The sequence below is a fragment of the Sylvia atricapilla genome, chromosome 3 (genome assembly GCF_009819655.1).
Source record: "Sylvia atricapilla isolate bSylAtr1 chromosome 3, bSylAtr1.pri, whole genome shotgun sequence".
In the NCBI taxonomy this organism is placed as follows: Eukaryota; Metazoa; Chordata; class Aves; order Passeriformes; family Sylviidae; genus Sylvia; species Sylvia atricapilla.
Window position 1 is genome coordinate 82,471,181 of NC_089142.1, and position 70,803 is coordinate 82,541,983.

Consider the following 70,803-nt stretch of genomic DNA (forward strand, 5'->3'; position numbering starts at 1 on the left):
GACACAGGCATCCTCCCAGGTACCTGGAGGGTCTTCGTCCAGAGGCAGCTCTTGGGATTGAACAGTAGGAGTGGCAATGTGGAGATTCGGGGACACCAGGACAGGAATGGAGCGGTGGGGAGCCAGGAGTGGCCTGTGAGAGTTTGTACCTTGTGGAAAGCAAGAGGAAAGGTGTTGAAGCAGACTCCTGCTTCTGGCTACAGCAATGAAGAAAGAAAAGAGGCTGTCAGGAAGGGAATTGCAACTGGATGCAGAGAAAAGCACTGACTGACCGGCAGGTAGGTGTGAATCCCTATTGCAATCAGAGCAAATGAATAGAGCCACAGAATACAACTTCTATAATAGATCAAGAAGCATAGGTCAGAAGGCACTAGGGTGACCATCTCAGATGATTTGTATAGCACCTGACAAAGAAACTTGCTGAGTTTGTCCCTGTTTCATTTAAGGAGAAACATGCTCTTTTCTAGAAAGCTGTCTAGAAAGATTTCCAGTTTTCAGAAAATCCACCAGAGCTTCTTGTAATTTTTCTCAGTTGTATTTTTGCCTCATTTCTAGTCTCCAAGATTTCCTTGCATTATCTCCTCCCATTGGCTCTTTCAATATTTGTAACTGCTAAACCAAGGAGAACCTTATTGTTGCATTCTTGTCTCCAGTATAAGATATGTAAGATATCCATATAAGATGTATGCCATTACCAAATCACCCATGGCCTTCTCTTTCATCCAAAAGCAGGCTACATCGTGGCAACCTTTCTCCATGGCACCTTTTTCAGTGCTGCAGTCATCTTCTAGCTCTTGTCAGCACCCTCCTGACTCCTCCCTGCCCATGCAGGGATCCCAGCAGCAGTTTTCTTGGTGCTAAAGGCTGGCATAATGCAACCTCCCTTTTCCTGTTTAATAGTTCCTGTTTTGCAGCCCAGGGTCTTATTACCGTTGACACTGTATTTCACTCTGGCAGATACTTCCATGACCTCCAAGTCCTCTCCAGATTTCTGCCTTGCTTGAGTAGAAGTCCTTGTCTGGTAAGAGGACTCGTCCTTTCTGCTACAGCTGAGTCATACATTTCTGCATTAAAATACATTGTGTTTGCATGAGCCATGCAATTTGTATTGTTCTGCACCAAAGACATCCTCTTCACCACTTAATAATTCCATCTTTACACTATCTTCAGGCTTCAATAGGAGTAATTTTCTACAACTTTTTTAGCTGGATTTGAATGAACTGGGTGAAAAGCACCTACTATCAGTGACTCTTCGCTTACCATATCACGTCCCAAGACCTACTAGTTATCCAGTTTTTAGTCCTTTTAATAAGATCTGTGCTTATTTTGTATCATTCAGTGGCATGAACTAAAATGGCCTGAAGAACTTAAATAAATTACATCAGTGCTTTTTACCTTTATCAAGCAAACTTGTAATCTCACTGATAAAAGTTGTCATTATACCAAGTTGGTCCATTTTCTATGTGTCTAGACTCACTGATGCAAATTACACTATCCCCTTGAATTAGTTCTTCCTAGTTGAGAAGCTCAGGAATGGAGGCTTCACCAGCTCTCTGGGTATCTTGCTATGGTGCTACCAAACATTCCTATTTTACTCATGGTGATATTGGTACAGTGCCACCTTATTTCTAGGCATATGAAATCTGTTTTCCCAAACTTATCAAAGCCCCTCAGAATCTTTGTAGATTCTTGGGGTTTTTGTGTGTGTTCAATATAAATTACTGCCTTCAGGATTCTTTTGCTTCTGTTACATTTGTAAAAAACTCTATAGTCTCTTTTGGGAAGAAAATAATGCCATCACTGCCCAGACTACAACAGCCATATTTGTTGGCTATGGCTGTTCGCTGTATAATTATAAGATAATTATATCACCCGTAGTACAACAAAGTAATTGTCTAGAACTAGTTTTTGATATCCTTTGGTTTTACTCTGCTTAAAAAAGCTGTCTTACTGCCCTTAAATCTCCTGTTCACAGATATCTTCATGTGCTTTTGCTCCTCATGTCAATTTTATACAGTTGCAATCAATTAAATGGCATTAATTATTGCCACTATTTTCTCTTTTCCTCCATATCTACATATATACAAATCCATACAGAGACCAACATCTACATATTTATTTATTACTTTATTCTCCTTCCAAACCACCCTTATTTCTCAATTATATTTCAGCACCAATATAAATATTCAGTTTCCTAACTATTCCATTTTTTCTGTTTGTATTTCTCTCCCATCTCATTTAGCTCAAAGCTGAACTGGTTTCTACTTTGAAAACTGGCCTTTTAAAACCTTCAGGTTTGTATATGAGCAGTTTGGACTTTATTCTGTTTGCCTGTAACAAATCACATTGAGTCGCGCTTGTTTCACTCTTGACTAATCAATAGTTAATTTTCAGTTCTGTAGTTACTAGTCATGCTCTAGTGCAGAATACTAATAGAGAATGAATTTCCTCCAGAGGGAAGTGTTTTGGAAGGTCTATTCTGACCCTTTCAAACCACTCTGCCTCCATTCTGCAGGCAGAGATGTATGCAACTCTCGCAGGCTCACCTTCCATGTTAGCCTAGGCATGACCAGTGGTGGTCAGAGTAAAATATGTACCAGTCTTCAGGGATGCAGCTGACTGTTTTACTCTTAATTCTACAGTGCTTTGGAGTTGAACATGCTTTGGTGGCTTCAGGACAGAAGCAGCCAGCAATAAACCACCCTGGATAGCTTTTTCCTTTTTGCTAGCAGGTGACTGTCCCTAAAGTGTCTACAATGACCGAGCACAGTCCATCTTCTGAAAGAAGGCACAGAGGCGCTGTGCTGGCTGGGTCCACACAGCTTGGGTGCCTCCATCTAACTGTTGTCCATCAGTGTGCAGGGACATCCATGTGGTCCATATCCTGATTCTTGTCTGGTTTCTGCTACCTGGCCATGTCTGGGGAGGAGATCACTCCTGCCCTGGGGAGCCTGCCTTAGTGATGGCCCCATCAGAGGCCTTCATTCTTCTGCATGTCTAGATACAGAGGTGGGATGCCAGGAGACCAGTACCAGCATGATCCTCTTGGTCCTCCCCTTGCCAGAATGAGTCCTGGATGTGGGAGAACAGGTAGCTGACCCAACAGCTGCTCTCTGAAGCACATATGCACATTGTTGGAGAAAAATGCAGGCAGCTCAGGCAACCTCAGCAGCTGCTTAATGAATTTTGACTCGTATTAATTTGCCAAACTTTTGACTGGATGATATTGGCACTGGCTGATGGCAGTCCTTTCATTTACACTGCTCAGTCTGGAACAAAATGAAAGGCAAGTTCTTTTGACTGAAACCTGGCATGAGCCCCCAGCCACCAGCCTCAGCTCTCTGTCACACAGGATGCTGTCCAGCAGTGAGGCCAGTCTGCACATGGTCTGCACCTGGGTCAAGAATGCATGTTATTAAAGAAGGCAACTCCCTTGGCAACTGCTTCATTCTTCAAGGTGGTAGCCCTTGGGCTTCTCCATGTCTCTTATTGCATCAAAGGTGCTGTTACATAGTGAACTGAAAGGTTGTCCTCTTTCCATGGAGTTCTCTAGGCACCATCCCTTGGGTGGAGAGCTACAGACCTTCTATCAGTGCCTCCTCTACCAAGCTCTGCTTCATCTTCTCATCATGCACTCTGCCCAGCCCAGTCTTTTGTGCCCAGACCTCTCTTCAGCCACAGAAAGGGCAGGAACAAGGGTACATGCACAGCAGGTATGTTCAACAGTGAAAGAACTGAAGTACAGAACAAGGAAGTTATTTCTCTTCTAGAATTCACCTCTTCCCTTCAAGGACTCTGAAGCCACCTTCCTTTCAAGCAGAAAAGGCCAGCTAAATCACAGGTCTCAATGGTGCTTCAGCAGAGCTTTGCAGCTAGAGCCATTCACCATTGCAGGATTCTTCTGCTGAGAACCATGAAAGATCAAAGCAAACTCCTCAAGTGAAATGCAGTGAAAGGAGTCAGTGTGCAAAGAGGAGAGTGAGTCCTGTCAGAGACAGGACTGCTGGTCTCCAGAGCCAGGCTAGCTAGCTAGGAATGGTGCTTCACGAAACATGCTTATTTTTGCATTGAGTTTCCTGCCTGGCTTCGTTTGCTTAATTATTTATTTTCACAGATAGCACTGGTTTGTGCAATCATTTTCTTTGAAAACAGAATCCAGCTCATGTTATTTCACCTAACTGGGCTGATGTTGAGTAAAGCAAAAGTTATTTTGCTGACAGCCCTGGTCCCCAGCCAGTGACTGTACCTGGGATGTTGCCCCAGAGAACAGTTGTCTTGTCCCAGTGTCAGGTGTGTCCTGGGGGCCCAGCACAGCACTGTGAACGGTACTGGGAGACATAAAAATGAACCTCCCCAAAACTAATGGCACACAACTCCAGCTGTGGTATAAAGACATTTTGGATGGGCAGGATGGCATTTTACCATCCAAGCTTCAGGATCATGAGCATTAAAAGGTAAAGTGATTTAAACATTTATTTTAGTTCAGGGTAGAGAGAGTATTTTGAGGCTTTTTCAACTTTTGAGTGTGTAAATGAGAAAGGAAGATGGAAAGAAATGGCATGCTGCTGTTTCTAAAGGGTGAGGGAAACTTTATTCTAACTGGCCCGTTTCTCTTGTATGGGGAAACTGGTTGGCTGGGGACATGGGATCTCCACATTTAAATGCATTCCTGTAAGAGCTGTTTTATTAATCACTTCTTAGTGAAGACAAACTGATAGATACTTCATAGCAAATGGTTTTGGAGCAAGGGCTATAGATTTTCCTTTGTTAGGGTAGTGGCTTGCTCTTTTATGACTGCTGCTGCCTCACATTGTTATGACAAGAAAGTACTGCCCTGCGCAGGTTTGGAGCAGTGGCCTGATGGTCCTCTGCTGTCCTGAAACACAAATGCAGATGGATGCTTGTCCACTCTCAACTCAATTCTTGTAAAATATCCAGCAAGGGGAGGGAGGAAACCTGCATTGTGTTTTCAGCTACCAGGATAGAAACAATATTTTAGATTCACTGGTGATTTACAAACTCACATCCCTTCCTGTCTGTTGGCCTTTAAAAGAGTTAATATTGTATATTTGGGAATACAGATAATACTGAAAAGCAACTTTTCTATCAAACTATAGATATCAAAAGCTATGCTCTTTGACCTATAGTTTAATTCCAGAAAAACCACTTCTTTTCAGATGAGCAGAAAATAAGCTGGAAATGATGAAACTGATTATATGTTTGAACTTAATTTCGTTGATAGATGGCATTTGTACAAGCAGCTGTCTCTATGGGTTTTGTTTTAAATCATTTGGGCTTTTAATATTGACCTTTCTGTGAATTAGTGACATCAGATAACTATTACCCAATTCAGATTTTGCAAATTTTATTCAAAAGTAGTTTTATTTATGAATATTGTATTTGTAAGAAAGAAGGCCTTTCTGACATCTCAGGCATTCTAAGCCTTGGCTACATTTTGTTCTACTGGTGTAAGTGAAGTTTTCCCAGAACTGACACTAGTGAACTGTTGCCTCAAGTTAAAGCTGTTTTGGACCAAAGTTCCTTCCTCCAAGATTTGGCCTCAGAACTCAGTTTTGTAATGCTAAGAGGAAAAAATATTTTGGAAATTATAATTAGCAGGGAGGAGGCTGATGAGTTTGACAAGGATGAGGAAGGTTCTCAGCTTCATTTCTCAAGAAATGCTGTACACCCTGCATTTCAGTTCCAGAGCTGAGACGTACACCCCCGGGAGACTGAGAGCTGGAGAATTTAGGAGCCTTCTAACACACTATTTGCCCTTATTTTGATCTTTAATTAGTTGAGGTATTGCCCAGCCTTTTTTGGGGAAGTGAAGGTCTGGTTCTGGACAGACAGCCACCAAGGTGTGTGGGCATCTGTGGAGTCTAAACACAGAAGGAATTTAAGAAAACTCCCCTGCTTTGACCAAACCAATGTGCTTTCATGAATTGCTCACTGAACTGTATTCAATATGCTCTACTTAGGATACTCACAAAACTGAAATACAATCTTATGTAAACTGCAATTGAAAAGAGTTATAAAATTTCCAATTATCCAAAACAATTTGTAGGATCTGCTATTTTTAAAAAATTGCATGTTTTTAGAGTGTAGAGCCAGACACTAATATACCTCTGATATGGAAGCCTTGCAATTGTATATATGGTTTGTGGTATACACATCAGATAATAATCTAGCATAAGTATGAAAATATTTAACTGGCATCCAGCTGCAGATTTTATTGGAGCATCCTTTGGTTGGGGTTTATAGCCTGCACAATTGAGTGGGCAGGATTTCCTGAAGAGATCAGGTCCCAAGACATTTGTGGAGGTGAAACTGGGATGATCACAAGTTACTTGTGGGAAAGGGGGTGGGAGGAGCAGGAAATGGTGCAAGGAGGTCTGCAGTCACCTGTGGGGAAGTGGTGTTTGGAGATGGGGAGATTCCCTACCTCAGATCCTAGTTACTGGGGAAGAGACACAGGTATTGTTTTGGTACATATACATTTCATGTCCCTCTGGTACCCTGGGATGGGGAACCACAAATAGCCAGTAGCTGCTCTCTGGCTTTTTACTCCAGGGAAGTTATACCTCCCACCCCCCCACATCCCCCATCTTTCATTGTAGAGGGGCTTTTGAGTCTCACCAAGGTGATGAGAGGAGGCTGGGTCAGCACTTGTTGGCACTGTGCCTGTGCGGCAACCTTTCTGTGGCTTCTTCCTTCTAGGGGAGCACTGGTGAGTGAGTGGCCAGACAAAAGACATGACCTGTGACAAGGTGGGCTCGTGGTCCTGTCTCCATGTCGCCAGAATTTATTCTGACTGTCAGATCTGTGTGCAGGAGGGCGTTCTTTCTGGATCAGACACCAGTGCTTGGGGTTTGCTTTCTCTTTGGTGCTAGTTGTGGTGATAGTTGTGTGGGGCACTGGTACAAACCACAGCCTGCCACTGCCAGGACTTTGGAGAGAGCCTTGCCCTCTTCCCTTTCTGTGGTGAGTTATGTTTGTGGTATTTGGCCTTTGCTACAGCTCTAAAGTGTAGTAAAAGGTGCTGGGGGGACTTTGAGGCCCATGGAATGCAGAATAGGAGCTTTGTGGGTTCCTCTGGACTGAAGTCCTGTTTGCTTGTCTTTGCAGAGGACTGTCCAACTTCTGTGTCTCTGTTATTGTACTTATTTGGTGCCTCACTGAGGTTGTTCTGACTTGATTGTTGAATAGATTTATTTATTTTTCAGGTCAATATTGCTAAATGCCCCTTGATTTGCAGGAGAGGGATAGGCATACTTGAGTGAAGTTTTATTTTTTTTGGTAGTTACCAAAATGTCAGAATCTGAGATTAAGCCATATCTCCTTCAGCAAGCAACATGTGTCTAGCACCTGGGACAAACATCAAGTGATCAACCTCAGACAATAGAACAGTTTTCCTAAAATTAGCATTTGCTTCTTAGACCCATAGCCATGAATAACACCCACTCCTTATGCTCAGAATGTAAAATACGAGCTCCAGGACAAATGATAATAAATGCGCCCAAATGAATTCTCCCCTCCAGGAAATGATTTAATAAGTAAGGCTGCCCCATCAGATACTTCTCCAGGGAATGTGATGTAAGTGTAAGGTGAAGTACTATCACAAAAACCTTGTGTGTATATTCCTACCAGATCTATTAGCCAGGGAAATATAAGTCAGGGTCAAGATGGCTGTACCCTTAAGCTGACATTACGTATCGTTTTGGCAGGAAGAGCTGTTTTGAGTTTCTTGATCTCTCTGTAGATGTTAAAACAATCCTGCTGACCGTTGAGGACCTGTCCTGTTACCTCCACTCACTTGTCACTGCCTCTGCTGACTGCTGCAAAAGGATGATACAAAGATCCAGTCAGTGACAGAAAAACAGACAAATGTAAGGAAAGGGACGCAACTCCTCATAACATGTGATTATTGGCTATGGGAAAGTATCCAGGGTACCAAATCAACCCAGAAAGACAGAACGAGTGATGGTGCTGTGTGTTCATGATCATTTTTCTCTGTTTCCAGAAGCTGAAGATCTCTGGGAAACTCCTGAGTGTCAGAGGTAAGTGAAACTGCCAGTGGGTGGTGCATGGGCATCTCTAATGCTTGCAGATCCGAGCTGAGCGCTGCCCTTACCCATCACATGTATTCTATTTACATCACAGCAGAGGGAGCGTTGGCAAAGTATCTCAGAGGAGCAACCTTTTGTTATACCTACAGCTGCTCCCTTCCCTGTTAGTGCACCCAACACAAAAATAATCACCATAATAAGACTCATGCAGTTAATTGATTCACCGTTTTGTGACCATTGCAGCCACCTTGGCCATAACTTAGTTACTGCATCTTGTCTCCCTCTGATCTCTTACTGGGAAAGACACACCTGAAATACCTCAGGATGTTTAGGATCGGTTCACCTGGCTGCTTCTCTCAACAGTTCACTCCATTCTGGCCTTTTTTCTGTATCTGCCAGAAGGCCGTACCAAGATATTGATTTTTCTTGTGCTGTCCTCCATGCCCTGCGCTGAGGGACTATATTTGAAATCAGTGAGTGAGCTGTGTGTTAAGAAATAGCTCTGGCACTAAAACGCTTAAAATTACTCTTTGTTTCTCTGACTTCTCTCCTAATTTGGATTATCCCCCCAGACTTGCCCACAAGATGGAATACTAAGAAAATATTGTTTTATTTAATTTGTTTTTTGATGTCCACATTTCTCACGTTTCCTGTTCCAATTTCAAAGTGAGTCTGAGCTCCTCCACTAACATTGCTCCGGCTGTTATTTTGGGGATCTGAGAGAGGAGAATAAAAATAAACAAAGTGCGGGTAATGCGTTTCTTGCCACAGGTTCTCTTAGACAAGGCAGTAAAAAGTTATTGACATTCATCTCTTTTCAGGTTAAATAGAGGGATTAGATGAAGGGTATTACTAACACAGGTCAAGGTATTAAAATATGGATGCCTAAATTTAGGCTCCTAATTTTGTATTTTGAGCCCCTAAATAAGGCTTGATCTTATGCCCTTTGAGGTCAATGCCAAAGCATTGACTGAGTTCAATCTGCAAGTTGAAGTCCCAAATTATTCTTAAAAGTTCTCAGCGTCTTACAGCTCCAAATAAGTCATCACCCTGCCTCTTTGCAAATCACGAGTCTTTCCTTAAGTTCCTAAACACAGGGCTCTTACTTTTAGGTATTCCATATTTAAAATCCTGCCTGTTGATGCTTTCTGTCTCAGGGGCCATGGACATGGGAGAGTAACAAGGCTGATAAATAAGCATAGCTGGGACACAGATAGATTTGTTTTTTTGGTGAGCAGTGCTTAGCACAAACACTGCAGATTCTGTAGCAATGTCAGTATTTATTACGGTGTAAAGTTAACATGGAAGGTGCATGAATGTCCTTGCTGGTGCCAGAATTCAGTACGTACATGACCATTTGCACAAACTTCACATACACCGCTCTCCTGGTAATAGGATGTTGGCAGGTGGGAAGATCACAGGATCCAGATGAAACATAAAACGAGATGAGCAATCCCACAGTGGTAATTTTAGAAGCTGGGTTCTGTACATTATTTACAGTATGTTGTAGTTTTACAGGGATAAGGCTGCCCCTTGCCACTCAAGGATTTAATGTTTTCTGTGGGGTTTCTGTAGGGGACTTTCCTCAAATCAGCAGCTGGAGGGGTTTTGTCCATCCAGAGGAATGTTAGAATTGGAAGTTCTTTGCACTAGAGCTACCTTCACTCTTAGAACACTCATCTAGCATGAGAGGAAAAGCCACCTAAGACCTTCCACCAAATACAAGGATTGAGTTAATCTGCTTGCTCCTGGTCTGAAGCGCAGAGGCTTGGCATAAAGATGGAGCTGTTTGCAGTGAACTGGGACAGAGTCAGAAGTGGTTCCTGCCTCTGGGAACTTTAAATTTGCTTTACCTTTAGTTAATGAAATATCCCCTCTTTTTCCTGGAGGAGGTTGAATTCTCACTGTCTCTTGGAAGGCAGTTTTGGCAATTGCATCCTGAATACGGTAAAGTCCAGTAATTTTGGATGGGTATTTGTTTCTTCAGAAACCCTCTGCAACAACCTGGAAAAAAAAAAAAAAACCATAAAAAGTTTAAAAAAAGAAAAAAAAAAAGGATTATTTTGCAATATTTGAACACCACCCACCACTTCGCTGTAGGAACGTGATCCTTCAGGAGAAAGGGTTTATATTTTCCTTCAGGCTTTTGACTGGGCTGGATTCCTACCCTTGCCCAAATGGAAGGCTGTGGGTACAAGGGGTGTGGGGAGTGACTTGCAGCTGGGGCAGTGGAGGGGCCGGATGGGAGCTGCTCCTTGCTCAGGCAGACTCGTCACTCATCTCTCAGCTTTCCTCAGGATCAGTGTGACCAGGGCAACATGCCCACATACTGCACCAAGGGGTGACACAAAATCTCTAAAAATTAAGCAAAGGGAAGAGCAGGTCGAAGATACGTCGAAAGCAAAGGGTGGGGGGTTTTTTTTGGTTGGTTTTTTTTTTGTTTGGGGGGGGGGGTTTCATATGTTTCTCTCAGCCAGCAGGTGCCTCTATAGAGCCAATGCTTTGCCTGTATCACTATGAGTCTGTGGCACAGCATTGGAATACCTGCTTCTAAATGACAATATAGCCTTTTCTTTCTTCAGTGACTTCCCCCGCTAGCCCTCCCTCCAGCCCATAATGAGCCCTGAGATCTGCCAGTCTGAACTTCCACTCCATCTGCCACATAAGGTCCTTGTAGGATGAAAGCCGGAGAAAGATGTATCTTGACACAGGCATATTGCTACTATGTATGCCCTATGAAGAATTTTTCTGTGTGACAGGAACCAAGTAGCTCAGCTGGGGAATGCCCGCACCAAACTCAGTGAGACAAAGCGGCCTCTTTGCCCTTCCAGTACCTTTCCGGAAAGCACGGTGGGGTTTGTCTGGCAAAACCTTCACCCCTTCAGTACGAAACCCTTCTGCACACCCGAGCACCACTCAGCCAGCACAGGCAGGCCCCCGAGCTACGGGAGAATAGCACTTGGTTAAGAGAAATAAAACCTAAGGGTTTAACCCTTTAACACATAGGTGCTAAGAAATCACTATATCAGAAAAGCCAAATCCGGGGGGGGGGGGGGGGGGTGGTCAAATGATGGCTGTTTGTCCCCCGCCGCCCCTCTCCCCACAGAGCTCTGCTGGACTTTGGAACAATTCCCACGGGCAAAGTGAATTTTGACCCGAACACGTATTCACCGGCACGGCAGAAAGCGCGGCGAGAAGGCAGGGCCGGGAACTCGAAAAGCGCGAGCCGAGGGGCTACGGCTCTAGCGCACGGAACCGCGGGGCTACGGCCTTAGCTTGAGGGCGGGGAGAAAGCTGTCCATCACCGAGGAGGTGGGGCTCCGGGAGCGTCTCTCCGTGGCCGCTACGATCACTTGCAGAGTGCTGACGAGCGGCGGGCTGTGGGGCGGGCGCTACGCGCGGAGCGGGCGCTGCGCGGAGCCGCCGCTGGAGTGCGCGGAGCGGGGCTGCCGCTGAGCCGGGGGCGAGGAGCGCACGCCGCGCCGGCGGGGGACAGCGCGCCGCGGGAACTGCCCTCCCCGGGCACCGGGACCTGCTGTTAGCTTGCCGCCTTGCTTTATCCTCTCGTTTAATTTATTTTTTCCCCACCTATACTTTGATCCGCTGGGATTTTTTTTTCCTCCCTTTCCTACAGAGCCTTCCCACGCCCCAGTTCCCTCCCTCTTTATCCAGCTTGGATTTTTTTCTTTTTTTTTTTTTTTTTTTTCCATACATTACTATTCTGATTTTTTTTAAAGCGGTGGACAGAGAGAGGGAGAGACAGTAACAGAGAGGACAGGAGGAAAACGCTCTGTTCGTCCTTTCCGTCACCACCACCCGATTTGCGGAGAGGGGTCGGGCCGAGCGGCGGCGGATTCTGCCCCTTTTCCCCGGGGAGGCGACCCCGGCTCGGGGAGCCGCCGGAGGCAGCCGCCGCGAAGAGGGGGCGCAGGAAAAGAGATGCATTGAAAGTTTCCGCGCAAACTTTGCCGTGAGTGCGCGAAACCGAGCGAGCGCGGCGCGGGTGCCTGCCTGCCCCGACGCGGGGAGAGCGCCGCGGACGGGCGCCGCTGTGGAGCTCGGACTGCCCGGCGGCGGGGGCCGGGCGGCGGCAGGGCGGCCGCGGAGCCTGCGCTCGGCCCGGCGGAGCGCCCACGGAAAGCAGCAGCGGGAGCCGGCGGAGAGCCGGGCTTATGGAGGGGTGAAACCGGAGACCCCGAAGAGGAACCCCCCTTCCCCCGGAACCCTTTGCAGCGCCCGACCGGCGGCACCCCAGGAGGCGGCGGCGGGCACGGAGGAGGCGAGAGCGCAGCGGGGCGGCGGCGGCGGCGGGGCGGCGGCGACGGCGAGGCGGAGCACGGCGGGCCCCGCTTCGCGGCGTGCGCCGGCAACCATGAACTTTCTGCTCACTTGGATCCACTGGGGGCTGGCGGCGCTGCTCTATCTGCAGAGCGCGGAGGTAAGCGGCGGGACGGGGGCTTTTGTGCCCCGCGTAGCGGAGGGGGAGGGAAGGCAAACGGCCGAAAATACTTTTCCCCCCTTTTTGTTTTCTCGCGGCACCCCCCCTTTGCCTCCCACCTGCTCGGTGCGGTGCGGCCGCGCCGCTGGCGCCGGGTGAGGGTGGAGACACGTGTGCGTGCGTGCGTGCGGTGCTGCAGCGGGGGGACAGCGCTGCCCGGAGCTCCGCGGGGCAGCGGCAGCGCCGTGCGGAGTGACCGCGCACATGAGCGCGCCCCGGCGCGGGGCTCCCGGCGCAGCGCGGCCGTGGGGTCCCGCCGGGGCCGGGGCGCTGCGGTCGGCGGGGCGCGGGGCAGGGAGGCAGCGCGCTGCCTTCTTGCATCAGCCTCGGGTCTCCTGACATTGCAAAAGGCTGTTTCGGTGATATTTGCCTTGCGTCCCAGCTCGGGTTCGTGCCGCCGAGTGGAGTTCAAAATGCCTAGCTGGAAAAACAAATAAGAGATCAAAGAGGACAAAATGGATCCAGAATTTCGTCGAGATTGGGAAAAAAAATCAAAATATAGATATCCTACGCTGAGATTACAAAACCAAGGATTTTTCTCTTCCTCTTCAGTTACTTTTACCTCATTGTCATTCTTGAGAAATTAGAAACCAACTCTTACTCCTTTGCTCTTTTTAAAGTAAAAAGGAGGGCAGCTTACTTTGCAAACCTGTCCTATAAATCTGTTTTCTAAAGAGTCAAGAGGGCTGTGTTGCCAAGAGATATTAAGGGGTTTAGACAGAGTGCCCACGTGAAAGTGGCTGTTCGCGAGGCAGGCATGGATTACGTTTTAAAGGTTATAACAGGTTAGTTCTCTCCTGCCATTTCTACTCGGCACTTGGAAAGAGCGCGGGCCAGATCATCTCCCACAATCGTGAAAATAAACGTCGCTTGCAAACTAATCAGTTATTCACATTGTTTGTTCAGCACCGATGCTGGAAGGCAACTCCCCAATTAGGAGCCATTTCAGCTGTAACTGAAGTCATGCAAGCACTGCACGCTTTGTTTCTAGCCTGTTATATCTCTACTTTATCCAGTGACAGCCGCACATTAGGCTGTGCTCGGCTGTGCTCGATGGGAAGGGAACTGAGGCGCACTCTTTCTCGAGCAGCTCCCTGCCGCCTTCCTGCCGGATTGGGCTGGTGGGACAATTGTTTCCGCTCTCCAGGAGTTTTTCCACCATCACCCAGAACAGGGGTTTCTTTTGCCTCCTAGCTCCTCATTGAAATTGTACAGTAGCATCTGTTCCCCACCTATAGCATAGACAGCCCTGTATCGGTGTCCAGTGATAACATCCTTTAACCCTCCCCTTGTTCCTTTTCCCCTCCCCTTCCTCTTCCCTAGAAGAGGAAACGGTGGATCAGGTAAGAGTCGAGATCTGTCTGTCCTCAGGAGTTGCATAAAAGTCTCATGCTGCCTTTACTCCTAGGCTGGAGGATGGTGCAGATGAGAAAACAGTATAACGATGGAAAAAATGGCAGGGGAGAATTACAGGAGTTTGGGGGGAAAATGTTGCAGGGACAGACAGAAGAGATGGCTAGAGGTTCAGGTACCTGGCTGATGTGGGCTATATAAGTGCTCAGGCAGATCGACGGTGAGATCTGCCCTTCGGTTCTGTCCTTATTTGTCCGTTGGTTGTCCGGGCACCACGGTGATGGGAACGCTAGAAATACCAGCAGATCTCGTGTAGGCAGCTTGATGATGACTCTGAGCATGGCAGAAGGCATGACTCTTCACACAGGACTAGGGTTTGTGCTTTAATGATAATATTTATCTAGCTGTCAGGCTGATCTATCTAGCTAGCCAGGCGCATTAGAGAGTATTAAATAAAAGCCCTGACACAGTCTGAGTTGGGGAGCCATATGTCTTCAGGGGTCCAGCATGGGTCAAGCGGCTTTCCTGGAAGAGAAGGGATGAAGGAATCACGGCACTCCTCTGGTGAAGGTTCAGGGGGGTGACTCCTTACTGAGGTAGTTGTTATAGTTGCTCCTGCAGCAAGACTTGTATGGTGGAAAATTGTTGGGCAGCACTGATGCCACAGGTGTCTGCCTCCACTGCTGGCAATAGCCTTTCCATGCAGGCGAGGGAGGGAAAGGCACTTTTGCAGTGCCACCCTCCCAGCTGATTGATTGTGCTGAGTGGTGTGCACAGTCCTCACACACCACGGGATTAGAGAGGTTGCTCTGTTGTCCCCTTCCAGTCCTCCCTGTTCTAGAGAACGAGGGGGGACAAATGGTTATTCCCCATCTTCCTGCATTTGTGCGTCTTGCTGGCAGCCTGGTGGCAGGTCACTCCTGATGATGGTCTGGGAGCTCTTCCCCTCCTGCCCTGAACAGCAGAGGGACCTGGATATACCAGCTGTATTGGCATAGGGAAGAGGCAGTGATCAGACACTGAGGGAGGGAGAACAAGCCTGTGACTAGACTGTTAATGATCACACACCCACCAGGCTGCCTGCCTTTGCTGTGTCTCTGCACCACACCACGATGGGGAGCCACCAGAACCTGCTTCCACAGCCCTTAGGCAGCTGGGAAGCAGCAGGTCACCTTCTGCAGAGCCGTTCATGTGCTCTGAGGATGGGCTGGAAAGAGGAGCAAACCTTTGGAAGCAGGGGAGAGGGACATCTGAGGGGCTCACTGATTCCTGAGCAACCCCAAATCCATTCTCCTGTCTGTTCTGTCAGAGGTGCCTTGGCTGTGCTGGCAGCTTGCAGGATTACTGACCTCTGTCTGCATGTACAATGGAAAAGGAGTGCAGTGAGTACCATTCCCCCCCCTCTCCTAAGCAGAAAACTCTGAGAATTTCTAGTGCCTAAGACGAAAAGTGCCTTAACTCCTGTCCCAGAGTCCCTCTCAAAGTGGATGGATTGTTTGTTCCAGTCCTAAACAGTTACAAAGCTCTTTTAATGAGGCTGCACAGATTAGGGGGAGGGGAAGGGAGAGAAAGAGTGCTGGTGGTGGTGGTGGTGGTGAGGGGGGTGATGGTTAGAGAGGAATGACTTGATTAACCTTTTCTCTCCCTTCAGAGCTTGCTTTAGACAGGGACTGAAGGAGAAGGGAGGCAGGGAAGGTACAGACACATGGATGGTGTGAAGTGGGTTTATTTATTAGGGAAGGTTTTACCCCACAGAGGGAGGGATGTGCATTTGCTACAACCTGCAAAGAGCACAGAAAGGAGCTTCCTCTGTCAGGCCCATTCCTGGGCTCATTTATCCTCTCAAGACCAAGCCAGGGGTTGCTTCCACACTACTGTGAAATGTTGAAAATCTGTTGGAAGGAAATTGTGTTACAGAACTGTTGGGTAATGCCAAAAGCCAGCAGAGGAGAGCATGACCTTCAGGCTCCTACCGAAGGGCACAGTTGGCCTGCTTGTCCTGAGGAATGTTTTCAGTTCCCCATGTCTGATATGTAGCAGACTGTTTTGAAGTGAGGCACAAGGCCCTGCCTCACCTGCTGTTCTAGTGGACGTGCTTTGAGGGCACTAGGCACAGGTGAAAGGCACTGCTGAAAGGGCAGAAAAGTTTCTTGGAATAGTAAGCAAAGAGCATGTTACTGATAGTTCTGGGAAACCTTTTTGGTTTCTGCTGAGAGCTCCCCTGGGAAAGCTCAGAAGCTCTTTGCCCACTTTGCACCGATCTCGTTTCCTATCTTTGGGGTCGGATCACATCCCAGGTCCAGGTGAGCACTGCAAAGAGTGTTCTGCCTCCTGCTGCACTACATCAGGGGCAGAGTGAGGTTCTGGCTCACAGGTGAGTGGCAAAAGCATGTGGTTTGCTTCTGCTTCTCATCACTTGTGCAGCCTGTGTGCTTGCATGTGGGGACGCAGTGGGCTTGGCAGCTGGCTGTGTAGTTTTACATAGAGAATGGGTAAAAATGACCCTCAAAGTGTCTCCAAGCTAATTTTGCTCAGTCTGTCATGGTCATTTTGTGTGTGAACCAGAAATCCCTCTGTGAAAAGTCTTGGGCATTGTGACTTGAATAAACTTACTTGGCTCGTGATCCTCTTCCTGTGCCATAGGAGATTGAGGCTTTTCTGCCCTTCATGCGGTTTTCTTTTTACTCATAGATTGTCAGGCACTGAGTTGTTTTGGAAGGCCGCTGCAAGCCTCCGCTGCCTCCATTTTGTTTGTGCTGTTGCAGTGACCTTCACACTTCAGGAATGAAACTGTTTCTAGGAACCTGCTTTTTAAAGTGTTGTCACTGCACTGAGACTGGGCACCCAGCCCCCTCATCTCTAGAGAGGAAATAGATCCACACATGGGGCAGCTCAGGTCTGGGCTGGTAAGTTATGCCCAGGTATAGAAAGAGAATTTTGAAATGAGAAACAAGTTCGATATGGGGAACCTTAGACAAAGGGAACTATGCACAGACACAAAGGAATGTCTGGGAGAGGGGCTTCTAGCTGACTCTCTTGCCCTCTCCTTTTAAAAGCTGACACTTTTGGCCACTTGGATGGTGGTGGTGTGTCCTGTGCACAGAACTGCTTAGAAGACCATAGGTGGCAGATTCCTGTTGTGAGCTTGGAGTGGAGTTGGCCTTAATTCAGTTCTGCCTTCAGCTGCAAGATCAGAGGGCCTTTTTCTGAGCCTGAACACAGCATATTGCTGACAAAGCAGTATTTTGTATGGATCCCCATGCTTATGAGCCTCTGCTTAAAGGCAGCAAGTTCAGGGGTGGATAGCATCACACAGGTGGCAACATACCTCGGAGAAGTGAAGGAAGCTGGGTCTTTTCCATTTTGGTTCAGAACAGAACAGCAGGGGGAAGCCTGCCTTGGCCGGAAAGTTACGTCAGAGCTAAAGCCCTCAAGAAGAACAGGAAGAGTGGCGTACTTGTTTCACCTGGAATTAAAAAGACTTCCTTAGTAAAGTGGTGTAATATTTCTCCATACCATTTTGGGGGTGGGTTACCTGTCACCACTTCTGCCTGCATCAGTGCTTTGGAAATGTCCTCAGTCCAAAAGGGCAGCAGAAGTGACTGCAGAGCTTGCAGCCTTTTCGGTTTTTGGCCCAGGGGAAGCTGTGGAGCGCAGGAATGGGATCCACGGAGGGGCTGGGGACTAGGACACCTAGGTGAGGGCGCCCGTCACCTTCCCTTCCATTAGAGAAGAAAACTCGGGCGGTTTGGCGGCGTCAGTCGGCAAAGTGGTGCTGTCACAGTTAATCGCCCTGACACCCGGCCAGATGCCGACACCTCCGTGCCCACCACTGCTGGGTGACAGACATCTGTGACATTGAGAGGGGAGCGATGTCCTTCGGTACCTGGCCGCCCTTTTCCCCCGTCTGCCGTCCCGGGCCAGATTCACCTTTACGGGGAGAAGCGGTGCCCGGTTCCACCGGTCGTGTCGGCAGCAGTAGCAGGTCACCCCGTTACTTTTCTCCGCCGGGCTCCCATTTGCTCCCGGTGTTTGGCGGCCGTCAATGACGGCAGCTCCATGGGGGACGCGTTTCTCCCTTTAGGGCCTCTCGGGCCTGCCACACCGCCTTTCCAGCCCTGTCCCCCAGCCCGGGGCCGTCCCGCCCGTGCCCCTCTCGGCTCCCCAGGGGAACGGGGGAACAAAAGGTCCCTCTGTGCCCGCCGGGGCGGCCGGCGGGGAGCGGCTCCGCCTCGGGGGCGCCCCCTCCCAGCGGCGCTCCCTCCGCCCCCTGCCCGCCGGGGCGACGGGACCGAGACCCCCGGGGCCTCTGCCCGGGGCGCCCCGGGAGCGCGTCACGGTTCCGTTTTGTGACTGATTTTCTGTTGTCTTTGCAGTTGTCGAAGGCTGCGCCTGCCCTGGGGGATGGGGAGCGGAAACCCAATGAAGGTAAGCGCTGGGCGGCTTCCCGGCGGGCGGGGACGGCCGGGGGCTGGGGGGAAGGAGCCCCCGGAGCCGCCGGCAGCCAACACCGCCACCTCCCGGGGAGCGGCACCGGGGGCTGCCGGCGGGAGGCGCCGCCGCCATCAACCCCTTGGTGGGGCCGCAGCGTCCCCGCCCCACGCCGCGGGCCCGGGCCGGGCCGGGGGTGGCCGTGGGGCCGGGCTCCGGGGCGGCCGCGGTGCCAGGGCGGGCAGCAGGGCCGGCCCAGCCCGCCCCTGGCTTACCACAACTCAGAGGGAAACTGCGTGCGTGCGCTGGTGCACATACGCACGCTCATTTATATATATATATATATATTTATATATATGTGTCTATCTACACGCACACGGGCGCACACAAAGAGCTGAATAGCGGCGAGCAGTTTGCCGGGGGTTCGTCACAGTGCTGTAGGAAAGGATTTTTCAAATTTTGCTGCCTGCTTCTTTCCCGGCGGCGCTGCTGATGCCCGGCTGGGTGGCCAGGGCTGATCCCCGAACAAAGGCTGGAGCAGCCCCCAGACGGGTCTCTGAGGAAGAGAAGGAGAAAGGGGCAGGCCAGGATGATTTTCTGGGCTCATGCCTCCCAGCAGTCCCAGGTATCCCCACAGTCAGGAGATTGCTAAGCACTGTAAAGAGTCAGGTTTGAAAAATGCACCTTTTTATTCTGGTTTGGGCTAGCAGACTTCGCAGATTCAGGGAACAGCACTGTGATCTGATAGGTTCTACTGATTTGTTCCTGGTGGTCCAGTATGGACTGGACCATTGCCTGGTGGGGAAATAAGGCGGTGCCTCTGCAGCTGCTGTGATGTTGTGTCTTTCTGGTTGCCCAAAGGCCGGGTTGTGAGTGTGTCCCCTGCCTTGTTGGTTCATGCAAGTAAATGTAGACCAGAAGGGCAGTCAGCCCCTGGGTTAGTCAGAGACGCCTCTTGCAAGGCAACTCCTTCGTGTCTAGTGAAGCCCTATGCGTGTCAGGAGGTTTGCTTCAGTCCGCAGTCCTCAGTTCAGCAGTGGGATAAAAGGGCTGTGGACTTTGGAACCTTCCAGCTGAGGTGATCATCATCTGCTCTAAGACCATCCTGACCGTGTTTTCCCCTTACCTGCAGAGCAGAGCAGATCGCTTGTTGTGTGGCAGGGTCTGGCAGATGTCTTGCAGGGTCCCCACAGGCTGTGACCTTCAGCGTTATTCCAGCCGGAGGTCAGCAGAGGGCTCCAGCAGTGTGGGCCCAGATTGGCTTTTTTTTTTTTTTTTTTTTTTTTTTAATAGCAGTCAGTTTCAATTTCTGTAACTTTATTGGTGTGACAGACTCCGTGTGTGTTGCCAGAGGTTTGTGGCAGGCTGTGCTTGGGATAGGTGTTCATTTTGCACAGGCACAATTTCTGATTTGCTGGTGGGCTGCCGCCTGTTGTGCTTGACCCTTGCTCCTGCTGAAGTCAACAGAAGAAGGTTCAGTGACTCCAGAGGGATCAAGATGGAGCCTGCTGTGAGGCTTATTTTGGTAACCAGTTCTATGCTGCTGGTAGAAAAGAGCTAGTGTCCTCATGTATGCCATTTCTTGTGTCCAACAAATGCCTCCTGGGGAGGGAAAGAATCAAACAGAATTAACTTCTGTCACAAGAAGGCTGATGGGATTGCAGGAGAAGCTGGTCTGGCAATATAAGTCGTGAGACTTCAGTGTTACTGTCCTGGTGCTGTTTCACATTCTGCAATGTAGATACAAACATCTGCAAAACAGAAGTCAAGACTCTTGGCATTACCTTCCTGCTCTACTTCTGTCCCGTGGTTTGACCTTAGAGGTCCTCTCTCTAAACCTCAGTTTCTCCTCTGTGAAGAGGAGATGATGAGGGGCCTCTCTTACCCAAGGACGGTCCTGTAGCTCTTGTAGTTCCCTCCACTGAAGCTCTTAGGGGCTTGGGGTGAAAGGTGGTTTTGTGTCTCTGGCCATTTTATGCTTTCTCTGAGATGTCAAACTGTGACAGGTTTTTATTTAGGATGGGCTTAACTCTCGTTGGAGACTGTTATTTTAGTTTCAGCCCCTACCCTTTTGTCCTTAAGTGAGGCTTCCACATGTTTTGTGGCACAGGAAGTTGTAGAAGAGTCAGACAAACACTCCTTGTTTCACGGGAAAAGATTTTCTGGTATAAATAAAGGAAACCACCAGCACTTGTGGCTGCACTTTTATTTTTAAAATGGCAATGTGTCTGTATTGCTGCTAAGCTGCTGATGGGGAGGGAGACAAAATGATCATAGACTTTCTCCTTTTCTAGTCCAGCATGTTTTCACTCAACTGCTCCAAATTTGATTTTAAACTCTGCCTTGAAGAGTTAATGTGGGTCTTGTCTGTGTTTTAACCTTACTTCCCCCTCCATTCACGACAAAGAACCTCTGACTCAAATCTGGAGGTGTTTTGCAGGGTAGGAGTGTGACTTAATTGTGGGATTAACTTCTAATGTGGGCTGAAGCCCAGATTGCAGGAAAGGAGCAGACCTAGTGGTTAGTCCTTTGGTGACCTTCCTGTGCTTCCTCATGAAAGAGACCTTCTTCCATTCGTGACACAACCAATGGAAAGGAAGCACAAGCAGAATCGGCCCAGCAAAATGTGGAATCTAACTCCCAGTACATAGGAGTAAGTGTAGGTATGGTAGAAGGGGCAGGGCTTTGCTTTGAGGTTGACTGTACCTCAGTCAGGTGTTCTGGTTTGGTTTGGGTGGTAACTGTGCAAATCAACTACAGAGTGTTGCGCAGTCTCCTTGAGAATTCTCTGTGTCAAGCAAAATAAGGCAGTGTGCCTTTGTGGCAAAATTTTCTGACTGGCAGCTAGGGAAAGCTTCCCTGGTTCCTTTTCAGAGACGGATTCAAACTTTGGAAAACCATCATGTGTTAAGGTAGAAACTCCCAGATTCTTCATGGGAATGATTAAGTCCTGTCAAACCTCCCAGATCTCAGGTATAGTTGTCACGGTGCAGCTGTTAAAGCAAAGGCCCTGCAAAAGAAGTTGAATGTGCTGTTCTGAGGCAAATCTGTAATCTGGATTCTCTGGTGTAATCCAAATGCTGGGGTAATGCAAACATTTAGGAAAGCATGGCAGACATCAGTCAGTTTCACTTCAGTTTTCTACTCTGTTTCGGTTTCTGCCTCCTTTATGCCCCAGAATGCTGTGGTGAGCAGCATTTGATCTGCGCAGGTAACTGCTGCTTACCCTCCCTTATGCTTTCTGTCCCTCCCCTTGACGTAGGTCTGTAAGCATTTTTATCCTGAACTATGCCTTTACTGCCAGAGTTGTCAGATCCTGTGTCTGGCACAGTGTGAATAATCAACAGTGCAGTTCAGTGACTGTCTTTGTGCCCGCAGAATTTCCCACATATTAAATTGTTCAAGTTGTTGGAACATAGGCGGTGACTAAGGTCACTCCAAAGGGGAACAGGAAGAAGGAGGAGAAGGAGGTAGTCGCAGACAAGATAGGAGAACAGACAGGAGAAATACGGCAGTTAGGGGAAGAGGGAAGAGCAAGTGAAGGAACAAGGAACAGAAACATGTTGTCTTCTAGACAAGGAATACCAACAAGCAGTCCATGCCTGCCAGGCTACATTTCTCTTTCACAAGCCACTTTCTCTTTTAATAGCTGCTCACGCTCTCTGACACTTCAAACTCCTTGGATGGAAGCTCCTCCCCACTTGTACCCACTCTCAGCACTTCAGCACTATGGCACTGTCAGCCCTGCATGACCTAGAATTAACTTTCAACAATTAACTGCGGGCTGTGAGCTCCAAGCCCTGCAGCTTTCGCGTTTTTGTGGCAAAGTAACCTTTATGCCAGTTTGTCACAAGTTCAGGGCACTTTAGAAACGCTTACTGGAGACCATTATTTTCCATGATGCAAGCAGTTTGCTCTTATCACTCTGAGTTATCAACCTTGGTGCTGGAGGACTCTGCATACGGTACAGGTGGATCATTATAGTGCATAACAGCATGGGGCAGGTATTATCTCCTTGTGCATACTCTTACCCTCTGCTCCATGTGAGACATCCTCTGTTGCCAGTATGACGCTAGAGCTAGGAGTCCTGGAGGGCTCCAGATACTCACTGTTTGCAGTACTGTACTGTCACCTGGGGTATGTGTGTGTGTGTACTTATCTATGCTATCTCTGATCTCTTTAAATGTCTCCAACCCTTGACCAAGCAGCAGAGTGAAGCTTTGGCAAGAGACTGGGAAACATTGAGAAACACTTGTGAAATCAGTGCAGATCACAAGCAGTTAGCGTTTGCTCCATTCGTAGGGAAGGCATGGGATAATGGCAGATCCACCCTCTTCCCCCTCCCACACTGTCTCATTGTGGTTCAGTAGCCAAATATATAGTCTGGTTAATCCTGGGGGTGCTGTGAGCCTAGTTTGAGTCTTTCAGTGAGTGGCTTGGTTCCTCAGTCTGGGAAAGTGGTCAGTGTGGAGACACAGAGGCTGTGACTTGTAGTGGATGCTATCATGGTTCCATGGTGACCTGCTGAGGTGGATGCTCTGCATGGCCAAAAGAAGTAGATGACAGGAAGGGTGAAGATGCACAGCTCCATGGTTCAGAGCTTCTCCTTGCTCTCTGAAGTGTCTGTGTGCTGAGGTCTGTACAAAGGATGCTTCTGGCTTTAAAACCCACTGGGGCATCCACTGGCTGTTTTGAAAGGGAATAAAGGGCAAACCAGTGTAGGGCCTTAATCCAGAGTGCAGGTTATCTGCTGCAGTTTCAGGGTTTTTTCTGCCCGAGCTCATATTCTTAGTGGCAGCGTATCAGGAGTATGAGGAATAGCAGAGAAGACGTTTGGAGAAGAGTCACCTGTGACATGCATCATGGTACCAGGGAGGCAAACAGTGAGGCTGTTTTGTCCATCTTGCCTTTGTCCTGAAGCAGCTGTAGCAGGAGATCGTCTTTTTCTCTTCCCACTTGATGTGTGTGTATGTAGAGCACAGACAAAGATTTAGGCCTGCAAGACTGTTAGTGAAGAGCATAGGTTAGTTGTGTTGCAACTGTCTGGCTCACTTTAAGGGGTGAAGCACTAGACATTCTTGAGCTAAGTTTGCATTAACTTATTCCCTCCATTCCTCTTTTAGTTATCAAATTCCTGGAAGTCTACGAGCGCAGCTTCTGCAGGACTATTGAGACCCTGGTGGACATTTTCCAGGAGTACCCTGATGAGGTGGAGTACATATTCAAGCCATCCTGTGTGCCTCTGATGAGATGTGCGGGTTGCTGCGGCGATGAGGGTCTAGAATGTGTCCCTGTGGATGTGTACAACGTCACAATGGAGGTGAGGGTCCAGCTTGCAATCTGCCATTGTTTGGAAGGAAGCAAGTCAGCCATCACAACCACCCCGAGTCCCAGCTCCTAGCTAATTGAGAGGAAGTGCAGCCTACCCCAGGAAACCTCTCTTCTGACTCTGTTGCTCCATGTTACACCACACAGGGTTAAAAGATGAGTTGCATGTGTCTACTTAAGGCTAAGAGGAAAGTCTGTTTTTTGACTCTTGCCCAAGTACAGTAGGTAGGAGCATGCAAAGGATCACTTTGTGCTTAGACAATGCAAAGGAGTATTTCTGATGATGTTATCTCCGAGTTCCCAAAGAAGATACTTCCTCGGGCCTTGCTCTACTCTAACTCTACATACAGCTGTTGTTCTGAAGGCAGCTGAGTAGGGCAAAAGAGTACCTGTCACTACTCTCTCCTGAAGGGTATGTGAGGTCAGCCTGTACCAACAGAGCAGGGAATTTGGGTCATTAGCTACTCTGGCATGCTAGGGGTTAAAGGGGCTCTAAGAAACAAACTGTTTCTGTGTCAACTGGAAAAGCCTTTCTGCCTCTGGGCATCTTCCTCCTTTGTTTGGAGGCTGCTGAATTAATTTCTTGGAAGAGACAGAGGTGGCCATGATAGCAAAGGCTGGACCTATGAGGAGGATGCTTTAGAGAGCTTTGTTACTGCTCTTGTCTGTCACGCTGGATCCCAGCTCATGTCCAAAGTCATGCTGGTGCCCATTACCTGTAACCCGTAGCTCCCTCACCTGTTGTTGTTTCTTAGCCTCTTGAATGGCTGCCGTAAATATTGCTGTCACTTTTCAATATCAATGAGAGATATGCAGTGCTAAGTGATTAACCAGCAGGTCCTTTTACTTGAAATTTGGGCTATTTGAACTCTGTTGGAGAAGCTGTCTGTGCCCTTTCATGGTTCCCCATGCAGCTTTTCCACTTGCAGGCTCCAGCCTGGGCCAGAGCATAGTAGCTTGATCTAGCTAGGGATGGTTTTCTTCCTACCATTCTTTGCTGAATTACAGTTCTTGACTGGTATGCCTGTATGCCTGTAAAAGGGTCAGAGGCACTTAAGCAGATCTCTAGAGCTAGTTTTCCAGCTGTGTTCTGGGTTAAGAGAATGTGACAATATTCCATAGCTTCTAAATAACTTCCCTGGAGGTACCTGGGCTGGGGGCTGGGTGATGTCCAGCTTTGCAGGACTGTTTTGAACACACATCTCCGGGTTTATTTTGGTGTCAAGTTACTGAGAAAGTGAGATGTCAGCTGGGAAGGAATGGTGGCTTAAGGATAAGGAGTTGGATTTGGAATTTTCAAGTGAGACCTTTGTGTGAGACTGAAGCATGGCTTCTGCACGAGCAGGCTGGATGTTCAGCTACTGTCTATCCAGCATCAGCCAGGGAGGGCTCATTGAGAACCTTGCTGTGGTGGTACCCCCCCTCCCATGCCTGTCTCCAAGGCAGTCCACCAGTGCTGGCACTGGGCATGCACGAGCAAACAGAGCTTTGGCACAAGTCTGGTGTTGCTGCTCGCTTGTGATCAAAGGCCTTCCCTGACTGGGAGCAAGGAGCCTCAGAACCAGCTTGAACTCTGCCCTGCTCTTCCCAGGAGCACCTGGGGTGCGAGTACTCTGCCGCACAGCAGCCTGATTTGGAGCTGTGAATATGAAGAGTGAACTGGCAGTGACCCTCTCTGTTTCTTTCATTCCAGATCGTGAGAATTAAACCCCATCAGGGTCAGCACATATCACACATGAGCTTCTTACAGCACAGTAAATGTTACTGCAGGTGAGAATGAAGCAGCGCTGGTTCTGCTTGCAATAAGCTTACTCTGAGCCTTTCCTTTTTTCTGACATTGGGTTGGGACTTTTGTTCAGATGCTTCTGCAGCCTTCTCGGTTGGTTTGAAGTGGGATGGCTGAGCCTGGAAAAAGAAGCCCTCTGCCGTCAGGGCTCTTCCATCTCTATCACAGGTGGACAGTGCTAGCCTGCATCCTGGGATCTTTTGGCACTAGCTACCAGCAAGGGTCAACAGGAGAGCAAAACCACTTTGAGATGGACCACTTAACCTGTGCCATGGGCATCCTGCAATGCATGTCCTTCCTTGGACTTGGTGGGAACTGGGTTTAATACCAGAAGTATGTGCAATGAGCTCTCTCCTAATGAGGCCTTTGTTCTGTCTTTCCCCACAGACCAAAGAAAGATGTCAAAAACAAACAAGAAAAGTAAGTGACAAGCCTTTCCTCTTTTCTCTTTTGGTGGTTGGTTGACATTTCCTCTCCCCACTGCCCCTTGCCCTTTTCTTGGTTGGATATACTCACTTTAAGAAGGTGGTTTTGGAAATGGCATATGGTACTGCATGGGGCGATGCTCTGAATCCATTCCAGGTGGTCACAGAAACCCAGATCTGATGGTCCTTCCTTCATACCCCAGACATGGACCTTGCATGACCCATGGCCATGGCAGTCATTCCTAATGCTTTTTCCCGAGTCAGGGAAGTCCTGTCATGTCTGTTCTGCTGGAATGGATTCAAGGTGCAGCCCCCATTCTCCCCGTCCCTCTTCCTGGGGTGTTTCTGGTTACTGCAAATTGCTGCCTTTCTTTATTATTAATTTTTTTTCTTGCTGCTTGAGTGAGTAGTTGCTGGCTTCTTTCAAAGCAGCTTTGGTAGGAACTCTGCTGGCTACAGGGAGAGGTAGAAGTAGAAGCTTGGTGGAGGCAGGACTGATGCCATGCAGGATGTGACACTGGTTTTGTTTGGGTGGGGCCCTGGGAGGGTGTAAAGAGAGGTGGATGTCCTAGCTGGGTCTCGGTAAAGGCTTTCATGAGGGGTGTTTTGGATCTGATGGATTTGCTTTGGTGGCCTGAAGGAGGTTAAGTCACAACCTTCCCTTTACTTCCTCCCCAAAGTAAAAAATTTGTGGAATAAGCTCTAATCCTGCAGTAGTTGCAGGGAGGAGCATAAAATATGAAACAACATTAAAAAGAAAGAATGATCTCTGTGAGCAAGAGGATCAGCTGGACTGCGCATGACTGGAAAAGCAACTCTGCCATTTAGAGGTGCGGAGTCGGAGAGGAAGGAGTAAATATTTGGAGATGAGGCTGAATTGGAGACAGAGGGAGCAAACAGGAGAGAGAGAGCTTCTTTCACCCCTCTCCTCGTGGTTGTGTGTTTCTAGCTGCCTTCCAGCCTCTCCTCCTCCCCCTGGAAATCTGCTCCTGGCTGCATCAGACTGTGTGCAGCCAACAGTCCTCTCTGCACAGGGCCGTGTCGGGGACGGTCGATCTGTGTGGCTCTGTAGTTTGAACGCGTGTGAGAGTTTGGTTTGTGTGAGCTCTGGTGAGGATGGGGTATGGGTGTAGCAGCCAGCTCGGACTGTTGTTGCATTCACTTTCCTCTTCTAACAGCACCTTGCCTGCTCTTTGCTGGTTCTGCACTCGCCAGGGAAGGAAGGGAAGGGATGGGAGAGACTGGTGTCCTTTGATTTGTGCTGGATTGAAAGTCTTGTTATATTGGTACCCCTCTCCTCCCTTCAGGTTGATTTTCTTCCCCTCACCGTCTCCCTGTGACTCCTGCCTGACATGCAGGGCAGAACCAGGACTGAGCTGATGCTCTGACACTCGTTCCAGTGAGACGACTTTAACAGGGCCTAGGAGACACTTATGGTGCTTTCTCTTCTGTCCCCCCAATTCCCTTTGACAGCTCTCTCCTGAGGTGGGCTGCACCAGGGAACGAGGGAGCCTTTGCTGAACTGCCTCAGAGCTGGGACTCATTTGCCTGACAAGCCCTGGTGCTTTGTCTAGGGCCTTCTCCTTGCATGGCTTTCCCTTGCTCCTGTGCTAATGTGACTCAAGGAGCAGTACAAGCTCCAGCCTCCCTCGCTCCCTGTGCTCTCAATGGCCCATAGGGATCCGTGGTTAGTGTCCAGGACAGCATGTCCTAACTCCTGCCTGCTCAGCTCCTGCCCAAGAATCAGAGGCAACTGGTGAATTTTTCAGAGTGGAGTCAGTGCCTTGGCTCCATCTGCTTGTCTGTCTGGCAGATCCACATGGGAGGTCACAGGAGGGAAAGGAGGGAAAAGCTGAAAGCTGCTTGCTGATTATCTTCTGGGTAAAATAACTAGGTCAGTCCTTCCTCTTCCCCCTCTTTACTCTTCAGTACTCAGAATGGAGGCTGCCAGAGGAGGCTGTTACAGACATACAAGTAAGGTCTCCTGGAGTCCTCTGAACTGCAGGCAGGAGGTGAGGTGAATGAGCAAAGCCTTCAGGTTGGATAACCCTCCTACACAGCAGTGCTGTGTAGATCAGATCTCCTCCCTTGTCTGTCCAGTGCTCCCATCCCAAGGCAGAACTGCCACGTGCCCTGCAGCAGAGCTGCTGGAGCTCAGCTGCCCCCTCCTAGGCCCAATGCTGGGGCAGTGCATCAGGTCAGAGTGGTTTCCTCTTCCCTGAAGAGAGCCCTTTCACTCAGGTTGCCTTTTGTCAGTCGTTGTGCGCCTGTGCTTGTCGCCTGGAATGGTTGTCTGCACTCACTGCGGTGGCGTTATGCTTTCACAAAGCTTTCTTTTCCTTCTCCCTCTCACCCCCTGTGCCTTTTTCACTGCCCCTCTCTGGAGGGGGCAGGTGGCCCTCTGAGGCTCCAGCAGATCCACCTCTGCTCGCAGCAGCCTTGCAGGAGGTGGTCTCTGCTGAGTTCCCTGGTGCTGGCTTGGCTGTGGGCAGGCTGGTTGTGGAGCTGACAGGAGCGCCGGAGCCGGTGAATGTGTGTGCGAGGTGGAGATCTGTGCTTCAGCCCTGGGATTTACCGTCCAGTCCTGCCTCATGTGCTTCTCCCCTCCCAGCAAGGCACATGGCTGTATTTTTTTTCTCTTCTTCCTTGCGTTTTCTTCCGTTTTCTCTCTATCTCTCCTTTTCTTTCCCCCTCTCTCTCTTTCTTTTTTTTTTTTTTTTTTTTTTTTTTTTTTATGTTTTTCTTCCAGAAAATCAAAGCGAGGAAGGGGGAAGGGTCAAAAGAGAAAGCGCAAGAAAGGCCGGTACAAACCACTCAGCTTGTACGTTTGTGTCCTCTGCTTGTAGACTCTCTTCCCTCCCTCTCCCCAAACCAATCTGCCTGCTTGCTGCTCGCTCAAATCTCACCCTCCCCTCCCAGTCACTGGTGGGCTGCAGATCCTGCAGGGGCAGCACTGGTGGTGGCACTGCTCTGGCACTAAGGCTATCTCAGGGAAGGTGGCTTTAGCTTGCTTGGCTCTCTAATCATCAGTGGCGACCATTGTCACAAGGCACAAGAGTGTGGCGGGTGGACGAGCACCCTGCACCTCTTCACGCCTTCCGGTTGCAACTCTGTCATCTGCCTTCCACTACTTGTCTCGTGCCCTCACTGCTATGATGACTGGTGACAGGCAGGCTGGTATCTGCCATGCATGTGTGTGTGTGTGTGTGTGTGTGTGTGTGTGCACATGTGTGTGTCTGGTGGAGTCACAGGTGGAGAGGAGAAGTGGGACAGCGGGAGGCCAGAGAGGGGGTGCTGGGGAGCTGGGGGGGGCTCTCTGTCTGTTTTTTTTTATTTATTTATTTCTGCTGGATTTGGTGGCTTGTCTCTCCCTGTCTCTTTCGCTCTGCCTCTCTCATGGTGGTTCACAAAATTCTGCATTGTAAATTCACAGTCCCTCCACAGGAGACTCTTAGGTAGCGAGGTTGGGATGGGGCTTATAGAAAGGAGGGCAGTGCCAGCTGCAGGGGTCAGCATGTGATGCTGGAGCCCAGCTGCTTTCCAGGGGAGGAGACGCCCTGTGTATTTAACTCATTTAGCTGCTGGCCTCTTTCTACTCAAATAGTCCACTTCAGAGAACTCCTTTCACTGATGTGTCAGTAGCTGGCTGGGACCTCTCACCTTCCCATCCTTGCTTTCCCCTTCTTCCTCCCTCTGGCCTGAGCCGATGGATCCAATGCAGCATTTGTGAATACTGTGCAGAAGGCCTGTTTTCTTTCTCTACGCTAATGCAAGGGATTGCTGTCCTGGGGCTGTCGAGGTGCTGGTGGAAAATCCATCAGCCCGCGGCACTCCAGTGGGCAGCATGGGGGCTGCGGGAGGGGGCAAGGGGATTGCTTTGATGTTCAGGGTGTTGCATGTGTATTTTCTTTCTGCTGAAGCGCTGTAGCTTAGACATCTTTCCTTTTGCCTTTTTGCAGTCACTGTGAGCCTTGCTCAGAGAGGAGAAAGCACTTGTTTGTACAAGATCCCCAGACCTGTAAATGTTCCTGCAAATTCACAGACTCACGTTGCAAGTCGAGGCAGCTTGAGTTAAACGAGCGCACTTGCAGGTTTGTGTCCTGAAGGATGAAACACGCAGAGAAAGAGAGAGAAAGAGAAAGAGGGGGGAGCTTGCTTCCTGCTGACTTCCGGCACCAGTGCTATTTGATTACTTCTTTTCTCTGTCCTACGTGGGCCAGAGAGCAGAGCGGCTAACTGGGGTGAGGACAGAGTTTCCCTGTGTCAGAGGGCAGCTGTGCATTTCAGGTGTGATCTCAGGTCTTGGCTGGGGATGGCTCCCAGAAACAGGCCCTTTGTTGTATGTCAGGTATTTTTTGCCATACTATAGGATAATGGAGTTCATGTTGCTGAGATTAGGCAAGGGGAGGGTCTGTATCCCTCTGTACCTTTCCTGTACGCACCACTGAGCATACTGTTGGACAGAGACAAATCCTTAACTGACTAGGATTTGACCACCCCTGTCTTCCAAGCCCTTTTTCTGTGGCTTGTAGATGCTCTGCTGTGTGCAGAATGAGGAAAGCCACTAGGAGCCTCCCTCAGGGCTGAGCCTACATTCTCCTTTGCCTCTTTGTTCTTCTGAAAGCCAGGGAGAGCACCCTGTCCTCTGGTACTGTGCTCTGTACAGTTTTCTGTCCATGTCCTGTCCAGAGTTGTGGTTTGAGAGGCTGCACTCGGGACTGTGAATGGAATAGAGCAGATTTAAGTCTGACCCTGGGTGAAGGCAGAGGTGTGTGTTTCAGGTGCGAGGTGGGAGACATAAAGGCACTGTTGGGCTTAGTGTTAGTTCAGAGATCCATGTGTCATCTGAGTGCTGTCACACACCATCTGTGGCACAGACACATTAAGAAACTGATTCCTGGTTCTCACCCGAGCACTTGGGTGAACTCAGCGGGGTGTCTTGACTCACACAAGCTGTGTGGGCACCTCTGGTGTGGGATCATCCATCCTACCTATGTACAGGGAGACGTAGAAATGGAGTTGCAAATGAGCACCTGGCTGTGACTCTGAACTCAGATCCCTTTCACAGAGATCTAGGAGATTGTTCCTGTTCCTGCAGTATTGCAGTGGAAGTGGCTCTTCAAGGGGAGGATATAAGGGAGAGAGATCTAGGGTCCTCTGTTGGCTGTATCTTGAAAAGAGGAGACAACCATTGGCTAGGTGGCTAAGGCTGATGCAAGTAGCAGTTGCTTCCTTTGGTGTGAAAATGCTTTGTGTCGGAGCCAGAGTGGCATTGGCACTGCCAGCATGGTGGAAACTGCCCTATATACAGAGAATTTTTCTGGGGTGCTCTAATTTCAGTGGAAAGTAATTGATGGAAGGGCCATAATAGAGCAACTTCCGGAGTTAAACTTCTCCTAGCAAGCAAAATCCCTGAAGTCTGAGAACAGACTTAATGTTGGCCTTTTCCCCCCTGCTCCTTTTCCAAAGTCCAGAGTAACCTATAATTACCCCACAGAGTCTGAAGGGTGAGAAATAGTAACAAATACAATTAAAAACCAAAAACTGCCCCAAAGAAGTCATAATGGCAGAAGGAGTTTGCTATTTTCTCTTACTAGTCCCTCTCTGTGATGGGATAATTGGCACTAAGGGAGGTTTCCAGAGGCAATGTGTGGGCAGAAAAATGGAAAGGAGTCATAGGAGTGGTTAGCTTATCAGTTCCCTGATAAAAAGCTGGTTAAGCTGAAGTTCCTTTTGCTCTTTCTTGTAGGATTAGAATTGGGACCTACAGGGGAGGGTAGATTCTCATTTCTCCTGCTGCTTCTTCAGGCCACTGCTGTTCTCTGGTGCTAACCCCCACTCAAAGCAGTTAGTGGAATGAAAAGCACTTACTTTTCACCTTCTTGCCTGCATGAGGCCTTGTTGTCTGCTCTGCTTCCAACCCAAACAAGAGGCTAGGTGGAGAGCCAAGGGTGTGTCTCTTTCTGCATGTATTGCTTAGCCTTGTTTTTCTGTGTTTGTGTGTATTTGTGTGTATGGTGTGCAAAGATGCAAACAAGACACTCAGCTTATCTGTGAGGAAGCCATTGATTCTGCTCCTAAATTTACCCCTGTTTGAGTATTCCCCCTGCTCTGTCTAGGTGAGCCTGGGAGGAACACTGACTCGTTTTGGGGTCCAGATTCTCAGCTTATTTGCGCCATCTGCACAGCACTTCACCCCACCAGTGACGTCATGCCATGTCTTAACACCATGTGCTCTTAAACACATTAGCCACCACCCTTCCTTCCCTTCCCTGCCCTACTTGTCCCCCCATCACAAACATTAACCCCTGTTCTCTTTTTCTCCTTCCTTCTCTTCTCTGACAGATGTGAAAAACCAAGACGGTGAGCAGCGGAAAAGAAGGGGAAACAGCCCTGTTTCTGGAGCCTGATTTCTCGCCTGGACAGAATAAAACAAAACAAAACAAAACACTAATCCAAATGAACCCTAAAAATGAAGGATCGGTAGAGCACAGCACTTTCAGTACGGACGATGGACTCCGGAAGGAACATTCCCCAAGGCACCCGCCGCACAGAATTCACCTTTGGGTTTTGAACTGTTTTATTTTATTTTTCTTTTTATGCTGCTAAATAACAGAGCCAGGAAGACTTATAGGGGTGTATTTGATGGGTTTTCCCATGCATACATATATATGTGTGTATACATGCATATACATATATATATATGTATATATATTTTAACCACATCTATATATACATATATGTATATCTTAACCACACACACACACACACATATATATATAATATATATATATACTGATTATTTTTTTTAACATTGCTAATGTTATTGGTGTCTTCACTGGATAATATTCGACTGCTGTGGACACAAGCGGGCTACTTGGGGCATAAGAAACAAGCTAAGACTGGACTTGAGTAGGAGCGCTGGGTGTAAACTTCTTAACTCTAACTGACCTGTGCGGCCTCCGCTGTTTTTCTGTAGAGTGTGCTGTACCACAAACCACCTTCTCCTTGCCTGGGACAGGGAGGAGAGGTGATGGAGAGGATGGGCAGGGAGTTCCAAAGAGCGGCATCCTAGGGTGCGATGGGTCAAAGGCCAAGGAAATGGCCATCTCCGTGATCAAGGATTCCTCCTCCCCTCTCTTCCCCCAACCTTCGCCCTTACTCGTCTCATAACCTGCCTACCTTGCTGGGACATGGGATGTCAGTGTACATTTTGCGTTGACTTTATTTGCTGTAGAACCTTTGCCAGAGAGATGTACTGGCGTCTCTTAAGGATGGTGGGCAGCTCATGCGCACTGACTTTCTGTTCAAGGAATTATCACAGGAGTCTAGATTTCCCGCCCTTGGTGGCTGCAGAAGGACACAAGGTCTACAGTGTGCTGAAGCAAGAATGGGGACCGGTGCATAGCCACGCAGTTGTTCAGCACTGTCTGCTTTCTTCATGCACAGAGCTGCCACTCAAGAGCATCCAAGATGCTTATGGAACATTTCTGGAAAGGGATATTAATCAAAAGTATATACACAGTAGTGGGGGTGTGTGTGTATGTATGTGAATGTATGCATTTGTGTGTATGTATGTATGTATGTGTTTTTCTCTCTTTTTTATATATATATATTTATTTTTATACATATATATATATAAAAAAATAATATATATGTATGCCAAGATTGAAGGCGGGGGGGAAAAAAGCAACTTTGGCTGCCTTCAGTTTGCATGCCCAGTGTAAATGACCCTTAAGAACGTCAAGGTTTTTTTTTTTAATGATGTGCTGTAAATGTCAGGTCCCTTTTCCATGTCTTGGGCTGGGGAATCAAATGTGAAGGCAGCTGGAGTCCCTTAGCTGTGTCGTGAGGTTCTTGGCTATGTGTGTATCTGCAGTGTAGGCTGTGGTGTACGTGAAACCCACCTTACACACGCGCGCACACACACACGCCCCTGAAAGTGTGTTTGTACATCTATGTGGATATATATAATCTAGTTCTGTGATTAAAATTATTATTAATAATAATAATAATCAAAAAGGTACTCGGTCTGTGTCAGAATGCTGCCAAACGTCACCTGCAATTGAATTTTCAACGCCTAATAATGTACAACACGGAAAGCTTCCAAAAAGACAAGACAGTCTAAAAACAGACTCACAACAAGTGACTACTAACCACTAGGATCTCCCTATCCGACTGATGGCTTTCAGAAGGAGAGAAAACACATGGGTGGGTGCTTGCATCTGCAATTTAGAATACTCATGCTGCATCCTGTGCAAGACAGAGGCTTCCGATCGGGGGAGGGAAGAGAAAGTGTTTTATATACTTATTTAATATCCCTTTTTAAATTAGAAATTAAACAGATAATTTAATTAAAGAGTAGGGATTTTTCAGTATTCTTTGTTAATATTTAATTTCAACTATTTATAAGCCGTACCTCTTTTTTTTTTTTTTTTTTTTTTTGTACTGGTTGTGTATAAATTTAACCTTCCTGTTGTCCCATCCCGTCTCTCCCCAATTGTTGGCAGAGTCAGTAGCATGTTATGGGCAGTTATTTAATTAATTTCTCTAACACCTATCCCTACACATTCCTATTGAGACAACGGTTAGATATACATCTACATACTCTATATATATATATTTGGCTATGTGTTTGTATATATATATATGTTTATGTATATGTGTGATTCGGATTAAATAGACACTACGATTTTTTATATATGTAAAAAGAAGAAGCAGGAAAAAATAGAAAATTCTACATCTTGAATCTCTCTCCTTTTTAATTTTAATATTTGTTATCATTTTATTTATTGGTGCTACTGTTTATCTGTAATAATTGCGGGGAAAAAAGATATTAACACTACATATTGTGTCTAGTGAATTTTTTCAAGATATTCCTTAGTACATATTTATTTTTAAACAAAGAAATTACAGATATATCTTAAAACAACAACGACGACGACAAGCAAACCTTTTTTGTATTAAAGAATTTAATTCTGACCTTGATTTCCTTTGCCTTCTCCTTCTGCCTTGCATCCTGGTTTTCTTCCATTGTGTAACAGTTTCTCCAGCATTGCCCCTGGAGGCTACAGGGCATCAGCAACCTACCAGCTGGACTCTCAGATTTGGGCCCAGAGCCTCCAGTAGCATCTAGATACCTAAAACCTGTTGAAATGAATGGGAGGTAGGCACCAGAATCCTTGTGTGGGGCTCAGCCTGAGTTCCCTGCTTGGTGAGAAGAGGGTGGTGTGATGGGCAGGACGAAGTGGGCAGGATTCCTGGGTTCCTTCCCAGCCTGATGCGAGCAGTGTGGTGATGGTCCCAACCCTGCCTCTCTCTTGTCAGGAGCCAAGTCCCATGAGCTGGGTACTATACAGGCATGAGTAGATGCAATCCTGGTGGAATTTACAATCCAAGGTGAAATTAATGCTGTGAGCCTGCCCTTCCTGGTAATGGATTTGGTGTGTGCAATTGGACCTGTGTGTATGAAACTCGCTGTCAGTGACGGTTCAGCCAGACCTTGCCATCCTGGACAACAAAAAACTGTTCAGCTCTGACAGTGCTCATCACTTCATGAGGGATCTTGATACCATTGCATCTTCTGTGATGTGCTTTGGAGTCTAGGAGGAAAAGCTTTAGTAGTGGTTTCATTTCCTCACCATCCATGCAGATGAACATGTCGTGTCAGTCATCTGTCCACACTGGAAAGAAGCATGCAGAATATTTCCTGGATGTCTGGGAGGCGACTCACTTAGGGTAATACAGACCACTGAGTTCATGGCTGCATCATTCCTGCTCTTGTAAAGGTAAAGAATCTGGCTTCTATTTAGGACGGACTCAGGTAGCTCAACAGGTGGATCTGCAGTCACTGCCTCAGCAGAAGGTGGAGCGGAGAAAAAGAGAATGAGTACCTGAGGACACTAGTTTGCTATGTTCAGTAACGTCTTGTTGACTGCAGCAGTGAGGTGAGAACGTGAGCCTTCTGGATGTTTCTGCATGAGGAACCCAAGGAGTTGCTTCCCTTGTCTATTCACCACTGACTTTTGTTCCGTGTGGATCTATGGGCTCTTTTGCTTGTGGCTGTGCAAGGTGATGAGATCAGCAAGCCTATCCTCAGAAGACCTGCACTGCCTGTTTGTGACCTGGGAAATGTTTACAAGTCATCAAATTTGAAAAATTGAAACCTGCAGGTATGTGCTTCTCCCCTGAGCTAAGCTGGATGTGAAATCTCAGCATGAAGGGACCCAGGTCTCCTGGATGGAAGAGTCAGCATGATCCTGTCAGTCATAACACATCAAATCCTCATCAACCAATCAAACCCAACACATCAAACCCTGTCCCACCAATGGCAAGCTGACCTGGCTACTCCTGGTGTCCCTCTCTTTTCCTGCATCTAAGGGCTCAGGAGAAGTAGGATATCTGGAGAGCGAGGTGACCTGGTAGCCACCTACTTCATGAGACAGTGGCTGGATGGCATATTTCAGATGGGACAGCTCATAGAATTTGTTTGTGTGGATGTAGGAGAGCCAAGGTAGCTCCCTCAAACAACTGTAGCCAAGACCCTCCCCAAGCCAGCTCTGACAGGGGGTACCTGGGGCCCTGGCAGCAGTCCAACTCTTCTTTATTCTCCAGGGTGTGTATAACTGTGCTGTCATCTCTTGTGAGGAAAGTGGTCATAGCTTGGTGTTGGAAGTGAGCTTAGGCTGGTTGGAGAGGCTGGGATGTAGGAGAGAAGTTGTCCCTTACCCTCCCCTGAGTTTGCACCTGGCTTGCCTGTGCCCTGGCCTGAGGTGAGGTGAGGACATGTGGAGGGATGCCAGGTTTTCAGGCTGGCACTCTGATCTCGTCATACAGCCTTTCACCCTGTGCACGAGAACTTTCCCTGAAAGGCTTCTGGTCACGTCCACGTTTTGGTTGCTGGATAATTAAAATGCTATCTTCAGGCAGCCAGCTGATGCTTTCCTCATGCCTGTTGCATTTATTCTGTGTGATTCAGAGAGCGGAGGCACCATGAAAGGCAGAAAAGGTTGCCCTGGGCAGACAGAGCAGAAAATCCCACTGGCAGTAGAATAAAGGGTGCTTTTGGTTGTAAACCCTGTCTGTCTCTCCCTTTTGGCACCTGCTAGCTGGTTTAACCCCTTATTGCTGATGTCTTGCTCTGTTCATCAGATCTGTAAGTCAGCAAGGCTCTGCTTGGGCTCCACCACCACCTAGAGTGTCTGTGTTAGAAATGCCTATAAATCTCCTGTCCTTCAGCATGGTCCCACAAAGGACCTTGGAAGCCCAAAGGAAATTCATTTCTCAGGCCACATCCTCCACTATCTGCCCATGGGACTTTTGGTAGTGAGAAATGGGTATTTTTATAGTAGTCCATGTGGTGAGTGTGCAGGCAGTCTCACTGTGCTTGGGATGGCTGCAATTCAAGGCTAATCCAGATCATCCAGCACAAAGTCTGCAGTCCTGGTCTTGGCCATGCACCATGCTTGCTCCCAGCTCCCCATTTGTGTGGCCCCATTGGCACTGTGCCACCTCACAAGCAGCTGCTGGCCCTTGCTGTGCCCCACAGCACCTGACACCCTGCATGATGGAGTGGCTGAGCTGCTGGCCGTCCCAGAGCAACCAGGCACTTGTGCCTGGACCTCCAGCCAAGTACCCGGTATCTCATAAGAGGTGGTGAGTTGTGGATAAGAGCAGGGAGGTGATATCCCCTGCACAGCAGTGAAGGAGGGTGCGAAAGGAGTGCAGAGAGTGCCTGACCACAACTTTGGGGAAGGCTTGCCCTTTGGTGTGGAGAGGTGGGAGGACCCCAGGGGCTTTGCATCATGAAGGGGAGAAGGGTCAGGTTCCCCTTCAAATGTCAGAGGTTTGCTGGCTGCCTACCTTGGGCTAGTATCTCCAGAGGTGCAACTTGCTCTCACTGTGAGGTGATTACAGACGTATAAAGGCAAATGCGCTTGTTGGGCAAGTGCCACCTGTTTACCTGCCCAAGGCTGGCTTCCCAAGGCCAAAAAAGCCTTTCCATAAGGATTTCTTTAAACTTGCTGCCTGAGCTGCCTCCATACATCCAGGTGAGCAATACTGCCCATCCACGACTGAGAGATGTCAGGAAATATCTGCAGTTCTGGGCTATACCTGTATGTTGTGACACAGGGCTGATCTTGCTGGTTTGTGCTCTATATTTTTACCTCGCTTTTTCAGATGCTCCAAACACTTATTTGGAAATTAGAAAAAAACCCCCAAAACCCATCTCTCCCTAGCCTGCATGTGCCCAGGCATCTCTTTAGGCATTGGGACTGCCCACTGCAGTCAGCTGTTGAGGTTCTCTGTGTGTCCAGCACCCACGCACCTCTGCTGCTCAGCCCACCACACTGCTCATCTCCTGGCCAAGCCTGGTGTGTGCTCCAGGGAGAAGGCGTCCTGCAAGCCTGATGCCAGCACAGGAGGGCTTTACTTTGGGGCTTGCTTTGACACCTCCTCTGTCAGCTATTCTGAGAGTTGTTGGTGTGCTCCATGCTTGGAGTGTGTTGTGTGGTGGGACCCAGGCTAGGGAGGGCGTCTGGCTCTGCTCAGCCCCCTGCCAGGACTGGTGATGAGTGTCAGTTCCTGCTGAACATTCCCCAGGGAGGCTCACGTAATCCCAAAGCAATCTGGGATGCAAGTCAGGATGCCTTGCTCCCAACCTGTGTGGTAGCTTTGGGGTGAAAAGCTTTGGCCCCATATGGCATTACCTCTGAATCTTGGTCAGATGAGTCCATGGTGTAGGAAGGGTGTGATTGATACAAGCCCTTGAGCCCTTGTAGCACTTTCCAATGGGAGCATTATCTAAGGGGAGATAAAAAGGGGGAGACCTCACTCCTTAGCTGCAAGCCCTACTGACAGCTCAGGAAAGGCAGCACAAGATGAACAAAATCATCGACTTTTGCAAGTAATTCAGTTCCATCCCCTCTTCTGAGATTTTAAAGCCTGAGCCCTTCACCTTCATTTGCCCATAACTCCTTCCTGAGCCACGGTGTACAGTTTGGAAAGGTGTCCAAGCTGCCATCTCACTGCCTGGCCTTCCTGTCCTTCTCACCTACAGAGAACCTGCTGGCACTGGATCCAGTTGGTACCACAAACATACGGATACCAGGGAGTATATGTTTGTGTCATTTGCCTCTTCTCCAGAAGCAAGACTCCCACCAGCATCCCTCCCTAGCCTTCCTTCTGTCCTCAGCAAGAATGCAGAAGCAAAAGCCCCAGCAGAGATTTATGATGGACTGATTCTTTTCAAAGAAACCCCTCACCTGGTTGCTCAGATGCCTATGCAGATGTAACTTCTGGAAATGCAATTTCCTGTTGATCATCTCTACTTTTTTCCTTCACAGCTCCAATTTGCCCATTCCCCCTCCAAGTCCCCTTTCTTATATTGGGCAACTTGCTAGAAGGTTCAAGTCTTCTTTTTTGCACTGCAAGGACCTCACATCTGGGAGAAACAGCCTGAAGACTCCTGAACAGCTTATATTTGTTCAAAGGTGTTGTTGCCCCTGGGGATAAGAAGCTAACTCCTACATACTTTGATTTATCTCACTACTGGTAGTATGGTGAATGGGGGTCAATGGCACGGGATATAATTGTTTCCAGTCTTCATAGGCATAATAAATGATGAGTCATAGGATCATCCTGAGTTACTCAGTGACTAATCTGAGGCTGGTCTTGAGGCCGAGGGCCAATTTTTTGTTGCAGTGTTTGCTTCCCAGAGCTCTGTGTTGTGGATGTGCAGTGTAGACCTCGTCGGTAACAGTGCCTGGGAGAACTGGCTGAGCTGCCGGAGGAGGTGCTAATGAGTCAGGGAGTGGCACTGCCCTCTGTACCAGTACCCCACTGGGGTGGCTGGAGGTAGAGTGTAAGTGGCTGTGACTTTTGTGAGTCACTTTGTGGGACTAAGTGTGATCCACACCCTTGCTGAATTGTCGGGATCAGTCACAGACTCAGAGACATCTCAAGAGGAACAATTTGTGGGTTTAGGTTGTCTTGTTAACCATGTGCTGCTGTCCTGAAAAGCCTAACCTGTTGGACTGCCTGGACTCTGTCCTTATCTTTACCTTCTCTTTCCTCTGACTTAATTTCACCCTTAAGTTTGTAAATGTGTCAGTAGGTGTGTTCCCTTTCTCTCACTGACGTAGACCCTCATATGCTTGTGGAGTCTGATTATGTTTCCTCTGGAGCAGTTTCTTGGCCAGTGACATAAAACGAATCTTTACATCCCATGGTGTCAGGTCATCAAGCTCTGCCCTCTATCATTCCTCTTTCTTATATCCCAACACCTTTCATACATAAAAATAATACTCCTTTCCCTTCAAAAGTTACCTACTGCTGAACACACTTAAAGGTGAACCATTCCAAAAACATAGAAGAGACAGCTGGCTCTGAACACATTCCCTTATGTCTCTCTCTAGATGCATCTCTCCATGGCTGCTCTTTCTCAATCTCTTCTGGCAGTTCTGCTTTCCAGGGTGTCCCCTCCTACTACAAAGCAGCTTTGCCCCAGATACATTAGCTTATCTTTTCCCAAGTTAAATCTCATTTTGTTTCCTGCTCATTTCTAATCTCTCTAAATCCTTTTGGAGGATTTCTCAGTTTGCTCTGGAATTTGCAATCACTTTTGCTGGAGGTGCCAGCTCGGGGAGTTCATGGGAGAACCTTCTCCGTGGTGCTGCTGAGTCAGGAGGGTGCCGTGGCTGCCAGTGCTGGGGTGGTGGTGGTGGTGCCCACGGAGTGGATGCAGTGCTGTCCTGCACGTAGCTGTGCTCAATCATCTGGTGAGCCGTGTTTTTGCCTCACCATCAGATAGGGATTGCCTAGCACAGCTGGAGGAACCGTGGGAGTCAGCGAGTCCTGGTATGTAGAACAGAACAGAGGTGCGAGGAGCTAAGTTCAGTTCCAAATTGGATCACTGATACCTCACTTTTCCTCCCTTGCCTTGATTCCTCCATGCAGAAGACAAATCCCATTCTCCTTTTTGGGACCCTTGTCAGACACCAAGTGCCATTTACTAATTCTTATTTTATATCCAGTTAGTAGAAGGCTTCCCATCTTGCTGAAATGGTTAGGGTTCTCTGTATACTTTCTCACAAAGCAGGTAAGTCATTGGCCTCTCACCACACAGTCCCAGTGGCAGTCACATCTCCCTGCTCCTCTCCATCATTTGAGAGAGAACCTCAACAGGTATTTGGGTACCAACAGCATCTCCTTCTATCTGGGATTTAGGAAGGAGCAAACAGGACAGGGGAATAAGGGGGAGGGGGAACAACAAGGCACAGCTCAGGAGGGGCTTTGTTGGCTGGGAGAGGTAGGACATAGTGCAAAGGCAATGAGGATGGAAGGTAAGGGATGACCTGTGAGGTGAGGTGGGAGGATGAGGAGGAGTAGGCTGGCTATGTCTCAGGAGTGGGGTGGGGCAAGTCTGAGGTTATCTGGCAGCCCCAGGTGCAGGGAACTCTCCCAGTTATGAAACGTCCTGCACTCCCATGGACACATTTCTCACTGGTGTGAATTGCTTTGAGTGCTGGAAAACTCATGGTGAGGGTTTGCAGAAGGGCCTGAGCTTCCATCCTCCCCAGCACCTGATGCACTTTCCCTGGGCAGCCTCTTGGCCTCCCCCTGCCACAGAGAGCCCTGCTCCAGACAGGGGGGTTGTGAGATCCTGTGGCTATTGACTATGCAGAAGAAGAGGCACCTCCTAGAGCCCAAGATGGCCAACACTGAGAATCTTGTCCTACTTACACCAGCACAAGACTAGTGTGCTGTGAAAAACTACCTGCTTTTAACCAAACCAAAAGATTTTGGTCTTTCATGATCCTGAAGATAAGAAATCCAATATGACCCAAATATACTTAAAAGCTCAGAAGGCAAGTGTGCCCAGATTGCATTAGTTTTCAAACTGCTGTGAGGTTCAGCTGGGCAAGTGGTTTGGCAGTAGTGGCTTTCCTTCCTAGCCTTGAATCCTGCCAGTGGGTCCTGTCAGGAATGCTTCAGACTCTGCACTGCAGGCTCTTGCCATATCCCTTTACATCCAAGTTCCACCCTATTTTTAATCCGCTCCCCATCTTCTGGCGTTGTCAATCTCAGACCTTTCCTAAAGCCTTGGAGGGCGCCGAATCCTTGAGCTACCAAGGAGACATCTTTGTCTTGCTGTAGGTATTTTACAGTTTCTCACCCAGTTTTAAGTCACTTGAGCTCTATTTGCCTCTTGGGTTGTAAATACACACAAACCCCAGACATCCAATCAGGGGTATCCTCAGCAACTGCTAAATACTTTTTCCCAGAGGGGACCTTCAAGAAACGTTGGGGAAGAAGTGAAGTTCCAGCTGTTCTTTGCCGGGATACTCACCTGCTTCCTATCTGGGGGCCATTTCAGAGGGCGGTTACACTACTTCACACCAAAGTATCTTTACATCTCATCCCCAGACATCCCAGCACCATGAGCCAAACCCATTAGCTCCTCATCCCCAGTGTCCTGGGATCACTCAGAACCGACCAGAGCACTGGCACCCTGCAGCTTCCTCACTGGAGGCTCTGCTTCGAGCAGCAAGTTTTCACTTTTTCTTTAATCACATCACTAAGTTTTAATGCCCAGCAAGAACTTTGACCCTTATCCAGGGATTAGTTGTTATCCTTAAGAGCTTTCTGCGGCAAGCCTTACAAAAGAAGTCCAGCTTTGGAGAATGCAGGCAAATCATGTCCACTGGGTTAATTTTCTTTATTAGCTGACTACCTCATTTTTCCATCCAGAGCTCTCAAATATTGTCTCCTTGCTCCAGGAGAAGGGCTGTTCCCATCAGTTCACAGGAAGTTCACTGCTGGGATTCTTGCTAGCACCAAGCCATCCTTAGCAAGAAGGGGAAATCTTGGCTTTGGAGAAATTAAGGGAAAAATGTTATGTTCCCTCATCAGGCTGTTTCACATCCCACCCCAGCACAATTAGGCAGTGATGGAGGGCTGCCAGACAGATCCTGTAAAGAGGCAAAATGTTTTAAATAGGGGCTGTAGAGGCAGCTGAGGTTAAGCAGAAGTAGCAAAGTCCAATTGGCTGATTAGCAAATTTCTTCATAAAAAGAAATGTGGGCATCTGTGTGTCTTTCCTTGTATCTCTACGATAGCCTGTTTCAAGTACAATCCTGTTTACTGAGCAGGATTTCAGTAAGGCATAAAGGGGAAATTCTGTTCGGGTTACTGGCTGTTATTTTTAATGCGTGTGCAAGGTACACAGATGCGGGAAAACCGGGAGCACAGTGTGTTTTGCTCTAAATAATTAGAGGCTGGATTCACAGGTATATTCTGGCTGCTTTCAGCCTTTCCCGTGACAGAAAGCAGCTGCACACCCAGCATTAGCCAATCTGCTAATAGGCTGTGTCACAAGACACAGCATCACCATGTCTCACAAAGCAACTGCATTGTCCTCCCTAAGCTTATTGTGTGAAATATCACGGGAACACCACCAAATCGTGTTCCACAGACCGTTCCAGACTAAACATCCACGGCCCAGCTCCCTGACCCAGACTGAGGGTCCTTGAGGGAGAAGGCACCTTGCTTTTGCTGTGCTGAGAGTGCAAGGGGTCTGTGCGCTTGATCAGTATCTCCACACAAACCTGCCAGTATGAACAGACACTAATGCATCCAGAGACTCTCAATTTTCTCGTTCAGATGGTAACTGTATGAACGTGCTAGTGACAAAAAAAATCTCTGAACTAGATCCTTGGCTCTTTTAATCCAAGCAGCCCAGAAGACACCAGGAAACAGTGGATCCTTTGAGTCCAGAGTGCTGGCTAGCACTGGACGACTGGTCTCTAATTCACTGAGGGCAAGACAGTGTGAGTAAAGATGGAAGACAGTGTAGGGCTGGGAAACCTGCTTGGACAATACTACAGAGAATGAAAGGAGTTTTGGATAGGATCTTGTAGCCAAGGCATACCAAAGCTGGAGCATCTATGAAAGATTCTTTTTGCCAAACCCTCTGTCTTGGTGTAAAAGAAACTAGAAGTTGTGGTGTTGTCCATTACAGGTGATTCTGTACCTTGATATTCTGCCAGAGCTGGGAGTCTTGGGTTGTCTTCCTAGCTCTGTCCCTTGTTTCCTAATTAGTGTGGTGTCAATCACTACTCTGGTCTGTGCCTCAGTTTCCTCAGCTGTTAGTGGTGATAAGAGTACAGTGATGATAACAGTACTGAGCTGCCCTGGGGCATGATCTGTAAGTGAATTAACAGTGAGGAGTTAAAGAAGAACTAATTGGTGGCCTCTGTTGAGTGCTCAGAGATTCCTTGACAGCGGTCAGTAAGTGTCGAGCAGAACTTTTGTGTGCTGTGCAATGCACGGCTCCTGCTTACATGGCAGCCTGTCCCCTGGGCCTTTGCTGCTCACTGCCTGGCTCCAAAGGAAAGTCATGCTTTGATTAGGACAAGCACTCATCAGTCACGTAATGTTATTTCCAGGTGTGCAGTAGGCTGTGTGGGCAGGGTGGAGCACCTTCCCAGTTGCAACTCGTCTTCCCTTGAAGCAATATGTAATGAGATAATCCAGGGCTAACATTTTCTGGGAGACCTCTGCGTGTGCTGCCTGTAATGACAAAGAGAAAGGAAAAAATTAGGAGAAAAAGGGAAGTGGGATGTTGCTTGAAGCACACTCATGCTATACTGTTTTAACCATAAACTGGTAAAAACTAGGAAGCACGGCTCTTCAGGAGAGAAACCTGGAGAGTGGGAAGCATCACATAAAGTCTGCTGGGACGGTAAGATCAAAAACTGGAAAGAAATGTCTGCTGAAAAGTGAATTTGGCCTCCAGCTCCAGAGTATGAACTGTGAGTCTGGGGAATGACAACAGCTTATTAGGTTGCAAGTTTTTCACTCTCTGAACCCCTGCCCCCCTTTCAGGGCTATTTCGGAGCTTTCCAGAGAAGTTGGGTATGTAGATCTTTGCAGAACACCCAGCAAAGTGTCCTACTTCATAGATTCTTCTGGATCACTGAGATGTAGTCATTAAATCCATGGAGATCTCTGGAACACAAGGAGTAGATCACCCTTGGTGAATCACTTCTCCTCTCTACATCTCAAATTCCTTTTCTGTGAAACAAGGATGTTAAAACCAATGTCCTCCTAAAGAGCAGCTTGGTGCCTACAGCCTGGCATGGAGTATGGGACAGGAGCCAGGGGCAGGGACAGAGCAGGGGGGCGATTTGTGGGTCTGAGAGAGGCCCCAGGAGATCAAGACTCCTCACGGAGAGAGAGTGGTGCCTCAAGCGCAGCTGAATGCAGGTGTTGGGAAGAAGGCAGGTGCTCAGCACTGGCGTCTGCTCTGCACCCATTTGCACAAACTGCACTGGGTGTTACAGCGGTCACTCCGGGGCGCTGGGGTCCCGCAGTCCATGGGGGCTGTCCTGTGTCTCAGGCCAGGATGCTACGCCTGTAACCTGCTCCTCTGCATTCACAGCAGGTCCTCGAGGCAGCCAGGTCCCCTCTCCCCATGGGTTCTGCCTCCGGAGATGGAGCCTCTCTCCCCTGAGAATGGAGCAATGTGGCAATGCTCTCAGACCTTGGCTTGTAACAGCAGTAACCTCCGAGCTGCTGACTGTTGCTCAGCAATAAACACTACTCGTGCTATTAATAAACACTATCTGTCAGCCTTGGTATTTTTAATGCCAGGACACTGTGCCCTGGCATGCAGAGCCACTTGGAGACTGAAGGCCGGATTCAGAGACAAACCTAAATTGCGAGGTTCTCCATTGTGCAGCCCTGGAGCCCATGCCTGTTGCAGGGTGGAAGGTCTCTGTCCTCCTTGGTATGTTAGACAGGATCCAAGTTCTGGCCCACAAGGGATTTCCCCTCCTGTCCTTCGCAATCCCAGAGCACTGACACTCACAGACTCTACTCACTGTCATATGCTGGGACAGATCTAACAGGATCTCTGGACCCATGTGAGTCAGTGAAAATACTTCAGCTTTTATCCCGTGATGATGTGCCAGTACATTCAGCTGAATCAGCAAGTGAATGCTGTCTAACTCACTGTGTCTTTGTACTCACAGTCCTGCTATAGGAGTTTTCGCACACCAGACCTTGAGAAGTGCTCCCCAGTGCACAGAGGTTGTCAGGAGAGTCCTGATGGGGTAGGTGCTTCTGAATGATGCATATGGATACTGCCTGCCATGAGACCTCTCCACCGGTAGCTTGGAAGAAAAATAAGAAGAAAAAGGAGGCATTTATGGGGGCTGATGGTGTTGTACTGAAGCTCCTGGCTGCTTCCAGCTGGCTGCAGTGTGAGCCGTCCCTGCATCAAGCCGGTGTGTTCTCTGCTGGGGTCAGTCTGTGCCCAGGCTGGGCTGAAGGGCATTGGTGTGGAGCTGCGGGGGGGCTGCATGGCTGGCAGTCCGGTGCAGCAGGAAAGAGCTGGTTTCACCTTCAGCCCCAGCGTTTGGCCCTGACAGCGGAGCTGGGGTGGTGGGTGTGTGGCAGCGCTCAGGGGCAGGGAGGGGTGCAAGTGATACCAGAGGGGAGCAGAGCGGCCCCGGCGCTGCTGCCGGTGTGAACCCCGGGCTCTGGGGCTGCACCTCGGGGATGCTTCGCCCTTTGCCGCCGCAAGAGCAGCTGTGGAGGGTTTTGGAGGGGCGGTGGGAGAGGAACAGCCGAGCAAACAGTGAGCTGGCCGAGCAAACAGCGGCCGATGTGAAACAATCGCGTCCCGTTCTGCTAAAGCTCAGCAAACACTGCGTAAGACCTGCTGCTGGCAGTGGTGCTTGCCCTAGTCATCAGGTAGAGCGCTATCAGAGGGCAGATACAGAACAACCTGGGGAGGCAGGGAGAAGTTGTGCAAGAGAAAGCTGTGGCCAGCATGACTCAACACTCATTAGCAGCGGCACACCTACGAGAAACCCATTAAAACTGAAAGGAAGAAGCTCAAGTACCTTATTTCTTCCCTTTGTTGTAAATAATCTCTTTTAGCACACGCACATCGGTGTCTGCAGAGACGGCAGCAGAGAAAGCAGCCCCGTGTAGTGTAATGCCCTCCCGGCTCCGCCTGGGCCCATCTCTCCTGCCCCGCGGCCGCCGTCAGCCCGGCCGCAGGCCTCACAGCGCTCCCGCAGACTGACGGGCCTGTCAGTGCTCTCATGCAAAGCCCACTTCTCGCCCGATGCCGTGGGCTCTGCCTTCTTTAGAGCCATCCACCCTGACGTCTGTAACCTCTTAGGAAGGCCGAAGTAGCCGAAGGACGGCGCTGCCTGGCGCTGTGAACCACCCTGCCCTGGCTGGCAGTGCCCGCAGCACAAGAGTAGATCTGCAGCTGGGAGAAGGCCTCAGCTCCCAGGTTCAGGCCGGGCTCTCTGAACACCAGCCACCTGCCACCTTGCCCTGGCCTGCTGCCTGGTTCCTTGGACATGCAGTTGAGGAAAGCATCAAACTGGGAAGGGAGGAGATTTCTATATGTCTAGGTATAAATACCCTGACCTGGGGGGATGTGTGCGGAGTGGAGACATGAGCAGAAGCTATGTCTGCAGTACACCTGACAGTGGTGTCCCTTGCTGGTACATCACTGGGAAACTGGCTTCGTTCTTCTGCTCCTGTTAAGGGCAGCAAAACATAGGTTTACACTGAAGTGCTTAGTACACAGCTGTAGGACTGGCCGTAGAGCAAAACTCCCTTAAGTCACTTCTCAGTTTGTATTTTACAGGGAGGTAGCTACACCCAGCCATCCCTTGCATATGCGTGCATTGCATTCCAGCAGGGGGATTGCATTTTTGGTAAACATACCCTGATGAGCTTGGGTTATCATTTGAGTTTTAACCTAGTTTTCTGCCTCACAGCATGAATTCCAGTAGTGGCATGGCACTGAGATGTCTGGACTCCACACACCTCTTGGACACCAAGCTTGGCTGTCTGCTGCTGCTGCCCGTACTCTCCCATTACTCTCCATCTAGTTCAAAGATAGAGAGATGTCTTCTCAAGCCATTCCCATGATTTTGCAGTGCTCTTTTGTCACTTTATGTCACTGTCAATTTCTCGTTGCATCCTCTACTCCAAACCCACTCCAGGTGTTCCCCTTCTGCCCTGCTGCTCCTAGTATGTCTGAGCTTTTGGGATGACTGACCTGCACTAATATGGGAAGCCTGCTTGCAGTTTTGAAGAAGAGACCTCACTGCAAAGGCAGAGGCTCTGCAAGGTGTGCTGCAGTGGGGACGGATGGTCCCAGCCCTCTGTGCCAAGAGTGGCTTTGCTGTTCTAGACTGTCACTTGCTGCAAAGGAGATAGTTCATCCTGCCTCATCTTTCCTCCCCTGTGTCCCTTTCCCATCCTTACAGTGCCCACAGTCTTTTGGAGGGGTCTTCTCTCTCAGAAATACCATCTTAGGCCCACTGTCTTTTATCTGAATCAGATTAAGCTTCTTTCTGCTTTTCTCTTTCTACTATTGACACACAGAAGAGTGATACCCCCACAGGGGAGGGTCCGGATATGCTCCAAATGATGTCAGCTTTGATTTATTATTGTTTAATATCATGTTGCTTACTGTTGCCATTTCATGGAGTTAGCTCGGTTTGGGAAAGACTGCTATTCTTTGGACAGGACAGATGGTCTGAAAATTAATTTTTTCCCTTGCCTAACTAAATATCCAAGGCAGGCTGTTCTGTCATCAGAGCTTTGCTTAGGCAAGATCTTTCCTTGGCAGAAGTGGTGGGGGAGAAAGGGAGGATAAGGGAGAGAGCAAGAGGGGGATGTGTGCGCTCTACCACAGTTGAGGTTTCTCAGTTTGTCTCCTTGTCTCCCCTCCACAGGACCTCCTTCCAGTCTTGCCAGTTTCCCAGTGGTTTAATTCAGAGTTACATATGGGATGGGGCCAGTGCCAGGCATTGCAGGGAAAAGGGGCAAGAAAATGCAGCTGCAGGTAATTACAAAACAACTTGCTCAGATATGTCATTTTGTCCCTGTCAGTCAGGGCTGGCTTGTATTTTGGAGGAAGAGGGCTTAGATCTCTTACATTTTTATTCTATCTCATGTAGCTCTGGATGTTCTTTTTTATCCATTGAAACATCTGATCCTTTTGTGCTTCCTGCAAAGCTCTTGGCCTCCCTGATGACAATGATTTCCATCTGTGCTCTCACTCAGATCATTTCCAGGCTCCTTTTGGTGAGCATGTGGATTCACAGGGATCTGGGCTCCTGTTTTGTGAATGAGCTCAAGGGAAGACTGCTTGAGCTCTTGCTGCCTCTCCAGCTCCACAAAGCTTGGCTCCCTGTCCTGCAATTGGCCTGGTCAGTGTAGACAGATCCCCATCAGCGTAGCTGGGTTCTGTTGCGCTTCTTGCCAGGGTGACAAGCCAAACTGGTGAAGCGTTCAGAGCAGGGAGAGGAAGACTTCAGGCAGCAGGAGAGGAAGGCTCCCAGAACCACATGCTCAAGCCAGCCCTAGTTTCCACCTTAGCCAGAACCCTACCTGGCACACACTTTACTTCTCCAGTGTCCACCAGGAAGAGAAAGAACTCCACATTTGTTTCCACTACCACTTTTAGTATGCAGCTCTCAAGCACATAGACTTATATCATCTCAAAATGTTTGCTTATTTTGTTTGGCATGAATTCTAGAGGACATAACTGTGGGTTTCCGAATATTTAAGGCCAACGTGTTATTTATAAGCCATGTCGGAAACATCCTGAGCATGTGGATTTTAGTGAGGAGAGTCTGGGTTTGGTATGTCCACACAGCTCAGGTTTGCCATTCTGCAATGCTATCTGTGGTGATTGCATTTGAGGTTAGTAGTGTCTGTAGTGGTGCTAGACTCATTACATTCTCTTCTCAAGATCCTGCTTTTGAATCCTTTGCAGTGCCCCCATTTAAACTCCAAGAAGCTGACACACCCCTGTTCCCTACTCTCCTTTGGCCCTCTGCAGAGCCCTCACCATTTTCATCTGAGATGGTGACCACCACCCTTAGCATAACACCCTAACCTGGAACTGCATCCCCAGGGAGGAGCAGGAGGCAGAGAATGGAGCCTGCTCCTCTGTGTACTCTTCTGTCCACCCATCCGTCATGGTGTTTAAACAGGGCTCATCTCCATGCTGGATGCTACAGCATCTATCATGATCAGCCTTTCCTCCAGGATACACAATCCCTGCAGCACAGTTGCCTGACAGTTAGCCAAGAGCCAGAGCAGCTCCTATGGCCCACGTTTTCCTTCTGCAGGAGCAATTAGGCTGCTCAGACTGTCTTCAGTAGGCTGATGTTATCTCCACCATGATGAAGGTGAGGAACCCTAAGTTCTTGTGGTAACTATGCCAGAGTCACAGAATCATAGAATATGCTGAGTTGGAAGGGACCCACAAGGATCATCAAGTCCAACTCCCCGCCCTGCACAGGAGTATTAAATTTCTCCCCTCTGCTTGTGTTCCTTACCTGCAAGATAGGCCGAGCTTTAGAAGTCCTCCAGCTATCTCCAGCCAGCAGACAAAGATTTTCCCTTAGCAGCAGCAAAGATCAAGAAAGCCTTTCTGCTCTGTGCTTGGTCAAGCCTGCAAGGCTTTTTGGAGATGTGTCCTGCACTGCCTGCAAAAGCCATGCTTTTCCTGGCATGTGAAAAGCAGGGAGCCACTCTGTCTGGTTCTGTAGGGGAGATCCTTAGCTTTCCAACCAAACCACAAAAGGTCTGACGTTTTGCTGCCTGCTAATTGAGACAAGATAAGTTTTCATCAGGGATGCCTGTTCCTGCTGACACTGTTGTATCCAGAGGGTCTGCTGTGCTCGGGTGTTAATTGTGTCTAGGAGCACTTCCAGCCACACTGTGTCACTACCCAGGGAGAAACGATCTCTACCCTGGAAAGCTTTTACCTAATTAGACAAGACAGATAGGCAGGGAGACAGAAAGAAGGAAGTGGCAAAAGCCTTGCCCAGGGCCACGTGTTGGGTGAGTCGTGGCAGCAGGACGCTCAGCCACGACTTGTGATATTTGCACTATGGATACACATCACGTCCACCATAGGGATTGGTCACAGCATGGTGCCAGAGCCATCCCAGGGTCCGCCTTCCAGCCCACCCTTCCCCTGCACCCATGGTCTGCATGAGTGTACTTCCCTCTCCTGGCACAAACCCCAGCTTGGCAGGGAAAACCTGGCTTGGCTGGGAGCGTGGGTGGAAGGACAAGGAGGTAATCCCCAGCCAGCCAGCAGCCCTCAAGAGCAGATGGAGGGTTTGGAGCATTGTCTGCAGTGGGTGGTGACATCTGGGCAGATGAAGGATATGTGGCCCTGGAGCCTGGGGCTCACAGGTGGTGTGGCTGATGCTGGTGATAAACATGCAGCCACAGGAGTGATGTGGTGAGCCTTTCCCTTGTACTGGTGGTGAGTCCCCTTCCCAGAGCAGTCACAGCACTGATCACTGAGCCTGGGGTCACCTCTCTGGTGCTCTGGTGTCTGATGCTGCTTCAGTCACCAGAGAGAGAAGACCAGGGTCAGGCTCCACACATGACACTGGTTTTATTGTACTCTGTCCCCACCTAATGTGGAATTTGTCAAGGGTCAAAGAGGCCAGATTGGCACCTAAACTGTTCCTTTAATACTTGCCTTGCCTTGAGTGGCTCCAAAGTAAAATTAACTAGACTGCCAGTGCTTCTCTGAATGCTGTGGGTCACATTCTCGTAGGTCAGTGAGGCGTCCCCAGCCCTGTCCTGATCCCATACTGGCCAAGGCTCTACGCCGTATCATCCAGTTTTGCTGCAGAGTTGGGATGTTTGAGTGACAGGACATGGAAAGAGACCAGTCCAGGCTATGGCCCTTCTTGATGAGATGTTTTATTCTTCTACCCATGATTATTTGGGGTACATCAAGGTCTTTGGTTTAACATCCTGAAGGAACAGTTTACATCTTATGGTGACTGCAAGTTCTTTAAACAGCAAGCCAAGGTCTTGCTAAGGAGGAGAAGGGCAGGAATGAGAGAAAATGACCCTGAACTGTGAGACGCTGAGTGGAAAAAAAGATGCTTATTTCAAGTGTTTCAGCAGAGTTTCTTCTAGATCCCAGAAATCATTTGGGAGCTGCTTGCTGCTGCCCAGAGCCCAGAGAATGGGAGAGGAGGCAAGTTAGGAACATTGTGTTTCTAGCAGGCTGGGAGGATCATGGCTACCAGGCTTCAGATTCAGCCTGATTTACAAGCCATTTCAGTGTATACATGCTCACACATTATTGCCCATGGGACTCCTAGTATGACTTTTTTTCTCCCTGTTCAGCAGTTTCTGATGTTTGGGATCATCCAGCATTTGGCTCATGGGCTTTTTCATTGAGGAAAGTCAGCTGGGGCAAGAAACAAGGGATTTCACCTTTCTCCCTGATTAGATGAACCAGTCCAATGCAATTAAGCAGCTTAGCTTAAGGCAACAGAAGCCATTATTGCTGGGCTCCTCTGCTCTGCTTGAACTCTGTTATCCACACCAAAAATGTCAGAAGAAAAAAAATTTTCCTTCTATGCCTGGCGTCTCCCTGGCGCTGGCTGAGCAGCAGGTGCATATCTGAGATACCTCTATGTGCATCTATCTGATCACCTTCTCTCCCTACTTCAGGCTGTCTCATTTGAAGGGCGGTGGGAGTCAGCCTCATAAGATAGCAACCCCTGGCCAGGTGTGACTTCAGCCTTCTTTATGGAAAACCTCCTTGTTTTGCCAACCTTCCTCACTGTAAGGGAGAGAGCTCATCTTGGCTGCTGAAGGCACTGTGCAAAAGTCTCCACCTGCCCCTTAGGTAACAGCAAGGGTTGAATAAGGGTGGATGAGAACTCCTCTGAGTTCTTTGTGCTTCTTCATCCTTCTTTGCCACTAGGCCTGCACCAGAGCAGAGGGAGTGCCTGGGGAAAGCATGTAAAACACTCTACTTTTGGGATAATCCTGTGACTTTTTATCTGAGCCTGATCTTGACATGTACTGCAGGGTTGGGAGAGGGTTTGCAGACTGGCATAAATATTGCACAGAGTATTCTCTTCTGCTTATGAATATCCATGCTGCAGTCTCATTCTCCCTTGTTTCAGCAAAAAATGTGTAACATTCAAAGAAGAAGACACACACAAAGATATGCATTCATACACACCTGTGCAATGCACAGAACTGATCCCTATACCCATCCCCAAACACAACTGGAGCTTGAGGGCAGGGTGTATTCACTCCTGTCCAAAACCACAGACCATCTCTTCCTTCACAGCTGGTTCCAGCTGATTTCCTATTTACCCAGATGTCACTAAGCATGGCTGTGCTACTCAGACAGATTTCCCACTAATAACTCCTTGTGGGTTTTTACATTCAGGTGCTGTTATCACCCATTCAGGTGTTAATAAAGGCAGCTAAGGGTCTGTGTTTAAAAAGAAATCTCTTTCCAGTGAAAATGCCTCCTATCCATCTTGCTGGTTAGAAAGTCCTCAGTGTCCATTTGGCCCTGCAAGAGTTATGGTCCAGTAGTTGCTTCCAGCTAAATAAGTAGGTGTCCAAAGCTCTCTGAAAGGGATGCAGGCACTTCCATAGCACTTCAAACACCACTTTTGCTACTGGCTATGCATCTCCCTGCAGGAGATGTTGGCATATATTACAGCAGCTGCAATGTCATGCTTAGGAGAACAGAACAGCAGAGCTTGAGAGACAGGGTAGAGAGGACAGAGTCTGAGCCACAAAAGGGTATGGAGGCTGGTGGAGGTAAATACACACCAAGACAGACTCCTGTGGACATAATAGAAACTGCAATTATGGAGACACCTCTCTCTTTCTTATACCAGATACAAGACTCACAATGCATCCCGGGAGAAGAGCAAAATGAACTGATTTGGCTTCAAGGTGAGCCTCTGTAGAGGAATAGATAGGAATATGAGCTCTTACTCTCATGGCAGACCTCTGACTAGAATTTAGTATCTTGTCCCTTTCCTTGGAGAGATTGCATGAGTTTTAAGAGCAAAACTGCAGCAATGAGCAACAGAATTTGCTGGCACATAGGTAGAGCTCCACTGGGCTGCCAGGAGAGCTGTCTGGTGGGCTAGATAACAGTCTGCAGGAGCAAAAAAGCATCACAAGCCTTCCCATCTTCTGTCTCACACATGAGGGCACTTCAAAGCTTCTTTCTCTGCCTCTGGTGGGCAAAGTAAAGCACTTGTGTTACATTCATACTTCTGCCTGTGGGAGAGGAATGAGAAAAGGAATCCCATAGGGCAGATGTTAGTCAGACTGCCTCAGGTGCTACCAGGTCTTCAGACACCTCCACAATATTTTGATAATTTGTGTAAGGAAAGGAGCAACTCCAAGTTTGCATCACTGTGGGATGGGGGTCATGGCTACTGGCGTGGAGTCTGACATTTGGGGAAGAGTCATCAAAGCCTCAGAAGTGGGAGAAATGTCTGGTCCTATAAAAATAACCTGTGGATGGGGAAGAAAAAGGAAGGCTCTTTTTGTGAAATGGTTTAGGAGAGGACTTGTCACTTTAGCAGGTAGCACATTATCCTGGGACAGACAATGATGGTTTCATTTCTGAAACTGCTTGTCCCTGTGATCCTGCAGACACAAATATTCTCCCCAATGCTTTTACAACACAGAGAGGAAAGTGACTTCATGGCGTTCCTTTTCTGACTGTTTCTCTGACATGTGCTTTCTAAACATAGACCTAAAAATCAGAAAGCACCGGGAGAATTATGGGTTTCTACACCCTATTGTGCATTATAATAATTATAATTATTGTAAATACGGCCCAGACACTGTAATTTTCTGCTCTCCATTGGGCCTTTCTTTTTCATTTTGTTCTTCTTTTTATGACTGTTTTCTAAGAAAGTTTTCATGTGTCACCTTATAGATGGGAAATGGCAGAGTCAGCTCTTAAAATAAAAGGAGAGGAGTGGCTTGGAGGGGATCGAGAAAATGATGAGAAGGGAGTGAGGAGAAGGAAATGTCATATAGTCTGTGGTGAGGGCACCAATGGAGACAATCAGGAGACCTAGTGCTGTACCTAGCCTATTGCCAACTTGCTGTGTGATTATAGGCTCCATTCTTGTACATATTTTTGGTTGTAGAAGCCTTCTCTTATCTCTTATCTCATTGCCTGGCTCAGCAACTATTTGATTGTAAGTTTAGAGGTGCTGATCACTTCTCAAATGCAATGTCTGATTTAAATTACTGTAAGAAGGTATGGTAAAGGTATTTGAATATGTGGAGTTTTTGCACCATTGTTCAAATACAGTCAGGAAAGCCTGGTTTAAACTTATTTTGGATAGAGGGGTACACTATGGTACAGGCTCTGGTTCTGTGCCCTGTGAGTCTCCAGAGCAGAGAGGTTGCTTAGATGTGTCTTCTTGCACAGGCAACTTGATCTTCTTCCTGTGGACATTAAGGCATGGCACAGAAATGTGGAGACTGCGAATCAAGTATCCAGTGTTTGTCCCACCAGGAAATCAGAATGTGGCCACGGTATGGACTTAGATGTATAAAGCAGAAATTGCTGCTACACCTCAGAGAACTGACACAGGTAACGCCACCTACAATCAGGTGAGCAATGAGGAAAGATGAAGCAACCAGCCTCAGGAGAAACAAAACATCCAGACACTCTGGAGTCAGGAAAGAGAGTTTACGCTGAGTAAAGACTGAACTTGAAGAAAGAATTAGAAAGAAAATGTGAAAAAGTAGAATAAGATGGATAAGACCTGGGAGATATAGTGAGATGGACAGTAGGAAAACAGCAAAAATATCTATGTGATTTAGAAAATAGGAAAGAAGAAGGCAGGCAAAGGAGCAATCACCTGGAATGGGAATCAGTGTTTTGAAATAATGAGCTGAGTTGAAGTATCACCACCAAAAACACAACAGGGATTCAGACTGAACTGCAATGATTTATTCAACTTTTGGCCAAACAGGAGCAAAGTAGTTTTGAGAAGTCTCTCACTGAGAATTCAGACTTCTTCCTCTGAAGAGTCTTCACTGGAGACTTCCAAAGGAAATTAAAGAGCAGAAAAATGTGCCCTGCCACATGACCAGGGGAACTTTGCTTTTACATAATTGTAAAGAAAGTAAATGAGAGTCTTCCTGGGTGACTTTCTACCAGGACTGTAAGGTTTAGAGTGTGGACTAGGAGTGTGAGAGATGGAGATATTACTCTGCCAATGAAAAGGGAAGATTGCAGCCAGTGCAATCAGGATTTTGGCTTCTAATTTGAGGCTGGATAAGTGATTGACTGTAGCCTGAAAGTTGATAAGTAGAGTTTAATTTCTGCATTTTCCACTGTCCTGCAGTAACCTACTGAATCACTCTCTTAGTACAGCAACTCCAATCAGTTGCCTCACAGAGGATTTCCTTGATGCTGAATTTGCTGTTTGCAACTGCCTAAAAATCTTCTGCTGAAAGGAGGAACATTATCCCGTTGCTGTGTGGATCAAGAAGTTCTTACAAGAAGGTCTGTATATTTGCCTCTGACTATCCATAAATACTGTGCTACTGCAGGCAGTGCAATAGGCTGAGAACAGCCCTGTGCATTAAGAGGAACATTTGCTGTAGTATTTGGAAATAAGTCAAATCATCTGTTATCTGCATTTCTTACAAATACCACAGATTCCTTACATTTGTGCCTCCACTATTCCATGCTGTTGCTTTGACTTGCTAATAGGTCTCTGTTGTAAAAAAAACCCCATGTGTGCTTTTTTTTTTTTTTTTTTTTTTTTTTTTTTTTTTTTTTTTTTTTCCTAATGGAGCTAACACTCAGATGTTACTTTGTGCCCAGAGAGACAACAAGGACATAGAGTCTGCTGGATTCCAGGAGGAAAGGTCTGCAGTGCTCCCTGAGGGAAAACTACTGGGCAGGTATTTATGAAAAGAAAGTGATCTGGTTGAATTCAAGACAGTATTACAAACTATATGCTTATCTGGTGTCAATTGGCAGTTCCATTGAATTCATTGGAGCAATGCTGATTTATAACTACTGAGGGCTTAGACAGTTCTACATAACCAGCTCTAATGAAGCCCCTTTCAAGGCGCCAAGAGTCTGTACCAAGAGATAAATCTTGAAGAACTATAGGTATTTGCCAATTGTCTTCTAAACTCTGCACTTCCTTGTCACTGTAAAGAATGTATGGAGCTTTCCTGATCCAGGTTCAGCCAAGTCACTTTCCATTGATCTCAGCTTTACTGACAAAACTGCTCCAGCCTGTGCTGAGCCACTGATCACTATTTAAAAACCAGCAGCAGTCATAAAGAGATGGATATTCCCACAAGCAACTGCATCAGGTGAGAGACAGTGTATGGAGCTAGAGTCAAGTGCCAAATTCTAGTTTGACTCACAGAGAAATACACACCAATGGAGCAGGATCACTGAGCCTTGCCCTCTCAACTTGGGATTGGCGCTCTTTCCAAGACATAGGTGTTCACCCCAGGATTTTACCTTGTTCATCAATCACCAAGGCTTGTGGAAGAGAGGATGGAAAGAAAAGTATTAAAAAATTACTGAGCAAGTGTTAAGAAGAAAGCTGGATGAAAAGTGGCTGAGGAGCCCTGTGGGCATGCAGAGGTAAGGATTTAGCCCCTCAGACAGTAGCCATTCTTTGTGGGCTCACATCACCTTCTCTGCAGTCCTCTCTGTGGTGTAGCAGCAACACTCAGCAGCAGGTTCCCCAGCAGTGGGTGGAGCATGGTGGATATGTTGCCCACTGCACAAGACTGCCAGAGGGCTGCGTGGCATCTGCTGCAGCTGCCTGGGCCCTGGGTATCGGTGTTGCTGAGCACTCAGAAAGAGGAGAAGCGTGATGAGGATCTCCGGAATAGGCAGCTGGCAGTTTAATTTCAGCAGGGGTAGGTACAAGGTAATGCAACATGAAAAATCAAATTGAGCTACTTATATAACATGACAGGCCCTAAATTATTTATTTCTTACTCAGGAAAACATCAAGGTCTTTTTCAGGCTCTTTAAGCAGTAGTGATCACAATAGCTAGCACTGGAAATGTTGTATTATGATATCTTCTTATGAATCGAAATTATGTCTACATTTGAAACATGTACTCAGATTTTGTCACTTTTCTGAAGGCTATATCAGAAATAGAAGATGTCTAAAGATAGTCGATACAAATTATTAGAAGACCTAAAAGGATTTCACAAAGAAAAGTTTAGGACTATTATTTTAGTGAGAGAGATGTGTCATGGGAATGAAAAGAATATTGGCAGGGAGAAGGTACATAAGATCCTGGCATTTACTCTTTATTAAAATACCAGAATGAGAAAGAAAAAGATCATGACTTAAAATACTGATACCTGAAATACTAATAAAGGAACACACTGAATTACTCAGTATGTAACCTGTGGAATTCGCTGTGTGAGAGCACGACTGGGGCCAAGAACTTGGGAAGATAATACTCTCACATTTTCCATACAGAAGCAATAAAAATATCATCCACCCCTACACCAGCTGGGCTAAAAACCTACATGGGATATAAATCTTCATCTTGCATGACAATAATTGCTGCGAGCTAGACGAGGAAGCCCATTGCATAACTGTCCATTGCGAGGGTTTTACTACCTCCCATGAAGCATGTGGTGCTGGCTGCTGGTGAAGATGTGATGCTGGCAGGGGTGCTGCCCCTTTCCCTTGCCATCCCTCCTGCTACCATACAGCCTTTCCACTGGAGCAGGTCCTTTAGGTGTGCTGGGGACCTCTGCATCAGCAGGACAGATGACCTTCTTCAGTGCTCGCTGGAGTAAGGGTTGTATTTGGCCTGTGTGGCGTTGTTCTGGTGAGTTGGCTAAAGTGAGACATGCCTCTGGTCTTGGGAGATGGGAAGGCTCCCAATGGAAGTAATTCCTCTGGCTCCCTGAAGTGGTAAGCCCTATGGGTAGGAGTCAGCTGCAGGGAAGCTGCCCATCTGCTGCAGACATCAGCATTCCCTTGAGGCAGAAAATTCTTGGGTGAATCACTGCTGCTGTGAGCAGCCACCACCAGAAAGCATGAAACAGATTTCCCTTAGGCAGCCAGCACCCAGACTGCTAATTGGTCTGGAGAGAAGAGCTGGAAGTCTGGCTTTGGCCCAAAATTTGGTACAGAGCTAGTGCAGAAAATCAAAGGTTCTGATGTTCTAAGCTGGTGCCTGACCTGGAGTTAGGGGCAATAAATTTGAGGGAAGCCATCTTTGGAAAGGCTGATTCAAAATGTGAGTGTAACAGGAAAGAAGTGCTGTCTCCTTGCCAAACGATGTATTATTACTCTTCATCCTAGTATGATCAGGTGCCAGTCAAGAATGGGACTCTGCTGCTTGAGGCAATGTTCATACAGATCAGCAGATACGAGCCTAACAGATGTGGCTATTTCAATGTCTAGAAGTTAAGTGGAGCCAGGGGAACATCAAGGCTGCGGGTTGTCCTAACATGCCAAAAAATTGACCAGTTATTTTCTTCTCAGCCCTTGCCTGCTGATTTTCAAGGCAAGGCCCTCAACTTTTTCATGTGAAGAGTAATTCTGAAATATATTTGCAAATCAAATAAATTGTTCTTTTATCATTATTTTCTTACAGAATGGATTCTCATAGTGTTTCCAGTTTGGGGATTTTGGAGTTTACATTTTGTATTTCATTAACATCCTGGAATTTCAAAGCATCAGTTAAAAGTCCTAATTCATGTCCTTTTTGTGTTTTACACTGATCGCTGCCTGTTTTAGGATGAAGTTTTAGTGCATGATATGACAAGGGATTTGAAGCCTTCCATTCTTCTATTTTAAGGACAATTAAGGGCAGCTGTTATATAGTACTAATTTAAAAAATCTTATCTTTCTCTACAGATCAAAGTGACTTTTGTTTGTAATGAAATAGTCTGACAAAAAGTCAAACACAAAAACTGTCACACTGCTTCATTACAAAACAAACAGGAGACACTTTGATCTGTGAAAAAAAGATAAGGTGTTTTAATTAGTACTAAATAGCAGCTGTCCATCATGATTTAAGAAAGGAAATAAAACGGCAATATTTCAAGTCTTTCCTATGGTGATGGCATCCTGGGGCTCTCATTAAGTTAAAAAGCATTACAATGAGAACTGCAATAAAATTTTGGATTTTTTAAATTTATGAATATGTATTTCTCAACCTAGAACAAAGAAGATGCCCATATTGACATATTTTGCCAGGGAAGTTTCCACTGATATGCATATCTCGTTATTAAAAACAATGCATCTAATATAAAAATCTTTTAGGACAAAAAGCTGTGTTTAAAAACATTCCAGCCTGCTCTGTCTGCAGGCACTGGTTTCAGGTGTAGCCAGGTTGGGTGGGGTATGAAGGTAAATAACACAATGCAGAAGCAGCTTCAACGACATGCTGCTAGCACATCTACAGACAGGTGCAGTGCAGCACTCCAAGCACATGTCACCTGGTCAAGTCACTCTGGCCTTACATCTCGGCCCTTGGCATCCTCTTCACTGCACCATGAGGCCACATGCATTCCTGAAGGTGTTGGGGGAAGGCAGATGAGCTGAGGTCTCAGGGATAGTGGTGACTCTTAGGAAGCAGCAACTAATACCAGTCTTCTCTTCAAGGAATGAGATGCCTTCTCGGTGCAATCCTGCTGAGCTTTTTCATGTTCCTGGTCCAGGGCAAGTGTTTTGAAGCTGGCCATGTCAAATTTTGCCAAAAGCAATGCAAGTCTGCTCTTATCAAAACAGTGGTTATCTATCTGTAAGTATTTCCCCTGATTCTTCCTGGTTCTGTGTGTTGTGCAAACCTGGAGAAGGGAAACTCCTGTCCCAGGGAGCTGTACTAGCAGAGAGAGCATAAACTGCAGGAGGACCCCATTGCTGCTAATGAGGTCAGTGTGATGGATGACCAGGCAGTGGGTGAGCATGTCAGAAGGTCAGTCAATGGTCTGAGGTATGGAGTTCATTTTTTTCTTCTCTTCCACTTTGCTTTTAGCAGGCAGTGAATTTCCTATAGGACCCCCATGGAAAGGGTCCTCAAAACAACATCCTGTGATCTCAGGGGCAAGCAAACATCAGTCTCAGTCCAATTCTTGAACGTCAACTCTGCCCCTTGTTCCCAGATCATTGAGAGCTGCTGGGCTCTTGTTTATCTCACCTTTGGTCGTGCTCTGTGTTTACAGTTAAGTTGTTCATTCAAGTGCCATATAAGTTTGTTAGGATTTGCTGAGGGAGCAAAGGTCTTCAAGCAGAAGATGAGAACAGAAGAAAAACAGCCTCTGGCTGCCACACTTCTCCAGGGCTTGCTTCAGAGATGTTACTCAAGATGGGGTAGCAGCTAATAAGTACAAAAAAAAGAGCAGTATTGGTAAGTTGGCAAAATCTGTAGGCCTCCAAGCCTCCCCTTTGCGGTTGTTTGTGGTTGGCTTCTCAGCGCCTTTATGATGGTGATGATGCATTCACTGCCATTTTCCTTCTAGTATTTTATCAGTAATGGTTTTTATGGTTGCACTAAATTCTGAAATACAGATGGGGTGACTGCTTCTGCTGCCTCACCCCAGCCCTTCACGTTTACAGTCTTCCATATTTGTGTTATATCTGTGGTAGATAATACAAATAAATAAAGTGTCATGGGAAGAAAGTATAGCTTTTGTTTGCACCAAATCACATGACTAGGAAAAAAGACGAGCTTTAAGGCACGTAAGGACAGGTTTTCCCACACTTGCTCATATTCTACAGTAATGTAAGACATCCAAATTTAGCATTTTAGTTCTTCAAGGAAGAAAACCTTGTCAGATTGGACCTTTTTGATAGAATCCTTGATATCCCTCTGAGAAAGGCACAGGCCTCCAATGCTGTAAGAATCCCTCAGTTGTTGCTGTGACTCAAATACAGTGAAAATTATTTGGGATGCAAGAAATTCAGGGCTGTTGGCTGAAAGGCACATGTTGCTTATGAGGTAAACAGAAGTGGGAGCCACTGGAAAAGAATGTTAACTCAGGCAGAGGGACTAAAAAACTCATCTGCATAATGAAGGACAGTAAAAATATTGTGTGAAGGTGGAAAACAAGTGATTGTTTGTACAATTTCAAAGGCACCCTTGAAATAATATTTATGAAGGGTCAGGAGAGGAAAATCCATCTGTTTATCCAGGAAGCCATACTGAATTAAACAGGAAAAGGCAATGGCACCAGGGGTCAAGACCAGGTGTGGACGTCATGTTTCAACCACTTCCTTCAGGCTGGCAGTTGTGCCAGGGAAGTGTGGCCATGTAGATGGCTTGGCCTCGGGGTGTCACTCTGATGGCAAGAGCCAGCCTAAAGAAACAAGCTCCTGTACGGGCCAAGAGTTAGTCACAGGCCAAGAGTTTGTCCTCCTGGTAGGCAGTGTGAGGTAAATCTGGAGGTTAGGGTGAGGAGGTGGCTGGAGGAACTGAAGGAATAAACATGCTGGAAGAGGAATTTCATGTTTTGGTGTATTTTCCAGCTTATGAGTCTGAGGAATCACAGCTGCATTTGCAGGACTGGCCCTAAGTGGAAGCTACACCTGTCCATAAAGTCCACCTCCATACCACATATGCCCCAGTGACTGTCCTCTGCACATCCCTTCTGCCTAGGTTCGTCATTTTAGGATTCCTTATTTCCCGTAGCCCATTTAAATATGTTCCCAAATTACAGTCTCTTTCTCCACTAACCACCATTTCCACATGTTCATAAGGGAAGGACAATCAGCCTTCCAGGCATTAATCAGCTTCCTTTGCAGCCTTCTCCAGGTGGGAGGACCCAGTATCCCTACGCAGCCTACATGCTCTGTGTCCATGCCAGCCACAGAGTGGTGCCTCATGAGGCTGCCCTGCAGCCACCCCTTTGGTGGCAAGCTGCAGGACATTTCCACAAAGGCCCTTCTTTGCTTTTCCCCTCAAGACAGTCCCAAAGATCAAGTAATCCAAGACACACAGCACCATGTTGTAGTGGAGTAAGTGCTGCTGGGGTTGAAGGGAGGGATTGGGATTGCTCTCGCAAGGGTCCCTTCAGCCAGTTTTCTTACCTGCTCACTATGGGTACCCTTCCTTCTCCAAGCAGGTATCGAGAGGTGAGCCAGGTCTGGCGACCTGGCCATCATCAGTGTATGTGAGGGGTCTGTGGCATCATACCATGTAATTCAGGTTGGCAGCGTACTCATGTGCAAGCCCTGCTCTCAAGTCCCAAGGAATCCCTTTGGCCCCATGTTCTGGAAATAGCACATCATCAGGCATGCCCTATGCCTTATGCCTTTTCTTCAGGATGATAAACTGACTATCCCTGTCAAGCCATATCTCTGGAGATGCCTCACACTCCATCCTACACTGAGGGCCTGAAGAGACCACAGTCATCTCTGCTTGCAGCTCAGCCTGGGCTCATGACTTGTGGCCTTGTACACATTTATCCGATAACCACAGAGGGCCTTGCCTAGTCCTGTGCTCAACATGGAGAAACATGAAGAACAGCATCCCATGTTGCTGTTTTATACCTCTGGCTGGGGATCTGCTCATGTTCTGGGAGCTGGGTCTCCAAATGGCTGCATCAATCCTCAGTGGGAGAGGGGCACAAGTATTTGGGGGTCATGACCTCCTCCAGGGCACACCAGGAAATTTGTGGACAGGACATCACAAACCCTTTTCTTTCTTAACAAAAGTCATCTCTAGACGAGATTATGGGCTTTTGGCCTGCGTGGAACTTCCCACCTACTGGTTCCACAACTTAATTGAGAATTAGTTTTCAGCCACTTCCTCTCAGCAGCCAGTGTGAGAAGCTCTGGTCCATGAAAACAAAGCACTTGCCTTGGCCTCATGCTAGAGCTGAACATGCCAAGCAGATGGCCAGTCGGCCGTTTCTTCCCATCTCTTCAGTGGGGGATTGCAGGATGCTTTGATCATGTCCTCTGAGTGAGGACAGCTGGGCTGTAAATCAGAGTCCCTGCTGCTCTGAACTCTTTCGTCCACCCAGCCACCATAGAGAGGAGACATGTTTTTCCTTTCCTTGCAGGGGTGAGCCAGGGTGAAACCTAGACCTGACAGCTGGGCCAATAGACCTTTCTGTGCCATTCACTTCTTGCTTTTGCAGGATTTTTCTACCTTAACACCCCATCTAGCTTCACCTCTTCCATGCAAATAATATAGGCAAGAGGTCAACTTCTTTCTTGTGTAAAGAACAACCAATTACACTTAGATGATAAGATGAAAAAGTGCCAAATTTCCTTTTATAGCTTCTTTATTGCTCCCTGTCTGTGTGTATAGAATGAGGAGAGCTGTGATTTACATGGTAACTTTAAGGCTGATTTGTGGAGACTGGGAATAGACTGAGATAATTTTAAGGCAAATGGGTCATAAAAAAATAAACAAATACTAGGTAGCTACTGAAGCATGCATGCTGCCTTTTCCATCTTAAAAGGCATAAAGGTGATGCACGTGAGGGCAGGACAGCAAATTTGGAGGGAAATTCAAAGGAGTCTCAATATTTCTGACATTATCTAACCTCTAGCCAAAGCTCCACGTCTACGATCACTTTTCCAGTGAGGCTCAAGACCTCTGTTAAACATGCCATAACCCTGGAGGGGTTGTGTTCAGTAACTGGGCTCTGGAACAGACTTCTATTCCAGGCAAATACCAAGCCCCTTTTAAGATGGAATTCAATATATTCCTGAAATGTAGTGCCTGTGAGAATTGACGACCAGGCTGGGTGAGCCCAGCAGCCCGTACAATCTCACATTCTTTGGCTGGAGACAGGTAGTGGATGTGTGCAATATTTGTACAAATCAGGTCTACAGTTGACTGGATTTTTTCTCTCTCCAGCTGTCACCCTGTATTACCCTTGCCATTTGGGGTTTCCAGGTCTCTCTTTCCAGTTCCAGCGAGGTTTTGTCTGGGAGACAAAACATTAATTAGAGCCTCTGTTGATACTATCACATTCATTTTGTGTCCTTGCAGATGCCAAGTAAGTGAAACAGCCTTCCTGTCTGTGCAGTCCCCAGAGGACTGCCAATCCCCTCTTCACATTCCACCTGGTGCAGGAAAACACCAGAGTGTTAAAAAGACACCCATAAACTTTGTATGCATTTGTGTGGCCTTGGTGTTATAAAAGCATCATGCTCTACATCTTCTTTACTCAGTTGGAGATTCTGTGCACTCATATACAGGCCCAGAGAAGCTCAGGTTGTAGTCTAGGAAGACAGGGCTTTCCTGAGGGCTGTGGAGGAACTTTCCATCTCCTGCACCATGCTTTCTGGCATCAGCATAAAATCTTCAAGCAAATGAGACTGGCTTTTTGACTGGAGTAATTTCATTTTCCACCATGTATTCAGCAATGGGCTAACAGGCTCCTTCCTTTGCTCATGGTACTGCCACTGCAGCATGTTGATCTGCTGATCCTGGTGAGCAGAAAGACGCTAATGTTGCCATGGAATCTACCTGCCTTCCTTTGGACCTCACTCCCAAGTTCATTGATTGACAAGGAAGCAACCAGGTCCAGTGAGCCCCTGGGATTGAGGTCTCCTGGACCCTCTGGGTCTTGGTGGGCTGCACAGACAAGCTGGGATTTCTTCTTCTTGGGACCTGCTTTACTCAAAGTTAAGCGAAGGGAACAATTCTTTGGGTCGTGCCTACTTCCACCACTGACTTTTCTGGTCACTGCTGTCAGACATAATCCCCACTCTGAAGCATGCTTTGAAGCAATCAAGCATGTTAGAGGCACTGTGGAGCATTTCGGCTTGTGGTTCTTGCATGAAGGTGCTGGGGGTGTGAATTTCAAAGCCTTTTGGTCAATTGTAAAATCTCAGTCCTGAGATCTAGAATGAAGATAGAATGCAAAGGTAGCACACAAGATGTAAAAGGAAGTCACTACTTCCTCCAGCAGCAGTTTCCCAAAGAAAAACAGGACATGTCTGCCATGCAGAAAAGTGTAAACAGCGAGTTCTGCACAAATCCATTGGCCAGCGTTGTGTTTTGAAGAGGCAGGAAAACCTGTCACACTGACGCAGCTACCCATGAGAGCAGGTGATTAGAGTACAATAGGCAGCCCTGCAAAATCACCAGGCTGATGCCAGAATCCTGCAGTTGCTGTGGACCATGTCTGAGTCATGTGCAGGGTCCAGAGACTTCCCTTGTGGTGCAGAAAATGAGCAAGGCTTTCCTCTGAGTGTTCCATTTTTCCTGGTGCAAATTGTTGCTGTTACCTTCAGGTGCAGGCACATCAATTACAAAACCACACAAATTAATGCCTGACCCTTCTAACAACATACCAGCAGAGGGAACACACAGGAAATATCCTGAGCTATGAAAGAAACTCAGAGTCACTCAACCACACAAAGCTCAGGCAGAGTAGGTGGACCTAACAGCGTACACTGGAGATAGCAACTGCACTGCACCGTGCCCTGAGGCAAGCCTGGCCAAGGGTGTGTGCAGTCCTTAGGGCACCTACAGGCCTGCCACACACTCCCTTTCTGCAGATACTTAATGTTACATCATCACTCGATCTCAAGGGGTTGCTGATGAGCTTTGGGCATGCTCTGTTGTTAAAAAGGACATCCCAGCAGTTGCATGTGCTTCTTGGGCTGGAGGTGAAGGGGATACAGCTGAGAACCAGATTCCAGGGTGCAACACTGACAAACCTGCCAGTTTGTAGCATTGGTGACATGCAGCCACATAGGTATGACATAGGTCAACACAAAGGCCAGACTTTGCTTCCCTCTCCACTGACATGAAACAAACATCTATTCCAGAATTTTATGGGAATGACTTGTCTAAAGAAAAATTAGAGTTAGTTTTGTTCTGAAAGATTTACCTAGTCAGGACTGAGAGGAGTTCAGGACTCATCTCTAGAGACTTTTATCCCACCCATAATAACATCACTTTTGAGAACTTTCCAACAGGACATTGGACAGCTTGCTACTGTCTGAGGGCTACAGATGGGACCATTCTATTTGTGCATACGTTTATCTACGAAACAAAACCCACACTGGTATGTAGCAAGAATTTTCAAAAGCTGTTCACACCCCAAATTCTACCCTGGGGTTTGGTTTTCAAAAAAGAAGTATTTGGCGCTAGCTTGTAGGAGTCTTGAAGTTTTCAGGATCTCAAGGTGAAGCTGTGCTGAGTCTCCTTCAAGCAGAGTGCAGACACAGGACACAGAGATCCCTGTGCTCCACTGGACACTGTCTGCAAGCAGAAGGGGATCTTTACTGTAGGGATGAAGGAGACCTGGGTATATTTCCCAGGGAGTCCACACGCCACTGTTCTGGTTGTTGCCATACACATTAGGGAGCCAGCTGCTGCTTGGTGACATGGGGCACTCACATCACCTCAGTCACTGGCTCAGGCTCAGCCTAAGTGATAAGTGAGGAAGATGGTGTACTTTTCCAATCTGTTGTGACACCTTCTGGCAGCCCCTACAGCAGAAGGATGCCTCACAGTGACTGATACTTGCTCCCCAGGTGTGGCTCTCTGAACACCACCTCCTCCAAGGCAGGCAGATCATGGGGCTTCCAGACAGAGTCCATAGGGCACGAGTGCACACACGTGGAGCTGCTCACATGTTCTGAATTGTGTTGTAGGCATGCTGGGCCATGTGGGGCAAGGAGCATGCTGGTCTGCTTGGCTGCTGGGGTTCCCAGCTGTGTTGGAGTTTGTGGAGTGCTGTAGCTGTGCCCCAAATGCACTAGTTTGCCCTAATGCTTGGGAATATTCTTGATGATGAAGTCATAGGCCCATGTGTGATCTCGACAAACATACAATCACAAACATGCAAACATACAATCCAAGGCCAGGCTGTGCAAGCATTCAGGGAAGAAAGCATTTGGTCTTGGGAGATCTGTCATTGCTCGACAAGTTAGATGTATTTGAGTTTCTGGTGAACTTATGTTCACATAAAAGAACAAAAAGACCTTTTGGATCGTACACAGCACATAAGAATGTAGCAATGGCCTTACTGGCTTGGACCCAAGTGTTCACCTGAACATTTACATAGGTCTGGGTGTGGGGACCCAGGAGGTCAGGCAAGTTGGAGTAGAGAGGGATGAGGTGTGGGAAAGGATGCGATAGAGGCAGCAGGGAAGATATGGCCTGGCTGCCAGGCATGAGGACACCTGGGATACTCAGCCCAGGGGTGCCATGGGTTGGTGGCATGTGGGTGAGAATCCTGCATGTGTCTTCCTGACAGGCTGCAGCCCTCTATGAACATGCACCAGTTTCAGAGCACCACACAGCCACAGGCATAGGTAGGAAAGAATAATAGCTGCCAGGAAGCCAAGGGCCCAGAGTATCTCAGGCCATGGACGTTTCATTATTGCTGGGTTGACTTGGCACAGGGCAGAAATTTATAACCAACAGCAGGTTTGCCAGAGCAGTTAAACAGAGCAGTGTAACAATAGGAATAAGCATTTCAAATATTTTGTTTTGCTTTATAATTTCTTTCAGGCTGGTCCCAATTAAGAAGGGTAACTTTGTCAAGCATAAAGTGACTTTGGTATGGTAGACAAATTCTCAGATCTTGATGTTGAATTGTCTGCCTCTTTGACTCCTTCAATAACAAAAAAAAAAAAACTAATTTTTTTTTTTTTTTTTTTTTTTTTTTTTAAATTGGCATGTGTGGACAGTAGAAAACTTGAGCAAGGGAACAGTTCTTGTCTCTTCTAAAGTCGCACATAGGTCCAGATCATGAGAATTTAACAAGGATAGAAGTTCTTCTTCTTTTTAAAGCTAAAATTTTGTAAGAGCGATTTATCAATGGTAAAATCAGTCCCAATGTGATGCTTCATATATTTACTCAGATACTTACTGAGAACAGTACTGATATCCTCATGTCACAAATCCCTCTTGGTTACTGAAGATCGCTGTCTGATTTGATCTGCTGATGGCCAAGTGGCCTCTGCAGTTCCCTCTCCAGGAAGGTACTTTAATAGACTGCACCTGACAGTCTGATTTACAAAGGTGCTTTTGAGTACATTCATGTGTCATGGTTGTTTGCCACAACAGAGGACTGGATGCAAAAGGTTCTTTCTGCTGCTCTGCTCTGTTCTTGGATACCCAGAATTCTCAGGAATGGTGACTCAACCTCTTCCCTAGGCAATGTTTGACAACCCTTTTGGTGAAGAAATTTCCAGTCTAAATATTGAATCTGTAGTTCTCCAGGCACAATTGGAAGCTGTTTCATCTCATCCAGTCAGTTGTTACCTGGGAGAACAGACCAACATCCATGTGGCTCAACCTCCTTTCAGGTAGTTGTAGACGGCAATAAAGTCTGCCCTGAACCTCCTTTTCTCCTGATTAAACAGCTCCCTCAGCTGCTCCTCATAAGACTAGTGCTCCAGACCCTTCACCAACTCCACTGCTTTTCTCTGGACAGGCTCCAACCCCTCAATGTCTTTCCTGTAGTGAGGGGCCCAGAACTGATCACTGGATTCAAGGTGAGGCCTCACCAGTGCCCAGTACAGGGGGACAATCCCTGCCCTGCTCCTGCTGGCCACACCATTGCTGATACAGGCCAGGATGCCATCGGCCTTCTTGGCCACCTGGGCAGACCCTGGCTCATGTTCAGTCACTGTCAGCCAGCACTCCCAGGTCCTTTTCTGCTGGGCAGCTTTCCAGCCACTCTGCCCCAGCCTGTCATGCTGCAAGAGGTCGTTGTGACCCAAGGGCAGGACCCAGCACTTCATGTTGTTGACCCTCATAGAATTGGTCTTTGCCCATCAATCCAGCCTGTCCAGATCCTTCTGCAGGGCTTTCCTACACTCCAGAAGATTGCTACTGCAATCCAAATGGGCGTGTCTGCAAACTGACTGAGGGTGCCCCCAATCTCCTTGTCCAGATCATCGATAAAGATTAAACAGAGCTGTCCTCAACACTAAGCCCTGGGGAACAGCACTTGTGACCAGGCACCGGCTGGTGTGACTCCATTCACCACCACTCTCGGGGCTCGGCCATCCAGACAGTTTTTTGCCCAGTGAAGAGTGCACCAATCCAGGCCATAAGCAACCAGTTTCTCCTGGAGAATGCTGTGGGCATTGGTATAAAAGTCTGTAGTTAAGTCCAGGTAGATACATCCATTGCCTTTCCCTCATCCTCTGAGAGGATCACCGTTGCAGAAGGTCAGGATGGTCAAGCAGGACCTGCCTTTCATAAACCCATGACAGCTGGGCCTGATCCCCTCATTGTCCTGTGATGCTTTCAGTCCTAGAGAAGTTCAGTACTATTCTCTGCTGGCAGAAAATTCCATGCAGACGTTTATAATTTCAGAAAGATACAATGGAAAAGGCTGCTTCTCAAAATTGACTGCACTTCTGCTCATAGCTGTGTACCTAGCAGCTAGGATCTACTTTTGGAGACAAGTGGTTTGAGGAGGACATAGCCTTGCCTTTGATAGCAAACCTAAAGACAGAGGGAGCTGACCTGGAGGTGACAGGTGCCTGAAGAATCTGTTGCCACTTCTCTCTGAGAAGATGAAGGTGGTAGTGATGCTTGTTCCTCACCCTTATGCACAAGAACCCCCAGCCAAAGGGTTGGATACTAATCTTCTGCCCCAGTGGAACCAAGAGTGCTCACTGATCTTGTTAACTAGGGGCTGAACTGCTACTTGGCAGCTGCTGTTGTAAAATGGTATAAAGTCAACTAAGAGCAAGCAAGACCCAGATTCTGCAAGGCTCCCTGGCCAGTCCTCAGCTTTCTGGGGCAGATGCAAATGCAGAGAAACAAGGTAAGGGATATGTGTTGACATCTCTGTTTCAGACTTGTGTCAAGAGCAGCACTAGCAGCATACTCTACCCCAAGCAGGCAAACACAAATGGAAGTGGGGAACTACATGTCATTGCTTTCCTCTTCTCCACTTCACTTTCCAGTCTGGTTGCACATATTAACACATCCCCTCTAGAAGAAAGACTAGCCATGACAGGAGCTAGCCCATAACCTCCTCCATCATTACCCTGGGTCCCCATTCTGCCTGAACAACCTCCTTGGTTGGTCCATGGAATAGGAGCAAGGAGGAGAGTCTGCCTCCCTGGGACTCCT

The 70,803-nt window shown here is 47.8% G+C and overlaps 1 protein-coding gene across 9 annotated transcripts; it reads left to right on the plus strand.

The window, feature by feature from the left end:
- Positions 1-11,438: 11,438 nt before the first annotated feature.
- On the plus strand, positions 11,439-34,735 carry VEGFA (vascular endothelial growth factor A). Of its 9 annotated transcripts, XM_066315981.1 has the most exons (9): positions 11,439-12,507; positions 18,297-18,348; positions 23,475-23,671; positions 25,373-25,449; positions 25,853-25,885; positions 26,048-26,194; positions 28,640-28,711; positions 29,850-29,981; positions 32,236-34,735. In XM_066315981.1, exons 1-9 carry the CDS (start codon positions 12,442-12,444, stop codon positions 32,255-32,257), a joined length of 798 nt encoding a protein of 265 aa, XP_066172078.1. In that variant the 5' UTR covers positions 11,439-12,441; the 3' UTR covers positions 32,258-34,735. The 9 variants fall into 9 exon arrangements, 8 of the variants coding, with proteins under 8 accessions (XP_066172078.1, XP_066172080.1, XP_066172081.1 ...); XM_066315983.1 differs by lacking the exon at positions 29,850-29,981; XM_066315984.1 differs by lacking the exon at positions 26,048-26,194.
- The last annotated feature ends 36,068 nt before the right edge of the window (positions 34,736-70,803 follow it).

What these genes read in the sequence shown, in the direction of transcription:
- VEGFA (XM_066315981.1), top strand. Translation starts at nt 12,442, where the DNA reads ATGAACTTTCTGCTCACTTGGATCCACTGGGGGCTGGCGGCGCTGCTC. An exon ending in CACAGTAAATGTTACTGCAG is followed by an intron (nt 25,450 to 25,852) that starts GTGAGAATGAAG and finishes CTTTCCCCACAG; the next exon opens with ACCAAAGAAAGATGTCAAAA. An exon ending in GTCAAAAACAAACAAGAAAA is followed by an intron (nt 25,886 to 26,047) that starts GTAAGTGACAAG and finishes AATCCATTCCAG; the next exon opens with GTGGTCACAGAAACCCAGAT.